This window comes from Spermophilus citellus, assembly GCF_964194105.1.
Source record: "Spermophilus citellus genome assembly, chromosome: 14".
In the NCBI taxonomy this organism is placed as follows: domain Eukaryota; kingdom Metazoa; phylum Chordata; class Mammalia; order Rodentia; family Sciuridae; genus Spermophilus; species Spermophilus citellus.
In genome coordinates this window covers 18,343,001-18,415,089 of record NC_138194.1, presented here as the reverse complement: position 1 = coordinate 18,415,089, position 72,089 = coordinate 18,343,001, and positions in this window count along the sequence as shown.

Here is a 72,089-nt window from a genome sequence, read left to right as displayed (position 1 = left end):
TTATTGTGTCAAGTTTCAAAGAGATAGCACAAACCGTGTTTGATTTAGAGTTCCAAATACATTTATCCATATAGGAGAAAACAGAGTGAAACCTAAAAATTAAAACTGTTACTGCCAACGAACGGTTTAACCTAGAAGAACGAAATTTGGTGAGCCAAGTGGCATTGGGGTACTGATCATTACCTGCAAGTGTCATCAAGATTGGGTGAAAAAATGTGTGCTGAGATTACAGGAAACTCATAGTTTTTTGGAAGCTTGGCAATCCCTTTCCATGAAAGTGATTTGCGCCAGTCTCTGCTTAGGGCTACATCAATAGGAAACAAACTATAGAGATAGAACTTGGAACTACTTTATTGTGTCAAGTTTCAAAGTGCTAGCACAAACTGTGTTTGATTTAGAGTTCCAACTACATGTATCCATATAGGAGAAAACAGAGTAAAACCTAAAAATTAAAACTGTTACTGCCAACGAACGGATTAACCTAGAAGAACGAAATTTGGTGAGCCAAGTGGCATTGGGGTACTGATCATTACCTGTAAGTGTCATCAAGATTGAGTGAAAAAATGTGTGCTGAGATTTCAGGAAACTCTTAGTTTTTTGGAAGCTTGGCAAACCCTTTCCATGAAAGTGATTTGCGCCAGTCTTTGCTTAGGGCTACATCAATAGGAAACAAAGCATAGAGATAGAACTAGGAACTACTTTATTGTGTCAAGTTTCAAAGACCTAGCACAAACCGTGTTTGATTTAGAGTTCCAACTACATGTATCCTTATAGGAGAAAACAGAGTGAAACCTAAAAATTAAAACTGTTACTGCTAACGAACGGTTTAACCTAGAAGAACGAAATTTGGTGAGCCAAGTGGCATTGGGGTCCTGATCATTACCTATAAGTGCCATCAAGATTGGGTGAAAAAATGTGTGCTGAGATTTCAGGAAACTCGTAGTTTTTTTGGAAGCTTGGCAAACCCTTTTCATGAAAGTGATTTGCGCCAGTCTCTCTTTAGGGCTACATCAATAGGAAACAAACCATTGAGATAGAACTTGGAACTAGTTTATTGTGTCAAGTTTCAAAGATCTAGCACAAACCGTGTTTGATTTAGATTTCCAAGTATGTGTATCCTTATAGGAGAAAACAGAGTGAAGCCTAAAAATTAAAACTGTTACTGCCAACGAACGGTTTAGCCTAGAAGAACGAAATTTGGTGAGCCAAGTGGGATTGGGGTACTGATCATTACCTGAAAGTGTCATCAAGTTTCTGGGAAAAAAATGTGTGCTGAGATTGCAGGAAACTCGTAGTTTTTTGGAAGCTTGGCAACCCCTTTCCATGAAAGTGATTTGCGCCAGTCTCTGCTTAGGTCTACATCAATAGGAAACAAACCATAGAGATAGAACTTGGAACTACTTTATTGTGTCAAGTTTCAAAGAGCTAGCACAAACCGTGTTTGATTTAGAGTTCCAACTACATGTATCCTTATAAGAGAAAACAGAGTGAAGCCTAAAAATTAAAACTGTTACTGCCAACGAACAGTTTAACCTAGAAGAACAAAAATTGGTTAGCCAAGTTGGATTGGGGTACTCATCATTACCTGAAAGTGTCATCAAGATAGGGTGAAAAAATGTGTGCTGAGATTTCAGGAAACTCGTAGTTTTTTGGAAGTTTGGCAACCCCTTTCCATGAAAGTGATTTGCGCCAGTCTTTGCTTAGGGCTACATCAATAGGAAACAAAGCATAGAGATAGAACTAGGAACTACTTTATTGTGTCAAGTTTCAAAGACCTAGCACAAACCGTGTTTGATTTAGAGTTCCAACTACATGTATCCTTATAGGAGAAAACAGAGTGAAACCTAAAAATTAAAACTGTTACTGCTAACGAACGGTTTAACCTAGAAGAACGAAATTTGGTGAGCCAAGTGGCATTGGGGTCCTGATCATTACCTATAAGTGCCATCAAGATTGGGTGAAAAAATGTGTGCTGAGATTTCAGGAAACTCGTAGTTTTTTTGGAAGCTTGGCAAACCCTTTTCATGAAAGTGATTTGCGCCAGTCTCTCTTTAGGGCTACATCAATAGGAAACAAACCATTGAGATAGAACTTGGAACTACTTTATTGTGTCAAGTTTCAAAGATCTAGCACAAACCGTGTTTGATTTAGATTTCCAAGTATGTGTATCCTTATAGGAGAAAACAGAGTGAAGCCTAAAAATTAAAACTGTTACTGCCAACGAACGGTTTAGCCTAGAAGAACGAAATTTGGTGAGCCAAGTGGGATTGGGGTACTGATCATTACCTGACAGTGTCATCAAGATTGGGTGAAAAAATGTGTGCTGAGATTTCAGGAAATTCATAGTTTTTTGGAAGCTTGGCAACCCCTTTCAATGAAAGTGATTTATGCCAGTCTCTGCTTAGGGCTACATCAATAGGAAACAAACCATAGAGATAGAACTTGGAACTACTTTATTGTGTCAAGTTTCAAAGAGATAGCACAAACCGTGTTTGATTTAGAGTTCCAAATACATTTATCCATATAGGAGAAAACAGAGTGAAACCTAAAAATTAAAACTGTTACTGCCAACGAACGGTTTAACCTAGAAGAACGAAATTTGGTGAGCCAAGTGGCATTGGGGTACTGATCATTACCTGAAAGTGTCATCAAGATTGGGTGAAAAAATGTGTGCTGAGATTACAGGAAACTCATAGTTTTTTGGAAGCTTGGCAATCCCTTTCCATGAAAGTGATTTGTGCAAGTCTCTGCTTAGGGCTACATCAATAGGAAACAAACTATAGAGATAAAACTTGGAACTACTTTATTGTGTCAAGTTTCAAAGTGCTAGCACAAACTGTGTTTGATTTAGAGTTCCAACTACATGTATCCATATAGGAGAAAACAGAGTAAAACCTAAAAATTAAAACTGTTACTGCCAACGAACGGTTTAGCCTAGAAGAACAAAATTAGGTGAGCCAAGTGGGATTGGTGTACTGATCATTACCTGAAAGTGTCATCAAGATTGGGTGAAAAAAATGTGTGCTGAGATTTCAGGAAACTCGTAGTTTTTTGGAAGCTTGGCAACCCCTTTCCATGAAAGTGATTTGCGCCAGTCTCTGCTTAGGGCTACATTAATAGGAATCAAACCATAGAGATAGAACTTGGAACTACTTTATTGTGTCAAGTTTCAAGGAGCTTGCACAAACTGTGTTTGATTTAGAGTTCCAACTACATGTATCCATATAGGAGAAAACAGAGTGAAACCTAAAAATTTAAACTGTTACTGCCAACGAACGGTTTAACCTAGAAGAACGAAATTTTGTGAGCCAAGTGGCATTGGGGTACTGATCATTACCTGAAAGTGTCATCAAGATTGGGTAAAAAAATGTGTGCTGAGATTTCAGGAAACTCGTAGTTATTTTGGAAGCTTGGCAACCCCTTTTCATGAAAGTGATTTGCGCCAGTCTCTCCTTTGGGCTACATCAATAGGACACAAACCATAGAGATAGAACTTGGAACTACTTTATTGTGTCAAGTTTCAAAGAGCTACCACAAACCGTATTTGATTTAGAGTTCAAACTACATGTATCCATATAGGAGAAAACAGAGTGAAACCTAAAAATTAAAACAGTTACTGCCAATGAACAGTATAACCTAGAAGAACGAAATTTGGTGAGCCAAGTGGGATTGGGGTACTGATCATTACCTGAAAGTGTCATCAAGATTGGGTGAAAAAATGTGTGCTGAGATTTCAGGAAACTCGTACTTTTTGGAAGCTTGGCAACCCCTTTCCATGAAAGTGATTTGCGCCGGTCTGAGCTTAGGGCTACATTAATAGGAAACAAACCATAGAGATAGAACTTGGAACTACTTTATTGTGTCAAGTTTCAAAGAGATAGCACAAACCGTGTTTGATTTAGAGTTCCAAATACATTTATCCATATAGGAGAAAACAGAGTGAAACCTAAAAATTAAAACTGTTACTGCCAACGAACGGTTTAACTTAGAAGAACGAAATTTGGTGAGCCAAGTGGCATTGCGGTACTGATCATTACCTGTAAGTGTCATCAAGATTTTGTGAAAAAATGTGTGCTGAGATTTCAGGAAACTCGTAGTTTTTTGGAAGCTTGGCAACCCCTTTCAATGAAGTGATTTGCGCCAGTCTCTGCTTAGGTCTACATCAATAGGAAACAAAACATAGAGATAGAACTTGGAACTACTTTATTGTGTCAAGTTTCAAAGAGCTAGACAAACCGTGTTTGATTTAGAGTTCCAACTACATATATCCATATAGGAGAAAACCGAGAAAACCTAAAAATTAAAACTGTTACTGCCAATGAACGGTTTAACCTAGAAGAACGAAATTCGGTGAGCCAAGTGGGATTGGAGTACTGATCATTACGTGTAAGTGTCATCAAGATTAGGTGAAAAAATGAGTGCTTAGATTTCAGGAAACTCGTAGTTTTTTGGAAGTTTGGCAACCCCTTTCAATGAAGTGATTTGCGCCGGTCTCTGCTTAGGTCTACATCAATAGGAATCAAAACATAGAGATAGAACTTGGAACTACTTTATTGTGTCAAATTTCAAAGAGCTAGCAGAAACCGTGTTTGATTTAGAGTTCCAACTACATGTATCCATATAGGAGAAAACCGAGTGAAACCAAAAAATTAAAACTGTTACTGCCAACGAACGGTTTAACCTAGAAGAACGAAATTTTGTGAGCCAAGTGGGATTGGGGTACTGATCATAACCTGAAAGTGTCATCAAGATTGGGTGAAAAAATGTGTGCTGAGATTTCAGGAAACTCGTAGTTTTTTTGGAAGCTTGGCAAACCCTTTTCATGAAAGTGATTTGCGCCAGTCTCTCTTTAGGCCTATATAAATAGGAAACAAACCATAGAGATAGAACTTGGAACTACTTTATTGTGTCAAGTTTCAAAGATCTAGCACAAACCGTGTTTGATTTAGATTTCCAAGTATGTGTATCCTTATAGGAGAAAACAGAGTGAAGCCTAAAAATTAAAACTGTTACTGCCAACGAACGGTTTAGCCTAGAAGAACGAAATTTGGTGAGCCAAGTGGGATTGGGGTACTGATCATTACCTGACAGTGTCATCAATATTGGGTGAAAAAATGTGTGCTGAGATTTTAGGAAATTCGTAGTTTTTTGGAAGCTTGGCAACCCCTTTCAATGAAAGTGATTTATGCCAGTCTCTGCTTAGGGCTACATCAATAGGAAACAAACCATAGAGATAGAACTTGGAACTACTTTATTGTGTCAAGTTTCAAAGAGATAGCACAAACCGTGTTTGATTTAGAGTTCCAAATACATTTATCCATATAGGAGAAAACAGAGTGAAACCTAAAAATTAAAACTGTTACTGCCAACGAACGGTTTAACCTAGAAGAACGAAATTTGGTGAGCCAAGTGGCATTGGGGTACTGATCATTACCTGCAAGTGTCATCAAGATTGGGTGAAAAAATGTGTGCTGAGATTACAGGAAACTCATAGTTTTTTGGAAGCTTGGCAATCCCTTTCCATGAAAGTGATTTGCGCCAGTCTCTGCTTAGGGCTACATCAATAGGAAACAAACTATAGAGATAGAACTTGGAACTACTTTATTGTGTCAAGTTTCAAAGTGCTAGCACAAACTGTGTTTGATTTAGAGTTCCAACTACATGTATCCATATAGGAGAAAACAGAGTAAAACCTAAAAATTAAAACTGTTACTGCCAACGAACGGATTAACCTAGAAGAACGAAATTTGGTGAGCCAAGTGGCATTGGGGTACTGATCATTACCTGTAAGTGTCATCAAGATTGAGTGAAAAAATGTGTGCTGAGATTTCAGGAAACTCTTAGTTTTTTGGAAGCTTGGCAAACCCTTTCCATGAAAGTGATTTGCGCCAGTCTTTGCTTAGGGCTACATCAATAGGAAACAAAGCATAGAGATAGAACTAGGAACTACTTTATTGTGTCAAGTTTCAAAGACCTAGCACAAACCGTGTTTGATTTAGAGTTCCAACTACATGTATCCTTATAGGAGAAAACAGAGTGAAACCTAAAAATTAAAACTGTTACTGCTAACGAACGGTTTAACCTAGAAGAACGAAATTTGGTGAGCCAAGTGGCATTGGGGTCCTGATCATTACCTATAAGTGCCATCAAGATTGGGTGAAAAACTGTGTGCTGAGATTTCAGGAAACTCGTAGTTTTTTTGGAAGCTTGGCAAACCCTTTTCATGAAAGTGATTTGCGCCAGTCTCTCTTTAGGGCTACATCAATAGGAAACAAACCATTGAGATAGAACTTGGAACTAGTTTATTGTGTCAAGTTTCAAAGATCTAGCACAAACCGTGTTTGATTTAGATTTCCAAGTATGTGTATCCTTATAGGAGAAAACAGAGTGAAGCCTAAAAATTAAAACTGTTACTGCCAACGAACGGTTTAGCCTAGAAGAAATTTGGTGAGCCAAGTGGGATTGGGGTACTGATCATTACCTGAAAGTGTCATCAAGTTTCTGGGAAAAAAATGTGTGCTGAGATTGCAGGAAACTCGTAGTTTTTTGGAAGCTTGGCAACCCTTTCCATGAAAGTGATTTGCGCCAGTCTCTGCTTAGGTCTACATCAATAGGAAACAAACCATAGAGATAGAACTTGGAACTACTTTATTGTGTCAAGTTTCAAAGAGCTAGCACAAACCGTGTTTGATTTAGAGTTCCAACTACATGTATCCTTATAAGAGAAAACAGAGTGAAGCCTAAAAATTAAAACTGTTACTGCCAACGAACAGTTTAACCTAGAAGAACAAAAATTGGTTAGCCAAGTTGGATTGGGGTACTCATCATTACCTGAAAGTGTCATCAAGATAGGGTGAAAAAATGTGTGCTGAGATTTCAGGAAACTCGTAGTTTTTTGGAAGTTTGGCAACCCCTTTCCATGAAAGTGATTTGCGCCAGTCTTTGCTTAGGGCTACATCAATAGGAAACAAAACATAGAGATAGAACTTGGAACTACTATATTGTGTCAAGTTTCAAAGAGCTAGCACAAACCGTGTTTGATTTAGAGTTCCAACTACATGTATCCTTATAGGAGAAAACAGAGTGAAACCTAAAAATTAAAACTGTTACTGCCAACGAACGGTTTAACCTAGAAGAACGAAATTTGGTGAGCCAAGTGGCATTGGGGTACTGATCATTACCTGTAAGTGCCATCAAGATTGGGTGAAAAAATGTGTGCTGGGATTTCAGTAAACTCATAGTTTTTTGGAAGCTTGGCAACCCCTTTCCATGAAAGTGATATGCGCCAGTATCTGCCTAGGGCTACATGAATAGGAAACAAACCATAGAGATAGAACTTTGAACTACTTTATTGTGTCAAGTTTCAAAGAGCTAGCACAACCTGTGTTTGATTTAGAGTTCCAACAACATGTATCCATATAGGAGAAAACAGAGTGAAACCTAAAAATTAAAACTGTTACTGCCAACGAACGGTTTAACCTAGAAGAACGAAATTTGGTGAGCCAAGTGGGATTGGGGTCCTGATCATTATCTGAAAGTGTCATCAATATTCTGGGAAAAAATGTGTGCTGAGATTTCAGGAAACTCGTAGTTATTTTGGAAGCTTGGCAACCCCTTTTCATGAAAGTGATTTGCGCCAGTCTCTCCTTAGGGCTACATCAATAGGACACAAACCATAGAGATAGAACTTGGAACTACTTTATTGTGTCAAGTTTCAAAGAGCTAGCAAAAACCGTGTTTGATTTAGAGTTCCAACTACATGTATCCATATACGAGAAAACAGACTGAAGCCTAAAAATTAAAACTGTTACTGCCAACGAACGGTTTAACCTAGAAGAACGAAATTTGGAGAGCCAAGAGGGATTGGGGTCCTGATCATTACCTGAAAGTGTCATCAAGATTCTGGGAAAAAATGTGTGCTGAGATATCAGGAAACTCGTAGTTATTTTGGAAGATTGGCAACCCCTTTTCATGATAGTGATTTGCGCAAGTCTCTCCTTAGGGCTACATCAATAGGACACAAACCATAGAGATAGAACTTGGAACTACTTTATTGTGTTAAGTTTCAAAGAGCTAGCAAAAACCGTGTTTGATTTAGAGTTTTAACTACATGTATGCATATAGGAGAAAACAGAGTGAAACCTAAAAATTTAAACTGTTACTGCCAACGAACGGTTGAATGTAGAAGAACGAAATTTGGTGAGCCAAGTGGGATTGGGTTACTGATCATTACCTGAAAGTGTCATCAAGATTGGGTTAAAAAAATGTGTGCTGAGATTTCAGGAAACTCGTAGTTTTTTTGAAGCTTGGCAACCCCTTTCCATGAAAGTGATTTGCGCCTGTCTTTGCTTAGGGCTACATCAATAGGAAACAAACCATAGAGATAGAACTTGGAACTACTTTATTGTGTCAAGTTTCAAAGAGCTAGCACAAACCGTGTTTGATTTAGACTTCCCACTACATGTATCCATATAGGAGAAAACAGAGTGAAACCTAAAAATTAAAACTGTTACTGCCAACGAACGGTTTAACCAAGAAGAACGAAATATGGTGAGCCAAGTGGCATTGGGGTACTGATCATTACCTGAAAGTGTCATCAAGATTGGTTGAAAAAATGTGTGCTGAGATTTCAGGAAACTCGGAGTTTTTTTGGAAGCTTGGCAACCCCTTTTCATGAAAGTGATTTGCGCCAGTCTCTCCTTAGGGCTACATCAATAGGAAACAAACTATAGAGATAGAACTTGGAACTACTTTATTGTGTCAAGTTTCAAAGAGCTAGCACAAACCGTGTTTGTTTTAGAGTTCCAACTACATGTATCCATATAGGAGAAAACAGAGTGAAACCAAAAAATTAAAACTGTCACTGCCAACGAACTGTTTAACCTAGAAGAACGAAATTTTGTGAGCCAAGTGGGATTGGGGTACTGATCATTACCTGAAAGTGTCATCAAGATTGGGTGAAAAAATGTGTGCTGAGATTTCAGGAAACTCGTAGTTTTTTTGAAGCTTGGCAAACCCTTTTCATGAAAGTGATTTGCGCCAGTCTCTCTTTAGGGCTACATCAATAGGAAACAAACCATAGAGATAGAACTTGGAACTACTTTATTGTGTCAAGTTTCAAAGATCTAGCACAAACCGTGTTTGATTTAGATTTCCAAGTATGTGTATCCTTATAGGAGAAAACAGAGTGAAGCCTAAAAATTAAAACTGTTACTGCCACCGAACGGTTTAGCCTAGAAGAACGAAATTTGGTGAGCCAAGTGGGATTGGGGTACTGATCATTACCTGAAAGTGTCATCAAGATTCTGGGAAAGAATGTGTGCTGAGATTGCAGGAAACTCGTAGTTTTTTGGAAGCTTGTCAACCCCTTTCCATTAAAGTGATTTGCGCCAGTCTCTGCTTAGGTCTACATCAACAGGAAACAAACCGTAGAGATAGAACTTGGAACTAATTTATTGTGTCAAGTTTCAAAGAGCTAGCACAAACCGTGTTTGATTTAGAGTTCCAACTACATGTATCTTTATAGGAGAAAACAGAGTGAAGCCTAAAAATTAAAACTGTTACTGCCAACGAACGGTTTAACCTAGAAGAACGAAATTAGGTGAGCCAAGTGGGATTGGGGTCCTTATCATTACCTGAAAGTGTCATCAAGATTGGATGAAAAAATGTGTGCTGAGATTTCAGGAAACTCGAAGTTTTTTGGAAGTTAGGCAACCCCTTTCCATGAAAGTGATTTGCGCCAGTCTTTGCTCAGGGCTACATCAATAGGAAACAAAGCATAGAGATAGAACTTGGAACTACTTTATTGTGTCAAGTTTCAAAGGGCTAGCACAAACCGTATTTGATTTAGAGTTCCAACTACATGTATCCATATAGGAGAAAACAGAGTGAAACCTAAAATTAAAACTGTTACTGCTAATGAACGGTTTAACCTAGAAGAATGAAATTTGGTGAGCCCAGTGGCATTGCCGTAATGAACATTACTGTAAGTGCCATCAAGATTGGGTGAAAAAATGTGTGCTGAGATTTCAGAAAACTCGTAGTTTTTTGGAAGCTTGGCAACCCCTTTCCATGAAAGTGATTTGCGCCAGTCTCTGCTTAGGGCTACATTATTAGGAAACAAACCATAGAGATAGAACTTGGAACTACTTTATTGTGTCAAGTTTCAAAGAGCTCACACAAATCGTGTTTGATTTAGAGTTCCAACTACATGTATCCATATAGGAGAAAACAGAGTGAAACCTAAAAATTAAAACAGTTACTGCCAACGAACGGTTTAACCTAGAAGAACGAAATTTGGTGAGCCAAGTGGGATTGGGGTACTGATCATTACCTGAAAGTGTCATCAAGATTGGGTGAAAAAATGTGTGCTGAGATTTCAGGAAACTCATACTTTTTGGAAGCTTGGCAACCCATTTCCATGAAAGTGATTTGCGCCGGTCTGTGCTTAGGGCTACATTAATAGGAAACAAACCATAGAGATAGAACTTGGAACTACTTTATTGTGTCAAGTTTCAGAGAGCTAGCACAAACCGTATTTGATTTAGAGTTCCAACTACATGTATCCATTTAGGAGAAAACAGAGTGAAACCTAAAAATTAAAACTGTTACTGCCAACGAAAGGTTTAACCTAGAAGAACGAAATTTGGTGAGCCAAGTGGCATTGCCGTACTGAACATTACCTGTAAGTGCCATCAAGATTGGGTGAAAAAATGTGTGCTGAGATTTCAGGAAACTCGTAGTTTTTTGGAAGCTTGGCAATCCCTTTCCATTAAAGTGATTTGCGCCAGTCTCTGCTTAGGGCTACATTAATAGGAAACAAACTATAGATATAGAACTTGGAACTACTTTATTGTGTCAAGTTTCAAAGTGCTAGCATAAACCGTGTTTGATTTAGAGTTCCAACTACATCTATCCATATAGGAGAAAACAGAGTGAAACCTAAAAATTAAAACTGTTACTGCCAACGAACGGTATAATATAGGAGAACGAAATTTGGTGAGCCAAGTGGGATTGGGGTCCTGATCATTACCTGAAAGTGTCATCAAGATTCTGGGAAAAAATGTGTGCTGAGATATCAGGAAACTCGTAGTTATTTTGGAAGATTGGCAACCCCTTTTCATGATAGTGATTTGCGCAAGTCTCTCCTTAGGGCTACATCAATAGGACACAAACCATAGAGATAGAACTTGGAACTACTTTATTGTGTTAAGTTTCAAAGAGCTAGCAAAAACCGTGTTTGATTTAGAGTTTTAACTACATGTATGCATATAGGAGAAAACAGAGTGAAACCTAAAAATTTAAACTGTTACTGCCAACGAACGGTTGAATGTAGAAGAACGAAATTTGGTGAGCCAAGTGGGATTGGGTTACTGATCATTACCTGAAAGTGTCATCAAGATTGGGTTAAAAAAATGTGTGCTGAGATTTCAGGAAACTCGTAGTTTTTTTGAAGCTTGGCAACCCCTTTCCATGAAAGTGATTTGCGCCTGTCTTTGCTTAGGGCTACATCAATAGGAAACAAACCATAGAGATAGAACTTGGAACTACTTTATTGTGTCAAGTTTCAAAGAGCTAGCACAAACCGTGTTTGATTTAGACTTCCCACTACATGTATCCATATAGGAGAAAACAGAGTGAAACCTAAAAATTAAAACTGTTACTGCCAACGAACGGTTTAACCAAGAAGAACGAAATATGGTGAGCCAAGTGGCATTGGGGTACTGATCATTACCTGAAAGTGTCATCAAGATTGGTTGAAAAAATGTGTGCTGAGATTTCAGGAAACTCGGAGTTTTTTTGGAAGCTTGGCAACCCCTTTTCATGAAAGTGATTTGCGCCAGTCTCTCCTTAGGGCTACATCAATAGGAAACAAACTATAGAGATAGAACTTGGAACTACTTTATTGTGTCAAGTTTCAAAGAGCTAGCACAAACCGTGTTTGTTTTAGAGTTCCAACTACATGTATCCATATAGGAGAAAACAGAGTGAAACCAAAAAATTAAAACTGTCACTGCCAACGAACTGTTTAACCTAGAAGAACGAAATTTTGTGAGCCAAGTGGGATTGGGGTACTGATCATTACCTGAAAGTGTCATCAAGATTGGGTGAAAAAATGTGTGCTGAGATTTCAGGAAACTCGTAGTTTTTTTGAAGCTTGGCAAACCCTTTTCATGAAAGTGATTTGCGCCAGTCTCTCTTTAGGGCTACATCAATAGGAAACAAACCATAGAGATAGAACTTGGAACTACTTTATTGTGTCAAGTTTCAAAGATCTAGCACAAACCGTGTTTGATTTAGATTTCCAAGTATGTGTATCCTTATAGGAGAAAACAGAGTGAAGCCTAAAAATTAAAACTGTTACTGCCACCGAACGGTTTAGCCTAGAAGAACGAAATTTGGTGAGCCAAGTGGGATTGGGGTACTGATCATTACCTGAAAGTGACATCAAGATTCTGGGAAAGAATGTGTGCTGAGATTGCAGGAAACTCGTAGTTTTTTGGAAGCTTGTCAACCTCTTTCCATTAAAGTGATTTGCGCCAGTCTCTGCTTAGGTCTACATCAACAGGAAACAAACCGTAGAGATAGAACTTGGAACTAATTTATTGTGTCAAGTTTCAAAGAGCTAGCACAAACCGTGTTTGATTTAGAGTTCCAACTACATGTATCTTTATAGGAGAAAACAGAGTGAAGCCTAAAAATTAAAACTGTTACTGCCAACGAACGGTTTAACCTAGAAGAACGAAATTAGGTGAGCCAAGTGGGATTGGGGTCCTTATCATTACCTGAAAGTGTCATCAAGATTGGATGAAAAAATGTGTGCTGAGATTTCAGGAAACTCGAAGTTTTTTGGAAGTTAGGCAACCCCTTTCCATGAAAGTGATTTGCGCCAGTCTTTGCTCAGGGCTACATCAATAGGAAACAAAGCATAGAGATAGAACTTGGAACTACTTTATTGTGTCAAGTTTCAAAGGGCTAGCACAAACCGTATTTGATTTAGAGTTCCAACTACATGTATCCATATAGGAGAAAACAGAGTGAAACCTAAAATTAAAACTGTTACTGCTAATGAACGGTTTAACCTAGAAGAATGAAATTTGGTGAGCCCAGTGGCATTGCCGTAATGAACATTACTGTAAGTGCCATCAAGATTGGGTGAAAAAATGTGTGCTGAGATTTCAGAAAACTCGTAGTTTTTTGGAAGCTTGGCAACCCCTTTCCATGAAAGTGATTTGCGCCAGTCTCTGCTTAGGGCTACATTATTAGGAAACAAACCATAGAGATAGAACTTGGAACTACTTTATTGTGTCAAGTTTCAAAGAGCTCACACAAATCGTGTTTGATTTAGAGTTCCAACTACATGTATCCATATAGGAGAAAACAGAGTGAAACCTAAAAATTAAAACAGTTACTGCCAACGAACGGTTTAACCTAGAAGAACGAAATTTGGTGAGCCAAGTGGGATTGGGGTACTGATCATTACCTGAAAGTGTCATCAAGATTGGGTGAAAAAATGTGTGCTGAGATTTCAGGAAACTCATACTTTTTGGAAGCTTGGCAACCCATTTCCATGAAAGTGATTTGCGCCGGTCTGTGCTTAGGGCTACATTAATAGGAAACAAACCATAGAGATAGAACTTGGAACTACTTTATTGTGTCAAGTTTCAGAGAGCTAGCACAAACCGTATTTGATTTAGAGTTCCAACTACATGTATCCATTTAGGAGAAAACAGAGTGAAACCTAAAAATTAAAACTGTTACTGCCAACGAAAGGTTTAACCTAGAAGAACGAAATTTGGTGAGCAAAGTGGCATTGCCGTACTGAACATTACCTGTAAGTGCCATCAAGATTGGGTGAAAAAATGTGTGCTGAGATTTCAGGAAACTCGTAGTTTTTTGGAAGCTTGGCAATCCCTTTCAATTAAAGTGATTTGCGCCAGTCTCTGCTTAGGGCTACATTAATAGGAAACAAACTATAGATATAGAACTTGGAACTACTTTATTGTGTCAAGTTTCAAAGTGCTAGCATAAACCGTGTTTGATTTAGAGTTCCAACTACATCTATCCATATAGGAGAAAACAGAGTGAAACCTAAAAATTAAAACTGTTACTGCCAACGAACGGTATAATCTAGGAGAACGAAATTTGGTGAGCCAAGTGGGATTGGGGTACTGATCATTACCTGTAAGTGTAATCAAGATTGGGTGAAAAAATGTGTGCTGAGATTTCAGAAAACTCGTAGTCTTTTGGAAGCTTGGCAACCCCTTTCCATGAAAGTGATTTGCGCCAGTTTCTGCTTAGGGCTACATTATTAGGAAACAAACCATAGAGATAGAACTTGGAACTACTTTATTGTGTCAAGTTTCAAAGAGCTAGCACAAACCGTGTTTGATTTAGAGTTCCAACTACATGTATCCAAATAGGAGAAAACAGAGTGAAACCTAAAAATTAAAACTGTTACTGCCAATGAACGGTTTAACCTAGAAGAACGAAATTTGGTGAGCCAAGTGGGATTGGGGTACTGATCATTACCTGACAGTGTCATCAAGATTGGGTGAAAAAATGTGTGCTGAGATTTCAGGAAATTCGTAGTTTTTTGGAAGCTTGGCAACCCCTTTCAATGAAAGTGATTTATGCCAGTCTCTGCTTAGGGCTACATCAATAGGAAACAAACCATAGAGATAGAACTTGGAACTACTTTATTGTGTCAAGTTTCAAAGAGATAGCACAAACCGTGTTTGATTTAGAGTTCCAAATACATTTATCCATATAGGAGAAAACAGAGTGAAACCTAAAAATTAAAACTGTTACTGCCAACGAACGGTTTAACCTAGAAGAACGAAATTTGGTGAGCCAAGTGGCATTGGGGTACTGATCATTACCTGCAAGTGTCATCAAGATGGGGTGAAAAAATGTGTGCTGAGATTACAGGAAACTCATAGTTTTTTGGAAGCTTGGCAATCCCTTTCCATGAAAGTGATTTGCGCCAGTCTCTGCTTAGGGCTACATCAATAGGAAACAAACTATAGAGATAGAACTTGGAACTACTTTATTGTGTCAAGTTTCAAAGTGCTAGCACAAACTGTGTTTGATTTAGAGTTCCAACTACATGTATCCATATAGGAGAAAACAGAGTAAAACCTAAAAATTAAAACTGTTACTGCCAACGAACGGATTAACCTAGAAGAACGAAATTTGGTGAGCCAAGTGGCATTGGGGTACTGATCATTACCTGTAAGTGTCATCAAGATTGAGTGAAAAAATGTGTGCTGAGATTTCAGGAAACTCTTAGTTTTTTGGAAGCTTGGCAAACCCTTTCCATGAAAGTGATTTGCGCCAGTCTTTGCTTAGGGCTACATCAATAGGAAACAAAGCATAGAGATAGAACTAGGAACTACTTTATTGTGTCAAGTTTCAAAGACCTAGCACAAACCGTGTTTGATTTAGAGTTCCAACTACATGTATCCTTATAGGAGAAAACAGAGTGAAACCTAAAAATTAAAACTGTTACTGCTAACGAACGGTTTAACCTAGAAGAACGAAATTTGGTGAGCCAAGTGGCATTGGGGTCCTGATCATTACCTATAAGTGCCATCAAGATTGGGTGAAAAAATGTGTGCTGAGATTTCAGGAAACTCGTAGTTTTTTTGGAAGCTTGGCAAACCCTTTTCATGAAAGTGATTTGCGCCAGTCTCTCTTTAGGGCTACATCAATAGGAAACAAACCATTGAGATAGAACTTGGAACTACTTTATTGTGTCAAGTTTCAAAGATCTAGCACAAACCGTGTTTGATTTAGATTTCCAAGTATGTGTATCCTTATAGGAGAAAACAGAGTGAAGCCTAAAAATTAAAACTGTTACTGCCAACGAACGGTTTAGCCTAGAAGAACGAAATTTGGTGAGCCAAGTGGGATTGGGGTACTGATCATTACCTGACAGTGTCATCAAGATTGGGTGAAAAAATGTGTGCTGAGATTTCAGGAAATTCGTAGTTTTTTGGAAGCTTGGCAACCCCTTTCAATGAAAGTGATTTATGCCAGTCTCTGCTTAGGGCTACATCAATAGGAAACAAACCATAGAGATAGAACTTGGAACTACTTTATTGTGTCAAGTTTCAAAGAGATAGCACAAACCGTGTTTGATTTAGAGTTCCAAATACATTTATCCATATAGGAGAAAACAGAGTGAAACCTAAAAATTAAAACTGTTACTGCCAACGAACGGTTTAACCTAGAAGAACGAAATTTGGTGAGCCAAGTGGCATTGGGGTACTGATCATTACCTGCAAGTGTCATCAAGATTGGGTGAAAAAATGTGTGCTGAGATTACAGGAAACTCATAGTTTTTTGGAAGCTTGGCAATCCCTTTCCATGAAAGTGATTTGTGCAAGTCTCTGCTTAGGGCTACATCAATAGGAAACAAACTATAGAGATAGAACTTGGAACTACTTTATTGTGTCAAGTTTCAAAGTGCTAGCACAAACTGTGTTTGATTTAGAGTTCCAACTACATGTATCCATATAGGAGAAAACAGAGTAAAACCTAAAAATTAAAACTGTTACTGCCAACGAACGGTTTAGCCTAGAAGAACAAAATTAGGTGAGCCAAGTGGGATTGGTGTACTGATCATTACCTGAAAGTGTCATCAAGATTGGGTGAAAAAAATGTGTGCTGAGATTTCAGGAAACTCGTAGTTTTTTGGAAGCTTGGCAACCCCTTTCCATGAAAGTGATTTGCGCCAGTCTCTGCTTAGGGCTACATTAATAGGAATCAAACCATAGAGATAGAACTTGGAACTACTTTATTGTGTCAAGTTTCAAGGAGCTTGCACAAACTGTGTTTGATTTAGAGTTCCAACTACATGTATCCATATAGGAGAAAACAGAGTGAAACCTAAAAATTTAAACTGTTACTGCCAACGAACGGTTTAACCTAGAAGAACGAAATTTTGTGAGCCAAGTGGCATTGGGGTACTGATCATTACCTGAAAGTGTCATCAAGATTGGGTAAAAAAATGTGTGCTGAGATTTCAGGAAACTCGTAGTTATTTTGGAAGCTTGGCAACCCCTTTTCATGAAAGTGATTTGCGCCAGTCTCTCCTTTGGGCTACATCAATAGGACACAAACCATAGAGATAGAACTTGGAACTACTTTATTGTGTCAAGTTTCAAAGAGCTACCACAAACCGTATTTGATTTAGAGTTCAAACTACATGTATCCATATAGGAGAAAACAGAGTGAAACCTAAAAATTAAAACAGTTACTGCCAATGAACAGTATAACCTAGAAGAACGAAATTTGGTGAGCCAAGTGGGATTGGGGTACTGATCATTACCTGAAAGTGTCATCAAGATTGGGTGAAAAAATGTGTGCTGAGATTTCAGGAAACTCGTACTTTTTGGAAGCTTGGCAACCCCTTTCCATGAAAGTGATTTGCGCCGGTCTGAGCTTAGGGCTACATTAATAGGAAACAAACCATAGAGATAGAACTTGGAACTACTTTATTGTGTCAAGTTTCAAAGAGATAGCACAAACCGTGTTTGATTTAGAGTTCCAAATACATTTATCCATATAGGAGAAAACAGAGTGAAACCTAAAAATTAAAACTGTTACTGCCAACGAACGGTTTAACTTAGAAGAACGAAATTTGGTGAGCCAAGTGGCATTGCGGTACTGATCATTACCTGTAAGTGTCATCAAGATTTTGTGAAAAAATGTGTGCTGAGATTTCAGGAAACTCGTAGTTTTTTGGAAGCTTGGCAACCCCTTTCAATGAAGTGATTTGCGCCGGTCTCTGCTTAGGTCTACATCAATAGGAAACAAAACATAGAGATAGAACTTGGAACTACTTTATTGTGTCAAGTTTCAAAGAGCTAGACAAACCGTGTTTGATTTAGAGTTCCAACTACATATATCCATATAGGAGAAAACCGAGAAAACCTAAAAATTAAAACTGTTACTGCCAATGAACGGTTTAACCTAGAAGAACGAAATTCGGTGAGCCAAGTGGGATTGGAGTACTGATCATTACGTGTAAGTGTCATCAAGATTAGGTGAAAAAATGAGTGCTTAGATTTCAGGAAACTCGTAGTTTTTTGGAAGTTTGGCAACCCCTTTCAATGAAGTGATTTGCGCCGGTCTCTGCTTAGGTCTACATCAATAGGAATCAAAACATAGAGATAGAACTTGGAACTACTTTATTGTGTCAAATTTCAAAGAGCTAGCAGAAACCGTGTTTGATTTAGAGTTCCAACTACATGTATCCATATAGGAGAAAACCGAGTGAAACCAAAAAATTAAAACTGTTACTGCCAACGAACGGTTTAACCTAGAAGAACGAAATTTTGTGAGCCAAGTGGGATTGGGGTACTGATCATAACCTGAAAGTGTCATCAAGATTGGGTGAAAAAATGTGTGCTGAGATTTCAGGAAACTCGTAGTTTTTTTGGAAGCTTGGCAAACCCTTTTCATGAAAGTGATTTGCGCCAGTCTCTCTTTAGGCCTATATAAATAGGAAACAAACCATAGAGATAGAACTTGGAACTACTTTATTGTGTCAAGTTTCAAAGATCTAGCACAAACCGTGTTTGATTTAGATTTCCAAGTATGTGTATCCTTATAGGAGAAAACAGAGTGAAGCCTAAAAATTAAAACTGTTACTGCCAACGAACGGTTTAGCCTAGAAGAACGAAATTTGGTGAGCCAAGTGGGATTGGGGTACTGATCATTACCTGACAGTGTCATCAATATTGGGTGAAAAAATGTGTGCTGAGATTTTAGGAAATTCGTAGTTTTTTGGAAGCTTGGCAACCCCTTTCAATGAAAGTGATTTATGCCAGTCTCTGCTTAGGGCTACATCAATAGGAAACAAACCATAGAGATAGAACTTGGAACTACTTTATTGTGTCAAGTTTCAAAGAGATAGCACAAACCGTGTTTGATTTAGAGTTCCAAATACATTTATCCATATAGGAGAAAACAGAGTGAAACCTAAAAATTAAAACTGTTACTGCCAACGAACGGTTTAACCTAGAAGAACGAAATTTGGTGAGCCAAGTGGCATTGGGGTACTGATCATTACCTGCAAGTGTCATCAAGATTGGGTGAAAAAATGTGTGCTGAGATTACAGTAAACTCATAGTTTTTTGGAAGCTTGGCAATCCCTTTCCATGAAAGTGATTTGCGCCAGTCTCTGCTTAGGGCTACATCAATAGGAAACAAACTATAGAGATAGAACTTGGAACTACTTTATTGTGTCAAGTTTCAAAGTGCTAGCACAAACTGTGTTTGATTTAGAGTTCCAACTACATGTATCCATATAGGAGAAAACAGAGTAAAACCTAAAAATTAAAACTGTTACTGCCAACGAACGGATTAACCTAGAAGAACGAAATTTGGTGAGCCAAGTGGCATTGGGGTACTGATCATTACCTGTAAGTGTCATCAAGATTGAGTGAAAAAATGTGTGCTGAGATTTCAGGAAACTCTTAGTTTTTTGGAAGCTTGGCAAACCCTTTCCATGAAAGTGATTTGCGCCAGTCTTTGCTTAGGGCTACATCAATAGGAAACAAAGCATAGAGATAGAACTAGAAACTACTTTATTGTGTCAAGTTTCAAAGACCTAGCACAAACCGTGTTTGATTTAGAGTTCCAACTACATGTATCCTTATAGGAGAAAACAGAGTGAAACCTAAAAATTAAAACTGTTACTGCTAACGAACGGTTTAACCTAGAAGAACGAAATTTGGTGAGCCAAGTGGCATTGGGGTCCTGATCATTACCTATAAGTGCCATCAAGATTGGGTGAAAAAATGTGTGCTGAGATTTCAGGAAACTCGTATTTTTTTTGAAGCTTGGCAAACCCTTTTCATGAAAGTGATTTGCGCCAGTCTCTCTTTAGGGCTACATCAATAGGAAACAAACCATTGAGATAGAACTTGGAACTAGTTTATTGTGTCAAGTTTCAAAGATCTAGCACAAACCGTGTTTGATTTAGATTTCCAAGTATGTGTATCCTTATAGGAGAAAACAGAGTGAAGCCTAAAAATTAAAACTGTTACTGCCAACGAACGGTTTAGCCTAGAAGAACGAAATTTGGTGAGCCAAGTGGGATTGGGGTACTGATCATTACCTGAAAGTGTCATCAAGTTTCTGGGAAAAAAATGTGTGCTGAGATTGCAGGAAACTCGTAGTTTTTTGGAAGCTTGGCAACCCCTTTCCATGAAAGTGATTTGCGCCAGTCTCTGCTTAGGTCTACATCAATAGGAAACAAACCATAGAGATAGAACTTGGAACTACTTTATTGTGTCAAGTTTCAAAGAGCTAGCACAAACCGTGTTTGATTTAGAGTTCCAACTACATGTATCCTTATAAGAGAAAACAGAGTGAAGCCTAAAAATTAAAACTGTTACTGCCAACGAACAGTTTAACCTAGAAGAACAAAAATTGGTTAGCCAAGTTGGATTGGGGTACTCATCATTACCTGAAAGTGTCATCAAGATAGGGTGAAAAAATGTGTGCTCAGATTTCAGGAAACTCGTAGTTTTTTGGAAGTTTGGCAACCCCTTTCCATGAAAGTGATTTGCGCCAGTCTTTGCTTAGGGCTACATCAATAGGAAACAAAACATAGAGATAGAACTTGGAACTACTATATTGTGTCAAGTTTCAAAGAGCTAGCACAAACCGTGTTTAATTTAGAGTTCCAAGTACATGTATCCATATAGGAGAAAACAGAGTGAAACCTAAAAATTAAAACTGTTACTGCCAACGAACGGTTTAACCTAGAAGAACGAAATTTGGTGAGCCAAGTGGCATTGGGGTACTGATCATTACCTGTAAGTGCCATCAAGATTGGGTGAAAAAATGTGTGCTGGGATTTCAGTAAACTCATAGTTTTTTGGAAGCTTGGCAACCCCTTTCCATGAAAGTGATATGCGCCAGTATCTGCCTAGGGCTACATGAATAGGAAACAAACCATAGAGATAGAACTTGGAACTACTTTATTGTGTCAAGTTTCAAAGAGCTAGCACAACCTGTGTTTGATTTAGAGTTCCAACAACATGTATCCATATAGGAGAAAACAGAGTGAAACCTAAAAATTAAAACTGTTACTGCCAACGAACGGTTTAACCTAGAAGAACGAAATTTGGTGAGCCAAGTGGGATTGGGGTCCTGATCATTATCTGAAAGTGTCATCAATATTCTGGGAAAAAATGTGTGCTGAGATTTCAGGAAACTCGTAGTTATTTTGGAAGCTTGGCAACCCCTTTTCATGAAAGTGATTTGCGCCAGTCTCTCCTTAGGGCTACATCAATAGGACACAAACCATAGAGATAGAACTTGGAACTACTTTATTGTGTCAAGTTTCAAAGAGCTAGCAAAAACCGTGTTTGATTTAGAGTTCCAACTACATGTATCCATATACGAGAAAACAGACTGAAGCCTAAAAATTAAAACTGTTACTGCCAACGAACGGTTTAACCTAGAAGAACGAAATTTGGAGAGCCAAGAGGGATTGGGGTCCTGATCATTACCTGAAAGTGTCATCAAGATTCTGGGAAAAAATGTGTGCTGAGATATCAGGAAACTCGTAGTTATTTTGGAAGATTGGCAACCCCTTTTCATGATAGTGATTTGCCCAAGTCTCTCCTTAGGGCTACATCAATAGGACACAAACCATAGAGATAGAACTTGGAACTACTTTATTGTGTTAAGTTTCAAAGAGCTAGCAAAAACCGTGTTTGATTTAGAGTTTTAACTACATGTATGCATATAGGAGAAAACAGAGTGAAACCTAAAAATTTAAACTGTTACTGCCAACGAACGGTTGAATGTAGAAGAACGAAATTTGGTGAGCCAAGTGGGATTGGGTTACTGATCATTACCTGAAAGTGTCATCAAGATTGGGTTAAAAAAATGTGTGCTGAGATTTCAGGAAACTCGTAGTTTTTTTGAAGCTTGCAACCCCTTTCCATGAAAGTGATTTGCGCCTGTCTTTGCTTAGGGCTACATCAATAGGAAACAAACCATAGAGATAGAACTTGGAACTACTTTATTGTGTCAAGTTTCAAAGAGCTAGCACAAACCGTGTTTGATTTAGACTTCCCACTACATGTATCCATATAGGAGAAAACAGAGTGAAACCTAAAAATTAAAACTGTTACTGCCAACGAACGGTTTAACCAAGAAGAACGAAATATGGTGAGCCAAGTGGCATTGGGGTACTGATCATTACCTGAAAGTGTCATCAAGATTGGTTGAAAAAATGTGTGCTGAGATTTCAGGAAACTCGGAGTTTTTTTGGAAGCTTGGCAACCCCTTTTCATGAAAGTGATTTGCGCCAGTCTCTCCTTAGGGCTACATCAATAGGAAACAAACTATAGAGATAGAACTTGGAACTACTTTATTGTGTTAAGTTTCACAGAGCTAGCACAAACCGTGTTTGTTTTAGAGTTCCAACTACATGTATCCATATAGGAGAAAACAGAGTGAAACCAAAAAATTAAAACTGTCACTGCCAACGAACTGTTTAACCTAGAAGAACGAAATTTTGTGAGCCAAGTGGGATTGGGGTACTGATCATTACCTGAAAGTGTCATCAAGATTGGGTGAAAAAATGTGTGCTGAGATTTCAGGAAACTCGTAGTTTTTTTGAAGCTTGGCAAACCCTTTTCATGAAAGTGATTTGCGCCAGTCTCTCTTTAGGGCTACATCAATAGGAAACAAACCATAGAGATAGAACTTGGAACTACTTTATTGTGTCAAGTTTCAAAGATCTAGCACAAACCGTGTTTGATTTAGATTTCCAAGTATGTGTATCCTTATAGGAGAAAACAGAGTGAAGCCTAAAAATTAAAACTGTTACTGCCACCGAACGGTTTAGCCTAGAAGAACGAAATTTGGTGAGCCAAGTGGGATTGGGGTACTGATCATTACCTGAAAGTGTCATCAAGATTCTGGGAAAGAATGTGTGCTGAGATTGCAGGAAACTCGTAGTTTTTTGGAAGCTTGTCAACCCCTTTCCATTAAAGTGATTTGCGCCAGTCTCTGCTTAGGTCTACATCAACAGGAAACAAACCGTAGAGATAGAACTTGGAACTAATTTATTGTGTCAAGTTTCAAAGAGCTAGCACAAACCGTGTTTGATTTAGAGTTCCAACTACATGTATCTTTATAGGAGAAAACAGAGTGAAGCCTAAAAATTAAAACTGTTACTGCCAACGAACGGTTTAACCTAGAAGAACGAAATTAGGTGAGCCAAGTGGGATTGGGGTCCTTATCATTACCTGAAAGTGTCATCAAGATTGGATGAAAAAATGTGTGCTGAGATTTCAGGAAACTCGAAGTTTTTTGGAAGTTAGGCAACCCCTTTCCATGAAAGTGATTTGCGCCAGTCTTTGCTCAGGGCTACATCAATAGGAAACAAAGCATAGAGATAGAACTTGGAACTACTTTATTGTGTCAAGTTTCAAAGGGCTAGCACAAACCGTATTTGATTTAGAGTTCCAACTACATGTATCCATATAGGAGAAAACAGAGTGAAACCTAAAAATTAAAACTGTTACTGCTAATGAACGGTTTAACCTAGAAGAATGAAATTTGGTGAGCCCAGTGGCATTGCCGTAATGAACATTACTGTAAGTGCCATCAAGATTGGGTGAAAAAATGTGTGCTGAGATTTCAGAAAACTCGTAGTTTTTTGGAAGCTTGGCAACCCCTTTCCATGAAAGTGATTTGCGCCAGTCTCTGCTTAGGGCTACATTATTAGGAAACAAACCATAGAGATAGAACTTGGAACTACTTTATTGTGTCAAGTTTCAAAGAGCTCACACAAATCGTGTTTGATTTAGAGTTCCAACTACATGTATCCATATAGGAGAAAACAGAGTGAAACCTAAAAATTAAAACAGTTACTGCCAACGAACGGTTTAACCTAGAAGAACGAAATTTGGTGAGCCAAGTGGGATTGGGGTACTGATCATTACCTGAAAGTGTCATCAAGATTGGGTGAAAAAATGTGTGCTGAGATTTCAGGAAACTCATACTTTTTGGAAGCTTGGCAACCCATTTCCATGAAAGTGATTTGCGCCGGTCTGTGCCTAGGGCTACATTAATAGGAAACAAACCATAGAGATAGAACTTGGAACTACTTTATTGTGTCAAGTTTCAGAGAGCTAGCACAAACCGTATTTGATTTAGAGTTCCAACTACATGTATCCATTTAGGAGAAAACAGAGTGAAACCTAAAAATTAAAACTGTTACTGCCAACGAAAGGTTTAACCTAGAAGAACGAAATTTGGTGAGCCAAGTGGCATTGCCGTACTGAACATTACCTGTAAGTGCCATCAAGATTGGGTGAAAAAATGTGTGCTGAGATTTCAGGAAACTCGTAGTTTTTTGGAAGCTTGGCAATCCCTTTCCATTAAAGTGATTTGCGCCAGTCTCTGCTTAGGGCTACATTAATAGGAAACAAACTATAGATATAGAACTTGGAACTACTTTATTGTGTCAAGTTTCAAAGTGCTAGCATAAACCGTGTTTGATTTAGAGTTCCAACTACATCTATCCATATAGGAGAAAACAGAGTGAAACCTAAAAATTAAAACTGTTACTGCCAACGAACGGTATAATCTAGGAGAACGAAATTTGGTGAGCCAAGTGGGATTGGGGTACTGATCATTACCTGTAAGTGTAATCAAGATTGGGTGAAAAAATGTGTGCTGAGATTTCAGAAAACTCGTAGTCTTTTGGAAGCTTGGCAACCCCTTTCCATGAAAGTGATTTGCGCCAGTTTCTGCTTAGGGCTACATTATTAGGAAACAAACCATAGAGATAGAACTTGGAACTACTTTATTGTGTCAAGTTTCAAAGAGCTAGCACAAACCGTGTTTGATTTAGAGTTCCAACTACATGTATCCATATAGGAGAAAACAGAGTGAAACCTAAAAATTAAAACTGTTACTGCCAATGAACGGTTTAACCTAGAAGAACGAAATTTGGTGAGCCAAGTGGGATTGGGGTACTGATCATTACCTGACAGTGTCATCAAGATTGGGTGAAAAAATGTGTGCTGAGATTTCAGGAAATTCGTAGTTTTTTGGAAGCTTGGCAACCCCTTTCAATGAAAGTGATTTATGCCAGTCTCTGCTTAGGGCTACATCAATAGGAAACAAACCATAGAAATAGAACTTAGAACTACTTTATTGTGTTAAGTTTCACAGAGCTAGCACAAACCGTGTTTGATTTAGATTTCCAAGTATGTGTATCCTTATAGGAGAAAACAGAGTGAAGCCTAAAAATTAAAACTGTTACTGCCAACGAACGGTTTAGCCTAGAAGAACGAAATTTGGTGAGCCAAGTGGGATTGGGGTACTGATCATTACCTGACAGTGTCATCAATATTGGGTGAAAAAATGTGTGCTGAGATTTCAGGAAATTCGTAGTTTTTTGGAAGCTTGGCAACCCCTTTCAATGAAAGTGATTTATGCCAGTCTCTGCTTAGGGCTACATCAATAGGAAACAAACCATAGAGATAGAACTTGGAACTACTTTATTGTGTCAAGTTTCAAAGAGATAGCACAAACCGTGTTTGATTTAGAGTTCCAAATACATTTATCCATATAGGAGAAAACAGAGTGAAACCTAAAAATTAAAACTGTTACTGCCAACGAACGGTTTAACCTAGAAGAACGAAATTTGGTGAGCCAAGTGGCATTGGGGTACTGATCATTACCTGCAAGTGTCATCAAGATGGGGTGAAAAAATGTGTGCTGAGATTACAGGAAACTCATAGTTTTTTGGAAGCTTGGCAATCCCTTTCCATGAAAGTGATTTGCGCCAGTCTCTGCTTAGGGCTACATCAATAGGAAACAAACTATAGAGATAGAACTTGGAACTACTTTATTGTGTCAAGTTTCAAAGTGCTAGCACAAACTGTGTTTGATTTAGAGTTCCAACTACATGTATCCATATAGGAGAAAACAGAGTAAAACCTAAAAATTAAAACTGTTACTGCCAACGAACGGATTAACCTAGAAGAACGAAATTTGGTGAGCCAAGTGGCATTGGGGTACTGATCATTACCTGTAAGTGTCATCAAGATTGAGTGAAAAAATGTGTGCTGAGATTTCAGGAAACTCTTAGTTTTTTGGAAGCTTGGCAAACCCTTTCCATGAAAGTGATTTGCGCCAGTCTTTGCTTAGGGCTACATCAATAGGAAACAAAGCATAGAGATAGAACTAGGAACTACTTTATTGTGTCAAGTTTCAAAGACCTAGCACAAACCGTGTTTGATTTAGAGTTCCAACTACATGTATCCTTATAGGAGAAAACAGAGTGAAACCTAAAAATTAAAACTGTTACTGCTAACGAACGGTTTAACCTAGAAGAACAAAATTTGGTGAGCCAAGTGGCATTGGGGTCCTGATCATTACCTATAAGTGCCATCAAGATTGGGTGAAAAAATGTGTGCTGAGATTTCAGGAAACTCGTAGTTTTTTTGGAAGCTTGGCAAACCCTTTTCATGAAAGTGATTTGCGCCAGTCTCTCTTTAGGGCTACATCAATAGGAAACAAACCATTGAGATAGAACTTGGAACTACTTTATTGTGTCAAGTTTCAAAGATCTAGCACAAACCGTGTTTGATTTAGATTTCCAAGTATGTGTATCCTTATAGGAGAAAACAGAGTGAAGCCTAAAAATTAAAACTGTTACTGCCAACGAACGGTTTAGCCTAGAAGAACGAAATTTGGTGAGCCAAGTGGGATTGGGGTACTGATCATTACCTGACAGTGTCATCAAGATTGGGTGAAAAAATGTGTGCTGAGATTTCAGGAAATTCGTAGTTTTTTGGAAGCTTGGCAACCCCTTTCAATGAAAGTGATATATGCCAGTCTCTGCTTAGGGCTACATCAATAGGAAACAAACCATAGAGATAGAACTTGGAACTACTTTATTGTGTCAAGTTTCAAAGAGATAGCACAAACCGTGTTTGATTTAGAGTTCCAAATACATTTATCCATATAGGAGAAAACAGAGTGAAACCTAAAAATTAAAACTGTTACTGCCAACGAACGGTTTAACCTAGAAGAACGAAATTTGGTGAGCCAAGTGGCATTGGGGTACTGATCATTACCTGCAAGTGTCATCAAGATTGGGTGAAAAAATGTGTGCTGAGATTACAGGAAACTCATAGTTTTTTGGAAGCTTGGCAATCCCTTTCCATGAAAGTGATTTGTGCAAGTCTCTGCTTAGGGCTACATCAATAGGAAACAAACTATAGAGATAGAACTTGGAACTACTTTATTGTGTCAAGTTTCAAAGTGCTAGCACAAACTGTGTTTGATTTAGAGTTCCAACTACATGTATCCATATAGGAGAAAACAGAGTAAAACCTAAAAATTAAAACTGTTACTGCCAACGAACGGTTTAGCCTAGAAGAACAAAATTAGGTGAGCCAAGTGGGATTGGTGTACTGATCATTACCTGAAAGTGTCATCAAGATTGGGTGAAAAAAATGTGTGCTGAGATTTCAGGAAACTCGTAGTTTTTGGAAGCTTGGCAACCCCTTTCCATGAAAGTGATTTGCGCCAGTCTCTGCTTAGGGCTACATTAATAGGAATCAAACCATAGAGATAGAACTTGGAACTACTTTATTGTGTCAAGTTTCAAGGAGCTTGCACAAACTGTGTTTGATTTAGAGTTCCAACTACATGTATCCATATAGGAGAAAACAGAGTGAAACCTAAAAATTTAAACTGTTACTGCCAACGAACGGTTTAACCTAGAAGAACGAAATTTTGTGAGCCAAGTGGCATTGGGGTACTGATCATTACCTGAAAGTGTCATCAAGATTGGGTAAAAAAATGTGTGCTGAGATTTCAGGAAACTCGTAGTTATTTTGGAAGCTTGGCAACCCCTTTTCATGAAAGTGATTTGCGCCAGTCTCTCCTTTGGGCTACATCAATAGGACACAAACCATAGAGATAGAACTTGGAACTACTTTATTGTGTCAAGTTTCAAAGAGCTACCACAAACCGTATTTGATTTAGAGTTCAAACTACATGTATCCATATAGGAGAAAACAGAGTGAAACCTAAAAATTAAAACAGTTACTGCCATTGAACAGTATAACCTAGAAGAACGAAATTTGGTGAGCCAAGTGGGATTGGGGTACTGATCATTACCTGAAAGTGTCATCAAGATTGGGTGAAAAAATGTGTGCTGAGATTTCAGGAAACTCGTACTTTTTGGAAGCTTGGCAACCCCTTTCCATGAAAGTGATTTGCGCCGGTCTGAGCTTAGGGCTACATTAATAGGAAACAAACCATAGAGATAGAACTTGGAACTACTTTATTGTGTCAAGTTTCAAAGAGATAGCACAAACCGTGTTTGATTTAGAGTTCCAAATACATTTATCCATATAGGAGAAAACAGAGTGAAACCTAAAAATTAAAACTGTTACTGCCAACGAACGGTTTAACTTAGAAGAACGAAATTTGGTGAGCCAAGTGGCATTGCGGTACTGATCATTACCTGTAAGTGTCATCAAGATTTTGTGAAAAAATGTGTGCTGAGATTTCAGGAAACTCGTAGTTTTTTGGAAGCTTGGCAACCCCTTTCAATGAAGTGATTTGCGCCGGTCTCTGCTTAGGTCTACATCAATAGGAAACAAAACATAGAGATAGAACTTGGAACTACTTTATTGTGTCAAGTTTCAAAGAGCTAGACAAACCGTGTTTGATTTAGAGTTCCAACTACATATATCCATATAGGAGAAAACCGAGAAAACCTAAAAATTAAAACTGTTACTGCCAATGAACGGTTTAACCTAGAAGAACGAAATTCGGTGAGCCAAGTGGGATTGGAGTACTGATCATTACGTGTAAGTGTCATCAAGATTAGGTGAAAAAATGAGTGCTTAGATTTCAGGAAACTCGTAGTTTTTTGGAAGTTTGGCAACCCCTTTCAATGAAGTGATTTGCGCCGGTCTCTGCTTAGGTCTACATCAATAGGAATCAAAACATAGAGATAGAACATGGAACTACTTTATTGTGTCAAATTTCAAAGAGCTAGCAGAAACCGTGTTTGATTTAGAGTTCCAACTACATGTATCCATATAGGAGAAAACCGAGTGAAACCAAAAAATTAAAACTGTTACTGCCAACGAACGGTTTAACCTAGAAGAATGAAATTTTGTGAGCCAAGTGGGATTGGGGTACTGATCATAACCTGAAAGTGTCATCAAGATTGGGTGAAAAAATGTGTGCTGAGATTTCAGGAAACTCGTAGTTTTTTTGGAAGCTTGGCAAACCCTTTTCATGAAAGTGATTTGCGCCAGTCTCTCTTTAGGCCTATATAAATAGGAAACAAACCATAGAGATAGAACTTGGAACTACTTTATTGTGTCAAGTTTCAAAGATCTAGCACAAACCGTGTTTGATTTAGATTTCCAAGTATGTGTATCCTTATAGGAGAAAACAGAGTGAAGCCTAAAAATTAAAACTGTTACTGCCAACGAACGGTTTAGCCTAGAAGAACGAAATTTGGTGAGCCAAGTGGGATTGGGGTACTGATCATTACCTGACAGTGTCATCAATATTGGGTGAAAAAATGTGTGCTGAGATTTTAGGAAATTCGTAGTTTTTTGGAAGCTTGGCAACCCCTTTCAATGAAAGTGATTTATGCCAGTCTCTGCTTAGGGCTACATCAATAGGAAACAAACCATAGAGAAAGAACTTGGAACTACTTTATTGTGTCAAGTTTCAAAGAGATAGCACAAACCGTGTTTGATTTAGAGTTCCAAATACATTTATCCATATAGGAGAAAACAGAGTGAAACCTAAAAATTAAAACTGTTACTGCCAACGAACGGTTTAACCTAGAAGAACGAAATTTGGTGAGCCAAGTGGCATTGGGGTACTGATCATTACCTGCAAGTGTCATCAAGATTGGGTGAAAAAATGTGTGCTGAGATTACAGGAAACTCATAGTTTTTTGGAAGCTTGGCAATCCCTTTCCACGAAAGTGATTTGCGCCAGTCTCTGCTTAGGGCTACATCAATAGGAAACAAACTATAGAGATAGAACTTGGAACTACTTTATTGTGTCAAGTTTCAAAGTGCTAGCACAAACTGTGTTTGATTTAGAGTTCCAACTACATGTATCCATATAGGAGAAAACAGAGTAAAACCTAAAAATTAAAACTGTTACTGCCAACGAACGGATTAACCTAGAAGAACGAAATTTGGTGAGCCAAGTGGCATTGGGGTACTGATCATTACCTGTAAGTGTCATCAAGATTGAGTGAAAAAATGTGTGCTGAGATTTCAGGAAACTCTTAGTTTTTTGGAAGCTTGGCAAACCCTTTCCATGAAAGTGATTTGCGCCAGTCTTTGCTTAGGGCTACATCAATAGGAAACAAAGCATAGAGATAGAACTAGGAACTACTTTATTGTGTCAAGTTTCAAAGACCTAGCACAAACCGTGTTTGATTTAGAGTTCCAACTACATGTATCCTTATAGGAGAAAACAGAGTGAAACCTAAAAATTAAAACTGTTACTGCTAACGAACGGTTTAACCTAGAAGAACGAAATTTGGTGAGCCAAGTGGCATTGGGGTCCTGATCATTACCTATAAGTGCCATCAAGATTGGGTGAAAAAATGTGTGCTGAGATTTCAGGAAACTCGTATTTTTTTTGAAGCTTGGCAAACCCTTTTCATGAAAGTGATTTGCGCCAGTCTCTCTTTAGGGCTACATCAATAGGAAACAAACCATTGAGATAGAACTTGGAACTAGTTTATTGTGTCAAGTTTCAAAGATCTAGCACAAACCGTGTTTGATTTAGATTTCCAAGTATGTGTATCCTTATAGGAGAAAACAGAGTGAAGCCTAAAAATTAAAACTGTTACTGCCAACGAACGGTTTAGCCTAGAAGAACGAAATTTGGTGAGCCAAGTGGGATTGGGGTACTGATCATTACCTGAAAGTGTCATCAAGTTTCTGGGAAAAAAATGTGTGCTGAGATTGCAGGAAACTCGTAGTTTTTTGGAAGCTTGGCAACCCCTTTCCATGAAAGTGATTTGCGCCAGTCTCTGCTTAGGTCTACATATAGGAAACAAACCATAGAGATAGAACTTGGAACTACTTTATTGTGTCAAGTTTCAAAGAGCTAGCACAAACCGTGTTTGATTTAGAGTTCCAACTACATGTATCCTTATAAGAGAAAACAGAGTGAAGCCTAAAAATTAAAACTGTTACTGCCAACGAACAGTTTAACCTAGAAGAACAAAAATTGGTTAGCCAAGTTGGATTGGGGTACTCATCATTACCTGAAAGTGTCATCAAGATAGGGTGAAAAAATGTGTGCTCAGATTTCAGGAAACTCGTAGTTTTTTGGAAGTTTGGCAACCCCTTTCCATGAAAGTGATTTGCGCCAGTCTTTGCTTAGGGCTACATCAATAGGAAACAAAACATAGAGATAGAACTTGGAACTACTATATTGTGTCAAGTTTCAAAGAGCTAGCACAAACCGTGTTTAATTTAGAGTTCCAAGTACATGTATCCATATAGGAGAAAACAGAGTGAAACCTAAAAATTAAAACTGTTACTGCCAACGAACGGTTTAACCTAGAAGAACGAAATTTGGTGAGCCAAGTGGCATTGGGGTACTGATCATTACCTGTAAGTGCCATCAAGATTGGGTGAAAAAATGTGTGCTGGGATTTCAGTAAACTCATAGTTTTTTGGAAGCTTGGCAACCCCTTTCCATGAAAGTGATATGCGCCAGTATCTGCCTAGGGCTACATGAATAGGAAACAAACCATAGAGATAGAACTTGGAACTACTTTATTGTGTCATGTTTCAAAGAGCTAGCACAACCTGTGTTTGATTTAGAGTTCCAACAACATGTATCCATATAGGAGAAAACAGAGTGAAACCTAAAAATTAAAACTGTTACTGCCAACGAACGGTTTAACCTAGAAGAACGAAATTTGGTGAGCCAAGTGGGATTGGGGTCCTGATCATTATCTGAAAGTGTCATCAATATTCTGGGAAAAAATGTGTGCTGAGATTTCAGGAAACTCGTAGTTATTTTGGAAGCTTGGCAACCCCTTTTCATGAAAGTGATTTGCGCCAGTCTCTCCTTAGGGCTACATCAATAGGACACAAACCATAGAGATAGAACTTGGAACTACTTTATTGTGTCAAGTTTCAAAGAGCTAGCAAAAACCGTGTTTGATTTAGAGTTCCAACTACATGTATCCATATACGAGAAAACAGACTGAAGCCTAAAAATTAAAACTGTTACTGCCAACGAACGGTTTAACCTAGAAGAACGAAATTTGGAGAGCCAAGAGGGATTGGGGTCCTGATCATTACCTGAAAGTGTCATCAAGATTCTGGGAAAAAATGTGTGCTGAGATATCAGGAAACTCGTAGTTATTTTGGAAGATTGGCAACCCCTTTTCATGATAGTGATTTGCCCAAGTCTCTCCTTAGGGCTACATCAATAGGACACAAACCATAGAGATAGAACTTGGAACTACTTTATTGTGTTAAGTTTCAAAGAGCTAGCAAAAACCGTGTTTGATTTAGAGTTTTAACTACATGTATGCATATAGGAGAAAACAGAGTGAAACCTAAAAATTTAAACTGTTACTGCCAACGAACGGTTGAATGTAGAAGAACGAAATTTGGTGAGCCAAGTGGCATTGGGTTACTGATCATTACCTGAAAGTGTCATCAAGATTGGGTTAAAAAAATGTGTGCTGAGATTTCAGGAAACTCGGAGTTTTTTTGGAAGCTTGGCAACCCCTTTTCATGAAAGTGATTTGCGCCAGTCTCTCCTTAGGGCTACATCAATAGGAAACAAACTATAGAGATAGAACTTGGAACTACTTTATTGTGTTAAGTTTCACAGAGCTAGCACAAACCGTGTTTGTTTTAGAGTTCCAACTACATGTATCCATATAGGAGAAAACAGAGTGAAACCAAAAAATTAAAACTGTCACTGCCAACGAACTGTTTAACCTAGAAGAACGAAATTTTGTGAGCCAAGTGGGATTGGGGTACTGATCATTACCTGAAAGTGTCATCAAGATTGGGTGAAAAAATGTGTGCTGAGATTTCAGGAAACTCGTAGTTTTTTTGAAGCTTGGCAAACCCTTTTCATGAAAGTGATTTGCGCCAGTCTCTCTTTAGGGCTACATCAATAGGAAACAAACCATAGAGATAGAACTTGGAACTACTTTATTGTGTCAAGTTTCAAAGATCTAGCACAAACCGTGTTTGATTTAGATTTCCAAGTATGTGTATCCTTATAGGAGAAAACAGAGTGAAGCCTAAAAATTAAAACTGTTACTGCCACCGAACGGTTTAGCCTAGAAGAACGAAATTTGGTGAGCCAAGTGGGATTGGGGTACTGATCATTACCTGAAAGTGTCATCAAGATTCTGGGAAAGAATGTGTGCTGAGATTGCAGGAAACTCGTAGTTTTTTGGAAGCTTGTCAACCCCTTTCCATTAAAGTGATTTGCGCCAGTCTCTGCTTAGGTCTACATCAACAGGAAACAAACCGTAGAGATAGAACTTGGAACTAATTTATTGTGTCAAGTTTCAAAGAGCTAGCACAAACCGTGTTTGATTTAGAGTTCCAACTACATGTATCTTTATAGGAGAAAACAGAGTGAAGCCTAAAAATTAAAACTGTTACTGCCAACGAACGGTTTAACCTAGAAGAACGAAATTAGGTGAGCCAAGTGGGATTGGGGTCCTTATCATTACCTGAAAGTGTCATCAAGATTGGATGAAAAAATGTGTGCTGAGATTTCAGGAAACTCGAAGTTTTTTGGAAGTTAGGCAACCCCTTTCCATGAAAGTGATTTGCGCCAGTCTTTGCTCAGGGCTACATCAATAGGAAACAAAGCATAGAGATAGAACTTGGAACTACTTTATTGTGTCAAGTTTCAAAGGGCTAGCACAAACCGTATTTGATTTAGAGTTCCAACTACATGTATCCATATAGGAGAAAACAGAGTGAAACCTAAAAATTAAAACTGTTACTGCTAATGAACGGTTTAACCTAGAAGAATGAAATTTGGTGAGCCCAGTGGCATTGCCGTAATGAACATTACTGTAAGTGCCATCAAGATTGGGTGAAAAAATGTGTGCTGAGATTTCAGAAAACTCGTAGTTTTTTGGAAGCTTGGCAACCCCTTTCCATGAAAGTGATTTGCGCCAGTCTCTGCTTAGGGCTACATTATTAGGAAACAAACCATAGAGATAGAACTTGGAACTACTTTATTGTGTCAAGTTTCAAAGAGCTCACACAAATCGTGTTTGATTTAGAGTTCCAACTACATGTATCCATATAGGAGAAAACAGAGTGAAACCTAAAAATTAAAACAGTTACTGCCAACGAACGGTTTAACCTAGAAGAACGAAATTTGGTGAGCCAAGTGGGATTGGGGTACTGATCATTACCTGAAAGTGTCATCAAGATTGGGTGAAAAAATGTGTGCTGAGATTTCAGGAAACTCATACTTTTTGGAAGCTTGGCAACCCATTTCCATGAAAGTGATTTGCGCCGGTCTGTGCCTAGGGCTACATTAATAGGAAACAAACCATAGAGATAGAACTTGGAACTACTTTATTGTGTCAAGTTTCAGAGAGCTAGCACAAACCGTATTTGATTTAGAGTTCCAACTACATGTATCCATTTAGGAGAAAACAGAGTGAAACCTAAAAATTAAAACTGTTACTGCCAACGAAAGGTTTAACCTAGAAGAACGAAATTTGGTGAGCCAAGTGGCATTGCCGTACTGAACATTACCTGTAAGTGCCATCAAGATTGGGTGAAAAAATGTGTGCTGAGATTTCAGGAAACTCGTAGTTTTTTGGAAGCTTGGCAATCCCTTTCCATTAAAGTGATTTGCGCCAGTCTCTGCTTAGGGCTACATTAATAGGAAACAAACTATAGATATAGAACTTGGAACTACTTTATTGTGTCAAGTTTCAAAGTGCTAGCATAAACCGTGTTTGATTTAGAGTTCCAACTACATCTATCCATATAGGAGAAAACAGAGTGAAACCTAAAAATTAAAACTGTTACTGCCAACGAACGGTATAATCTAGGAGAACGAAATTTGGTGAGCCAAGTGGGATTGGGGTACTGATCATTACCTGTAAGTGTAATCAAGATTGGGTGAAAAAATGTGTGCTGAGATTTCAGAAAACTCGTAGTCTTTTGGAAGCTTGGCAACCCCTTTCCATGAAAGTGATTTGCGCCAGTTTCTGTTTAGGGCTACATTATTAGGAAACAAACCATAGAGATAGAACTTGGAACTACTTTATTGTGTCAAGTTTCAAAGAGCTAGCACAAACCGTGTTTGATTTAGAGTTCCAACTACATGTATCCATATAGGAGAAAACAGAGTGAAACCTAAAAATTAAAACTGTTACTGCCAATGAACGGTTTAACCTAGAAGAACGAAATTTGGTGAGCCAAGTGGGATTGGGGTACTGATCATTACCTGACAGTGTCATCAAGATTGGGTGAAAAAATGTGTGCTGAGATTTCAGGAAATTCGTAGTTTTTTGGAAGCTTGGCAACCCCTTTCAATGAAAGTGATTTATGCCAGTCTCTGCTTAGGGCTACATCAATAGGAAACAAACCATAGAAATAGAACTTAGAACTACTTTATTGTGTTAAGTTTCACAGAGCTAGCACAAACCGTGTTTGATTTAGAGTTCCAAATACATTTATCCATATAGGAGAAAACAGAGTGAAACCTAAAAATTAAAACTGTTACTGCCAACGAACGGTTTAACCTAGAAGAACGAAATTTGGTGAGCCAAGTGGGATTGGCGTACTGATCATTACCTGAAAGTGTCATCAAGATTGGGTGAAAAAATGTGTGCTGAGATTTCAGGAAACTCCTACTTTTTGGAAGCTTGGCAACCCCTTTCCATGAAAGTGATTTGCGCTGGTCTGTGCTTATGGCTACATTAATAGGAAACAAACCATAGAGATAGATCTTGGAACTACTTTATTGTGTCAAGTTTCAAAGAGCTAGCACAAACCGTGTTTGATTTAGAGTTCCAACTACATGTATCCATATAGGAGAAAACAGAGTGAAACCTAAAATTTAAAACTGTTACTGCCAACGAACGGTTTAACCTAGAAGAACGAAATTTGGTGAGCCAAGTGGCATTGGTGTACTTATCATTACCTGTACGTGCCATCAAGTTTGGGTGAAAAAATGTGTGCTGACATTTCAGGAAACTCGTAGGTTTTTGGAAGTTGGCAAACCCTTTCCATGAAAGTGATTTGCGCCAGTCTCAGCTTAGGGCTACATCAATAGGAAACAAACCATAGGGATAGAACTTGGAACTACTTAATTGTGTCAAGTTTCAAAGAGCTAGCACAAACCGTGTTTGATTTAGAGTTCCAACTACATGTATCCATATAGGAGAAAACAGAGTGAAGCCTAAAAATTAAAAGTGTTACTGCCAACGAACGGTTTAACCTAGAAGAACGAAATTAGGTGAGCCAAGTGGGATTGGGGTACTGATCATTACCAGAAAATGTCATCAAGATTGGGGGAAAAAATATGTGAAGAGATTTCAGGAAAATCGTAGTTTTTCAAAGCTTGGCAAACCCTTTCCATGAAAGTGATTTTTGCCAGTCTCTGCTTAGGTCTACATCAATAGGAAACAAAACATAGAGATAGAACTTGGAACTACTTTATTGTGTCAAGTTTCAAAGAGCTATCACAAACCGTGTTTGATTTACAGTTCCAAATACATGTATCCATATAGGAGAAAACAGAGTAAAACCTAAAAATTAAAACTGTTAGTGCCAACGAACGGTTTAACCTTGAAGAACGAAATTTGGTGAGCCAAGTGGCATTGGGGTACAGATCATTACCTGACAGTGTCATCAAGATTGGGTGAAAAAATGTGTGCTGAGATTTCAGGAAACTCGTAGTTTTTTGGAAGCTTGGCAATCCCTTTCCTGAAAGTGATTTGCGCCAGTCTCTGCTTAGGGCTACATTAATAGGAAACAAACCATAGAGATAGAACTTGGAACTACTTTATTGTGTCAAGTTTCAGAGAGCTAGCACAAACCGTATTTGATTTAGAGTTCCAACTACATGTATCCATTTAGGAGAAAACAGATTGAAACCTAAAAATTAAAACTGTTACTGCCAACGAAAGGTTTAACCTAGAAGAACGAAATTTGGTGAGCCAAGTGGCATTGCCGTACTGAACATTACCTGTAAGTGCCATCAAGATTGGGTGAAAAAATGTGTGCTGAGATTTCAAGAAACTCGTAGTTTTTTGGAAGCTTGGCAACCCCTTTCCATTGAAGTGATTTGCGCCAGTCTCTGCTTAGGGCTACATTAATAGGAAACAAACTATAGATATGGAACTTGGAACTACTTTATTGTGTCAAGTTTCAAAGTGCTAGCATAAACCGTGTTTGATTTAGAGTTCCAACTACATGTATCCATATAGGAGAAAACAGAGTGAAACCTAAAAATTAAAACTGTTACTGCCAATGAACGGTTTAACCTAGAAGAACGAAATTTGGTGACCCAAGTGGGATTGGGGTACTGATCATTACCTGAAATTGTCATCAAGATTGGGTGAAAAAATGTGTGCTGAGATTTCAGGAAATTCGTAGTTTTTTGGAAGCTTGGCAACCCGTTTCAATGAAAGTGATTTGCGCCAGTCTCTGCTTAGGGCTACATCAATAGGAAAGAAACTATAGAGATAGAACTTGGAACTACTTTATTGTGTCAAGTTTCAAAGTGCTAGCACAAACTGTGTTTGATTTAGAGTTCCAACTACATGTATCCATATAGGAGAAAACAGAGTAAAACCTAAAAATTAAAACTGTTACTGCCAACGAACGGTTTAACCTAGAAGAACGAAATTTGGTGAGCCAAGTGGCATTGGGGTACTGATCATTACCTGTAAGTGTCATCAAGATTGAGTGAAAAAATGTGTCCTGAGATTTCAGGAAACTCGTAGTTTTTTGGAAGCTTGGCAAACCCTTTCCATGAAAGTGATTTGCGCCAGTCTCTGCTTAGGGCTATATCAATAGGAATCAAACCATAGAGATAGAACTTGGAACTAATTTATTGTGTCAAGTTTCAAAGAGCTAGCACAAACCGTGTTTGATTTAGAGTTCCAACTACATGTATCCATATAGGAGAAAACAGAGTGAAACCTAAAAATTTAAACTGTTACTGCCAACGAACGGTTTAACCTTTAAGAACGATGTTTGGTGAGCCAATGGGATTGGGGTACTGATCATTACCTGAAAATGTCATCAAGATTGGGTGAAAAAATGTGTGTTGTGATTTCAGGAAACTCGTAGTTTTTTGGAAGCTTGGCAACCCCTTTCCATGAAAGTGATTTGTGCCAGTCTCTGCTTAGGGCTACATCAATAGGAAACAAACTATAGAGATAGAACTTGGAACTACTTTATTGTGTCAAGTTTCAAAGTGCTAGCACAAACTGTGTTTGATTTAGAGTTCCAACTACATGTATCCATATAGGAGAAAACAGAGTAAAACCTAAAAATTAAAACTGTTACTGCCAACGAACGGATTAACCTAGAAGAACGAAATTTGGTGAGCCAAGTGGCATTGGGGTACTGATCATTACCTGTAAGTGTCATCAAGATTGAGTGAAAAAATGTGTGCTGAGATTTCAGGAAACTCTTAGTTTTTTGGAAGCTTGGCAAACCCTTTCCATGAAAGTGATTTGCGCCAGTCTTTGCTTAGGGCTACATCAATAGGAAACAAAGCATAGAGATAGAACTAGGAACTACTTTATTGTGTCAAGTTTCAAAGACCTAGCACAAACCGTGTTTGATTTAGAGTTCCAACTACATGTATCCTTATAGGAGAAAACAGAGTGAAACCTAAAAATTAAAACTGTTACTGCTAACGAACGGTTTAACCTAGAAGAACGAAATTTGGTGAGCCAAGTGGCATTGGGGTCCTGATCATTACCTATAAGTGCCATCAAGATTGGGTGAAAAAATGTGTGCTGAGATTTCAGGAAACTCGTAGTTTTTTTGGAAGCTTGGCAAACCCTTTTCATGAAAGTGATTTGCGCCAGTCTCTCTTTAGGGCTACATCAATAGGAAACAAACCATTGAGATAGAACTTGGAACTACTTTATTGTGTCAAGTTTCAAAGATCTAGCACAAACCGTGTTTGATTTAGATTTCCAAGTATGTGTATCCTTATAGGAGAAAACAGAGTGAAGCCTAAAAATTAAAACTGTTACTGCCAACGAACGGTTTAGCCTAGAAGAACGAAATTTGGTGAGCCAAGTGGGATTGGGGTACTGATCATTACCTATAAGTGCCATCAAGATTGGGTGAAAAAATGTGTGCTGAGATTTCAGGAAATTCGTAGTTTTTTGGAAGCTTGGCAACCCCTTTCAATGAAAGTGATTTGCGCCAGTCTCTGCTTAGGGCTACATCAATAGGAAACAAACCATAGAGATAGAACTTGGAACTACTTTATTGTGTCAAGTTTCAAAGATCTAGCACAAACCGTGTTTGATTTAGAGTTCCAAATACATTTATCCATATAGGAGAAAACAGAGTGAAACCTAAAAATTAAAACTGTTACTGCCAACGAACGGTTTAACCTAGAAGAACGAAATTTGGTGAGCCAAGTGGCATTGGGGTACTGATCATTACCTGCAAGTGTCATCAAGATTGGGTGAAAAAATGTGTGCTGAGATTACAGGAAACTCATAGTTTTTTGGAAGCTTGGCAATCCCTTTCCATGAAAGTGATTTGCGCCAGTCTCTGCTTAGGGCTACATCAATAGGAAACAAACTATAGAGATAGAACTTGGAACTACTTTATTGTGTCAAGTTTCAAAGTGCTAGCACAAACTGTGTTTGATTTAGAGTTCCAACTACATGTATCCATATAGGAGAAAACAGAGTAAAACCTAAAAATTAAAACTGTTACTGCCAACGAACGGTTTAGCCTAGAAGAACAAAATTAGGTGAGCCAAGTGGGATTGGTGTACTGATCATTACCTGAAAGTGTCATCAAGATTGGGTGAAAAAAATGTGTGCTGAGATTTCAGGAAACTCGTAGTTTTTTGGAAGCTTGGCAACCCCTTTCCATGAAAGTGATTTGCGCCAGTCTCTGCTTAGGGCTACATTAATAGGAATCAAACCATAGAGATAGAACTTGGAACTACTTTATTGTGTCAAGTTTCAAGGAGCTTGCACAAACTGTGTTTGATTTAGAGTTCCAACTACATGTATCCATATAGGAGAAAACAGAGTGAAACCTAAAAATTTAAACTGTTACTGCCAACGAAAGGTTTAACCTAGAAGAACGAAATTTTGTGAGCCAAGTGGCATTGGGGTACTGATCATTACCTGAAAGTGTCATCAAGATTGGGTAAAAAAATGTGTGCTGAGATTTCAGGAAACTCGTAGTTATTTTGGAAGCTTGGCAACCCCTTTTCATGAAAGTGATTTGCGCCAGTCTCTCCTTTGGGCTACATCAATAGGACACAAACCATAGAGATAGAACTTGGAACTACTTTATTGTGTCAAGTTTCAAAGAGCTACCACAAACCGTATTTGATTTAGAGTTCAAACTACATGTATCCATATAGGAGAAAACAGAGTGAAACCTAAAAATTAAAACTGTTACTGCCAACGAAAGGTTTAACCTAGAAGAACGAAATTTGGTGAGCCAAGTGGGATTGGGGTAGTGATCATTACCTGAAAGTGTCATCAAGATTGGGTGAAAAAATGTGTGCTGAGATTTCAGGAAACTCGTACTTTTTGGAAGCTTGGCAACCCCTTTCCATGAAAGTGATTTGCGCCGGTCTGAGCTTAGGGCTACATTAATAGGAAACAAACCATAGAGATAGAACTTGGAACTACTTTATTGTGTCAAGTTTCAAAGAGATAGCACAAACCGTGTTTGATTTAGAGTTCCAAATACATTTATCCATATAGGAGAAAACAGAGTGAAACCTAAAAATTAAAACTGTTACTGCCAACGAACGGTTTAACTTAGAAGAACGAAATTTGGTGAGCCAAGTGGCATTGCGGTACTGATCATTACCTGTAAGTGTCATCAAGATTTTGTGAAAAAATGTGTGCTGAGATTTCAGGAAACTCGTAGTTTTTTGGAAGCTTGGCAACCCCTTTCAATTAAGTGATTTGCGCCGGTCTCTGCTTAGGTCTACATCAATAGGAAACAAAACATAGAGATAGAACTTGGAACTACTTTATTGTGTCAAGTTTCAAAGAGCTAGACAAACCGTGTTTGATTTAGAGTTCCAACTACATATATCCATATAGGAGAAAACCGAGAAAACCTAAAAATTAAAACTGTTACTGCCAATGAACGGTTTAACCTAGAAGAACGAAATTCGGTGAGCCAAGTGGGATTGGAGTACTGATCATTACGTGTAAGTGTCATCAAGATTAGGTGAAAAAATGAGTGCTTAGATTTCAGGAAACTCGTAGTTTTTTGGAAGTTTGGCAACCCCTTTCAATGAAGGGATTTGCGCCGGTCTCTGCTTAGGTCTACATCAATAGGAATCAAAACATAGAGATAGAACTTGGAACTACTTTATTGTGTCAAATTTCAAAGAGCTAGCAGAAACAGTGTTTGATTTAGAGTTCCAACTACATGTATCCATATAGGAGAAAACCGAGTGAAACCAAAAAATTAAAACTGTTACTGCCAACGAACGGTTTAACCTAGAAGAACGAAATTTTGTGAGCCAAGTGGGATTGGGGTACTGATCATAACCTGAAAGTGTCATCAAGATTGGGTGAAAAAATGTGTGCTGAGATTTCAGGAAACTCGTAGTTTTTTTGGAAGCTTGGCAAACCCTTTTCATGAAAGTGATTTGCGCCAGTCTCTCTTTAGGCCTATATAAATAGGAAACAAACCATAGAGATAGAACTTGGAACTACTTTATTGTGTCAAGTTTCAAAGATCTAGCACAAACCGTGTTTGATTTAGATTTCCAAGTATGTGTATCCTTATAGGAGAAAACAGAGTGAAGCCTAAAAATTAAAACTGTTACTGCCAACGAACGGTTTAGCCTAGAAGAACGAAATTTGGTGAGCCAAGTGGGATTGGGGTACTGATCATTACCTGACAGTGTCATCAATATTGGGTGAAAAAATGTGTGCTGAGATTTTAGGAAATTCGTAGTTTTTTGGAAGCTTGGCAACCCCTTTCAATGAAAGTGATATGCCAGTCTCTGCTTAGGGCTACATCAATAGGAAACAAACCATAGAGAAAGAACTTGGAACTACTTTATTGTGTCAAGTTTCAAAGAGATAGCACAAACCGTGTTTGATTTAGAGTTCCAAATACATTTATCCATATAGGAGAAAACAGAGTGAAACCTAAAAATTAAAACTGTTACTGCCAACGAACGGTTTAACCTAGAAGAACGAAATTTGGTGAGCCAAGTGGCATTGGGGTACTGATCATTACCTGCAAGTGTCATCAAGATTGGGTGAAAAAATGTGTGCTGAGATTACAGGAAACTCATAGTTTTTTGGAAGCTTGGCAATCCCTTTCCACGAAAGTGATTTGCGCCAGTCTCTGCTTAGGGCTACATCAATAGGAAACAAACTATAGAGATAGAACTTGGAACTACTTTATTGTGTCAAGTTTCAAAGTGCTAGCACAAACTGTGTTTGATTTAGAGTTCCAACTACATGTATCCATATAGGAGAAAACAGAGTAAAACCTAAAAATTAAAACTGTTACTGCCAACGAACGGATTAACCTAGAAGAACGAAATTTGGTGAGCCAAGTGGCATTGGGGTACTGATCATTACCTGTAAGTGTCATCAAGATTGAGTGAAAAAATGTGTGCTGAGATTTCAGGAAACTCTTAGTTTTTTGGAAGCTTGGCAAACCCTTTCCATGAAAGTGATTTGCGCCAGTCTTTGCTTAGGGCTACATCAATAGGAAACAAAGCATAGAGATAGAACTAGGAACTACTTTATTGTGTCAAGTTTCAAAGACCTAGCACAAACCGTGTTTGATTTAGAGTTCCAACTACATGTATCCTTATAGGAGAAAACAGAGTGAAACCTAAAAATTAAAACTGTTACTGCTAACGAACGGTTTAACCTAGAAGAACGAAATTTGGTGAGCCAAGTGGCATTGGGGTCCTGATCATTACCTATAAGTGCCATCAAGATTGGGTGAAAAAATGTGTGCTGAGATTTCAGGAAACTCGTATTTTTTTTGAAGCTTGGCAAACCCTTTTCATGAAAGTGATTTGCGCCAGTCTCTCTTTAGGGCTACATCAATAGGAAACAAACCATTGAGATAGAACTTGGAACTAGTTTATTGTGTCAAGTTTCAAAGATCTAGCACAAACCGTGTTTGATTTAGATTTCCAAGTATGTGTATCCTTATAGGAGAAAACAGAGTGAAGCCTAAAAATTAAAACTGTTACTGCCAACGAACGGTTTAGCCTAGAAGAACGAAATTTGGTGAGCCAAGTGGGATTGGGGTACTGATCATTACATGAAAGTGTCATCAAGTTTCTGGGAAAAAAATGTGTGCTGAGATTGCAGGAAACTCGTAGTTTTTTGGAAGCTTGGCAACCCCTTTCCATGAAAGTGATTTGCGCCAGTCTCTGCTTAGGTCTACATCAATAGGAAACAAACCATAGAGATAGAACTTGGAACTACTTTATTGTGTCAAGTTTCAAAGAGCTAGCACAAACCGTGTTTGATTTAGAGTTCCAACTACATGTATCCTTATAAGAGAAAACAGAGTGAAGCCTAAAAATTAAAACTGTTACTGCCAACGAACAGTTTAACCTAGAAGAACAAAAATTGGTTAGCCAAGTTGGATTGGGGTACTCATCATTACCTGAAAGTGTCATCAAGATAGGGTGAAAAAATGTGTGCTCAGATTTCAGGAAACTCGTAGTTTTTTGGAAGTTTGGCAACCCCTTTCCATGAAAGTGATTTGCGCCAGTCTTTGCTTAGGGCTACATCAATAGGAAACAAAACATAGAGATAGAACTTGGAACTACTATATTGTGTCAAGTTTCAAAGAGCTAGCACAAACCGTGTTTAATTTAGAGTTCCAAGTACATGTATCCATATAGGAGAAAACAGAGTGAAACCTAAAAATTAAAACTGTTACTGCCAACGAACGGTTTAACCTAGAAGAACGAAATTTGGTGAGCCAAGTGGCATTGGGGTACTGATCATTACCTGTAAGTGCCATCAAGATTGGGTGAAAAAATGTGTGCTGGGATTTCAGTAAACTCATAGTTTTTTGGAAGCTTGGCAACCCCTTTCCATGAAAGTGATATGCGCCAGTATCTGCCTAGGGCTACATGAATAGGAAACAAACCATAGAGATAGAACTTGGAACTACTTTATTGTGTCAAGTTTCAAAGAGCTAGCACAACCTGTGTTTGATTTAGAGTTCCAACAACATGTATCCATATAGGAGAAAATAGAGTGAAACCTAAAAATTAAAACTGTTACTGCCAACGAACGGTTTAACCTAGAAGAACGAAATTTGGTGAGCCAAGTGGGATTGGGGTCCTGATCATTATCTGAAAGTGTCATCAATATTCTGGGAAAAAATGTGTGCTGAGATTTCAGGAAACTCGTAGTTATTTTGGAAGCTTGGCAACCCCTTTTCATGAAAGTGATTTGCGCCAGTCTCTCCTTAGGGCTACATCAATAGGACACAAACCATAGAGATAGAACTTGGAACTACTTTATTGTGTCAAGTTTCAAAGAGCTAGCAAAAACCGTGTTTGATTTAGAGTTCCAACTACATGTATCCATATACGAGAAAACAGACTGAAGCCTAAAAATTAAAACTGTTACTGCCAACGAACGGTTTAACCTAGAAGAACGAAATTTGGAGAGCCAAGAGGGATTGGGGTCCTGATCATTACCTGAAAGTGTCATCAAGATTCTGGGAAAAAATGTGTGCTGAGATATCAGGAAACTCGTAGTTATTTTGGAAGATTGGCAACCCCTTTTCATGATAGTGATTTGCCCAAGTCTCTCCTTAGGGCTACATCAATAGGACACAAACCATAGAGATAGAACTTGGAACTACTTTATTGTGTCAAGTTTCAAAGAGCTAGCAAAAACCGTGTTTGATTTAGAGTTTTAACTACATGTATGCATATAGGAGAAAACAGAGTGAAACCTAAAAATTTAAACTGTTACTGCCAACGAACGGTTGAATGTAGAAGAACGAAATTTGGTGAGCCAAGTGGCATTGGGTTACTGATCATTACCTGAAAGTGTCATCAAGATTGGGTTAAAAAAATGTGTGCTGAGATTTCAGGAAACTCGTAGTTTTTTTGAAGCTTGGCAACCCCTTTCCATGAAAGTGATTTGCGCCTGTCTTTGCTTAGGGCTACATCAATAGGAAACAAACCATAGAGATAGAACTTGGAACTACTTTATTGTGTCAAGTTTCAAAGAGCTAGCACAAACCGTGTTTGATTTAGACTTCCCACTACATGTATCCATATAGGAGAAAACAGAGTGAAACCTAAAAATTAAAACTGTTACTGCCAACGAACGGTTTAACCAAGAAGAACGAAATATGGTGAGCCAAGTGGCATTGGGGTACTGATCATTACCTGAAAGTGTCATCAAGATTGGTTGAAAAAATGTGTGCTGAGATTTCAGGAAACTCGGAGTTTTTTTGGAAGCTTGGCAACCCCTTTTCATGAAAGTGATTTGCGCCAGTCTCTCCTTAGGGCTACATCAATAGGAAACAAACTATAGAGATAGAACTTGGAACTACTTTATTGTGTTAAGTTTCACAGAGCTAGCACAAACCGTGTTTGTTTTAGAGTTCCAACTACATGTATCCATATAGGAGAAAACAGAGTGAAACCAAAAAATTAAAACTGTCACTGCCAACGAACTGTTTAACCTAGAAGAACGAAATTTTGTGAGCCAAGTGGGATTGGGGTACTGATCATTACCTGAAAGTGTCATCAAGATTGGGTGAAAAAATGTGTGCTGAGATTTCAGGAAACTCGTAGTTTTTTTGAAGCTTGGCAAACCCTTTTCATGAAAGTGATTTGCGCCAGTCTCTCTTTAGGGCTACATCAATAGGAAACAAACCATAGAGATAGAACTTGGAACTACTTTATTGTGTCAAGTTTCAAAGATCTAGCACAAACCGTGTTTGATTTAGATTTCCAAGTATGTGTATCCTTATAGGAGAAAACAGAGTGAAGCCTAAAAATTAAAACTGTTACTGCCACCGAACGGTTTAGCCTAGAAGAACGAAATTTGGTGAGCCAAGTGGGATTGGGGTACTGATCATTACCTGAAAGTGTCATCAAGATTCTGGGAAAGAATGTGTGCTGAGATTGCAGGAAACTCGTAGTTTTTTGGAAGCTTGTCAACCCCTTTCCATTAAAGTGATTTGCGCCAGTCTCTGCTTAGGTCTACATCAACAGGAAACAAACCGTAGAGATAGAACTTGGAACTAATTTATTGTGTCAAGTTTCAAAGAGCTAGCACAAACCGTGTTTGATTTAGAGTTCCAACTACATGTATCTTTATAGGAGAAAACAGAGTGAAGCCTAAAAATTAAAACTGTTACTGCCAACGAACGGTTTAACCTAGAAGAACGAAATTAGGTGAGCCAAGTGGGATTGGGGTCCTTATCATTACCTGAAAGTGTCATCAAGATTGGATGAAAAAATGTGTGCTGAGATTTCAGGAAACTCGAAGTTTTTTGGAAGTTAGGCAACCCCTTTCCATGAAAGTGATTTGCGCCAGTCTTTGCTCAGGGCTACATCAATAGGAAACAAAGCATAGAGATAGAACTTGGAACTACTTTATTGTGTCAAGTTTCAAAGGGCTAGCACAAACCGTATTTGATTTAGAGTTCCAACTACATGTATCCATATAGGAGAAAACAGAGTGAAACCTAAAAATTAAAACTGTTACTGCTAATGAACGGTTTAACCTAGAAGAATGAAATTTGGTGAGCCCAGTGGCATTGCCGTAATGAACATTACTGTAAGTGCCATCAAGATTGGGTGAAAAAATGTGTGCTGAGATTTCAGAAAACTCGTAGTTTTTTGGAAGCTTGGCAACCCCTTTCCATGAAAGTGATTTGCGCCAGTCTCTGCTTAGGGCTACATTATTAGGAAACAAACCATAGAGATAGAACTTGGAACTACTTTATTGTGTCAAGTTTCAAAGAGCTCACACAAATCGTGTTTGATTTAGAGTTCCAACTACATGTATCCATATAGGAGAAAACAGAGTGAAACCTAAAAATTAAAACAGTTACTGCCAACGAACGGTTTAACCTAGAAGAACGAAATTTGGTGAGCCAAGTGGGATTGGGGTACTGATCATTACCTGAAAGTGTCATCAAGATTGGGTGAAAAAATGTGTGCTGAGATTTCAGGAAACTCATACTTTTTGGAAGCTTGGCAACCCATTTCCATGAAAGTGATTTGCGCCGGTCTGTGCCTAGGGCTACATTAATAGGAAACAAACCATAGAGATAGAACTTGGAACTACTTTATTGTGTCAAGTTTCAGAGAGCTAGCACAAACCGTATTTGATTTAGAGTTCCAACTACATGTATCCATTTAGGAGAAAACAGAGTGAAACCTAAAAATTAAAACTGTTACTGCCAACGAAAGGTTTAACCTAGAAGAACGAAATTTGGTGAGCCAAGTGGCATTGCCGTACTGAACATTACCTGTAAGTGCCATCAAGATTGGGTGAAAAAATGTGTGCTGAGATTTCAGGAAACTCGTAGTTTTTTGGAAGCTTGGCAATCCCTTTCCATTAAAGTGATTTGCGCCAGTCTCTGCTTAGGGCTACATTAATAGGAAACAAACTATAGATATAGAACTTGGAACTACTTTATTGTGTCAAGTTTCAAAGTGCTAGCATAAACCGTGTTTGATTTAGAGTTCCAACTACATCTATCCATATAGGAGAAAACAGAGTGAAACCTAAAAATTAAAACTGTTACTGCCAACGAACGGTATAATCTAGGAGAACGAAATTTGGTGAGCCAAGTGGGATTGGGGTACTGATCATTACCTGTAAGTGTAATCAAGATTGGGTGAAAAAATGTGTGCTGAGATTTCAGAAAACTCGTAGTCTTTTGGAAGCTTGGCAACCCCTTTCCATGAAAGTGATTTGCGCCAGTTTCTGCTTAGGGCTACATTATTAGGAAACAAACCATAGAGATAGAACTTGGAACTACTTTATTGTGTCAAGTTTCAAAGAGCTAGCACAAACCGTGTTTGATTTAGAGTTCCAACTACATGTATCCATATAGGAGAAAACAGAGTGAAGCCTAAAAATTAAAAGTGTTACTGCCAACGAACGGTTTAACCTAGAAGAACGAAATTAGGTGAGCCAAGTGGGATTGGGGTACTGATCATTACCAGAAAATGTCATCAAGATTGGGGGAAAAAATATGTGAAGAGATTTCAGGAAAATCGTAGTTTTTCAAAGCTTGGCAAACCCTTTCCATGAAAGTGATTTTTGCCAGTCTCTGCTTAGGTCTACATCAATAGGAAACAAAACATAGAGATAGAACTTGGAACTACTTTATTGTGTCAAGTTTCAAAGAGCTATCACAAACCGTGTTTGATTTACAGTTCCAAATACATGTATCCATATAGGAGAAAACAGAGTAAAACCTAAAAATTAAAACTGTTAGTGCCAACGAACGGTTTAACCTTGAAGAACGAAACTTGGTGAGCCAAGTGGCATTGGGGTACAGATCATTACCTGACAGTGTCATCAAGATTGGGTGAAAAAATGTGTGCTGAGATTTCAGGAAACTCGTAGTTTTTTGGAAGCTTGGCAATCCCTTTCCTGAAAGTGATTTGCGCCAGTCTCTGCTTAGGGCTACATTAATAGGAAACAAACCATAGAGATAGAACTTGGAACTACTTTATTGTGTCAAGTTTCAGAGAGCTAGCACAAACCGTATTTGATTTAGAGTTCCAACTACATGTATCCATTTAGGAGAAAACAGATTGAAACCTAAAAATTAAAACTGTTACTGCCAACGAAAGGTTTAACCTAGAAGAACGAAATTTGGTGAGCCAAGTGGCATTGCCGTACTGAACATTACCTGTAAGTGCCATCAAGATTGGGTGAAAAAATGTGTGCTGAGATTTCAAGAAACTCGTAGTTTTTTGGAAGCTTGGCAACCCCTTTCCATTGAAGTGATTTGCGCCAGTCTCTGCTTAGGGCTACATTAATAGGAAACAAACTATAGATATAGAACTTGGAACTACTTTATTGTGTCAAGTTTCAAAGTGCTAGCATAAACCGTGTTTGATTTAGAGTTCCAACTACATGTATCCATATAGGAGAAAACAGAGTGAAACCTAAAAATTAAAACTGTTACTGCCAATGAACGGTTTAACCTAGAAGAACGAAATTTGGTGACCCAAGTGGGATTGGGGTACTGATCATTACCTGAAATTGTCATCAAGATTGGGTGAAAAAATGTGTGCTGAGATTTCAGGAAATTCGTAGTTTTTTGGAAGCTTGGCAACCCCTTTCAATGAAAGTGATTTGCGCCAGTCTCTGCTTAGGGCTACATCAATAGGAAAGAAACTATAGAGATAGAACTTGGAACTACTTTATTGTGTCAAGTTTCAAAGTGCTAGCACAAACTGTGTTTGATTTAGAGTTCCAACTACATGTATCCATATAGGAGAAAACAGAGTAAAACCTAAAAATTAAAACTGTTACTGCCAACGAACGGTTTAACCTAGAAGAACGAAATTTGGTGAGCCAAGTGGCATTGGGGTACTGATCATTACCTGTAAGTGTCATCAAGATTGAGTGAAAAAATGTGTCCTGAGATTTCAGGAAACTCGTAGTTTTTTGGAAGCTTGGCAAACCCTTTCCATGAAAGTGATTTGCGCCAGTCTCTGCTTAGGGCTATATCAATAGGAATCAAACCATAGAGATAGAACTTGGAACTAATTTATTGTGTCAAGTTTCAAAGAGCTAGCACAAACCGTGTTTGATTTAGAGTTCCAACTACATGTATCCATATAGGAGAAAACAGAGTGAAACCTAAAAATTTAAACTGTTACTGCCAACGAACGGTTTATCCTTTAAGAACGATGTTTGGTGAGCCAATGGGATTGGGGTACTGATCATTACCTGAAAATGTCATCAAGATTGGGTGAAAAAATGTGTGTTGTGATTTCAGGAAACTCGTAGTTTTTTGGAAGCTTGGCAACCCCTTTCCATGAAAGTGATTTGTGCCAGTCTCTGCTTAGGGCTACATCAATAGGAAACAAACTATAGAGATAGAACTTGGAACTACTTTATTGTGTCAAGTTTCAAAGTGCTAGCACAAACTGTGTTTGATTTAGAGTTCCAACTACATGTATCCATATAGGAGAAAACAGAGTAAAACCTAAAAATTAAAACTGTTACTGCCAACGAACGGATTAACCTAGAAGAACGAAATTTGGTGAGCCAAGTGGCATTGGGGTACTGATCATTACCTGTAAGTGTCATCAAGATTGAGTGAAAAAATGTGTGCTGAGATTTCAGGAAACTCTTAGTTTTTTGGAAGCTTGGCAAACCCTTTCCATGAAAGTGATTTGCGCCAGTCTTTGCTTAGGGCTACATCAATAGGAAACAAAGCATAGAGATAGAACTAGGAACTACTTTATTGTGTCAAGTTTCAAAGACCTAGCACAAACCGTGTTTGATTTAGAGTTCCAACTACATGTATCCTTATAGGAGAAAACAGAGTGAAACCTAAAAATTAAAACTGTTACTGCTAACGAACGGTTTAACCTAGAAGAACGAAATTTGGTGAGCCAAGTGGCATTGGGGTCCTGATCATTACCTATAAGTGCCATCAAGATTGGGTGAAAAAATGTGTGCTGAGATTTCAGGAAACTCGTAGTTTTTTTGGAAGCTTGGCAAACCCTTTTCATGAAAGTGATTTGCGCCAGTCTCTCTTTAGGGCTACATCAATAGGAAACAAACCATTGAGATAGAACTTGGAACTACTTTATTGTGTCAAGTTTCAAAGATCTAGCACAAACCGTGTTTGATTTAGATTTCCAAGTATGTGTATCCTTATAGGAGAAAACAGAGTGAAGCCTAAAAATTAAAACTGTTACTGCCAACGAACGGTTTAGCCTAGAAGAACGAAATTTGGTGAGCCAAGTGGGATTGGGGTACTGATCATTACCTGACAGTGTCATCAAGATTGGGTGAAAAAATGTGTGCTGAGATTTCAGGAAATTCGTAGTTTTTTGGAAGCTTGGCAACCCCTTTCAATGAAAGTGATTTATGCCAGTCTCTGCTTAGGGCTACATCAATAGGAAACAAACCATAGAGATAGAACTTGGAACTACTTTATTGTGTCAAGTTTCAAAGAGATAGCACAAACCGTGTTTGATTTAGAGTTCCAAATACATTTATCCATATAGGAGAAAACAGAGTGAAACCTAAAAATTAAAACTGTTACTGCCAACGAACGGTTTAACCTAGAAGAACGAAATTTGGTGAGCCAAGTGGCATTGGGGTACTGATCATTACCTGCAAGTGTCATCAAGATTGGGTGAAAAAATGTGTGCTGAGATTACAGGAAACTCATAGTTTTTTGGAAGCTTGGCAATCCCTTTCCATGAAAGTGATTTGCGCCAGTCTCTGCTTAGGGCTACATCAATAGGAAACAAACTATAGAGATAGAACTTGGAACTACTTTATTGTGTCAAGTTTCAAAGTGCTAGCACAAACTGTGTTTGATTTAGAGTTCCAACTACATGTATCCATATAGGAGAAAACAGAGTAAAACCTAAAAATTAAAACTGTTACTGCCAACGAACGGTTTAGCCTAGAAGAACAAAATTAGGTGAGCCAAGTGGGATTGGTGTACTGATCATTACCTGAAAGTGTCATCAAGATTGGGTGAAAAAAATGTGTGCTGAGATTTCAGGAAACTCCTAGTTTTTTGGAAGCTTGGCAACCCCTTTCCATGAAAGTGATTTGCGCCAGTCTCTGCTTAGGGCTACATTAATAGGAATCAAACCATAGAGATAGAACTTGGAACTACTTTATTGTGTCAAGTTTCAAGGAGCTTGCACAAACTGTGTTTGATTTAGAGTTCCAACTACATGTATCCATATAGGAGAAAACAGAGTGAAACCTAAAAATTTAAACTGTTACTGCCAACGAACGGTTTAACCTAGAAGAACGAAATTTTGTGAGCCAAGTGGCATTGGGGTACTGATCATTACCTGAAAGTGTCATCAAGATTGGGTAAAAAAATGTGTGCTGAGATTTCAGGAAACTCGTAGTTATTTTGGAAGCTTGGCAACCCCTTTTCATGAAAGTGATTTGCGCCAGTCTCTCCTTTGGGCTACATCAATAGGACACAAACCATAGAGATAGAACTTGGAACTACTTTATTGTGTCAAGTTTCAAAGAGCTACCACAAACCGTATTTGATTTAGAGTTCAAACTACATGTATCCATATAGGAGAAAACAGAGTGAAACCTAAAAATTAAAACTGTTACTGCCAACGAAAGGTTTAACCTAGAAGAACGAAATTTGGTGAGCCAAGTGGGATTGGGGTAGTGATCATTACCTGAAAGTGTCATCAAGATTGGGTGAAAAAATGTGTGCTGAGATTTCAGGAAACTCGTACTTTTTGGAAGCTTGGCAACCCCTTTCCATGAAAGTGATTTGCGCCGGTCTGAGCTTAGGGCTACATTAATAGGAAACAAACCATAGAGATAGAACTTGGAACTACTTTATTGTGTCAAGTTTCAAAGAGATAGCACAAACCGTGTTTGATTTAGAGTTCCAAATACATTTATCCATATAGGAGAAAACAGAGTGAAACCTAAAAATTAAAACTGTTACTGCCAACGAACGGTTTAACTTAGAAGAACGAAATTTGGTGAGCCAAGTGGCATTGCGGTACTGATCATTACCTGTAAGTGTCATCAAGATTTTGTGAAAAAATGTGTGCTGAGATTTCAGGAAACTCGTAGTTTTTTGGAAGCTTGGCAACCCCTTTCAATGAAGTGATTTGCGCCGGTCTCTGCTTAGGTCTACATCAATAGAAAACAAAACATAGAGATAGAACTTGGAACTACTTTATTGTGTCAAGTTTCAAAGAGCTAGACAAACCGTGTTTGATTTAGAGTTCCAACTACATATATCCATATAGGAGAAAACCGAGAAAACCTAAAAATTAAAACTGTTACTGCCAATGAACGGTTTAACCTAGAAGAACGAAATTCGGTGAGCCAAGTGGGATTGGAGTACTGATCATTACGTGTAAGTGTCATCAAGATTAGGTGAAAAAATGAGTGCTTAGATTTCAGGAAACTCGTAGTTTTTTGGAAGTTTGGCAACCCCTTTCAATGAAGTGATTTGCGCCGGTCTCTGCTTAGGTCTACATCAATAGGAATCAAAACATAGAGATAGAACTTGGAACTACTTTATTGTGTCAAATTTCAAAGAGCTAGCAGAAACAGTGTTTGATTTAGAGTTCCAACTACATGTATCCATATAGGAGAAAACCGAGTGAAACCAAAAAATTAAAACTGTTACTGCCAACGAACGGTTTAACCTAGAAGAACGAAATTTTGTGAGCCAAGTGGGATTGGGGTACTGATCATAACCTGAAAGTGTCATCAAGATTGGGTGAAAAAATGTGTGCTGAGATTTCAGGAAACTCGTAGTTTTTTTGGAAGCTTGGCAAACCCTTTTCATGAAAGTGATTTGCGCCAGTCTCTCTTTAGGCCTATATAAATAGGAAACAAACCATAGAGATAGAACTTGGAACTACTTTATTGTGTCAAGTTTCAAAGATCTAGCACAAACCGTGTTTGATTTAGATTTCCAAGTATGTGTATCCTTATAGGAGAAAACAGAGTGAAGCCTAAAAATTAAAACTGTTACTGCCAACGAATGGTTTAGCCTAGAAGAACGAAATTTGGTGAGCCAAGTGGGATTGGGGTACTGATCATTACCTGACAGTGTCATCAATATTGGGTGAAAAAATGTGTGCTGAGATTTTAGGAAATTCGTAGTTTTTTGGAAGCTTGGCAACCCCTTTCAATGAAAGTGATTTATGCCAGTCTCTGCTTAGGGCTACATCAATAGGAAACAAACCATAGAGAAAGAACTTGGAACTACTTTATTGTGTCAAGTTTCAAAGAGATAGCACAAACCGTGTTTGATTTAGAGTTCCAAATACATTTATCCATATAGGAGAAAACAGAGTGAAACCTAAAAATTAAAACTGTTACTGCCAACGAACGGTTTAACCTAGAAGAACGAAATTTGGTGAGCCAAGTGGCATTGGGGTACTGATCATTACCTGCAAGTGTCATCAAGATTGGGTGAAAAAATGTGTGCTGAGATTACAGGAAACTCATAGTTTTTTGGAAGCTTGGCAATCCCTTTCCACGAAAGTGATTTGCGCCAGTCTCTGCTTAGGGCTACATCAATAGGAAACAAACCATAGAGATAGAACTTGGAACTACTTTATTGTGTCAAGTTTCAAAGAGCTAGCACAAACTGTGTTTGATTTAGAGTTCCAACTACATGTATCCATATAGGAGAAAACAGAGTGAAACCTAAAAATTAAAACTGTTACTGCCAACGAACGGATTAACCTAGAAGAACGAAATTTGGTGATCCAAGTGGCATTGGGGTACTGATCATTACCTGTAAGTGTCATCAAGATTGAGTGAAAAAATGTGTGCTGAGATTTCAGGAAACTCTTAGTTTTTTGGAAGCTTGGCAAACCCTTTCCATGAAAGTGATTTGCGCCAGTCTTTGCTTAGGGCTACATCAATAGGAAACAAAGCATAGAGATAGAACTAGGAACTACTTTATTGTGTCAAGTTTCAAAGACCTAGCACAAACCGTGTTTGATTTAGAGTTCCAACTACATGTATCCTTATAGGAGAAAACAGAGTGAAACCTAAAAATTAAAACTGTTACTGCTAACGAACGGTTTAACCTAGAAGAACGAAATTTGGTGAGCCAAGTGGCATTGGGGTCCTGATCATTACCTATAAGTGCCATCAAGATTGGGTGAAAAAATGTGTGCTGAGATTTCAGGAAACTCGTAGTTTTTTTGGAAGCTTGGCAAACCCTTTTCATGAAAGTGATTTGCGCCAGTCTCTCTTTAGGGCTACATCAATAGGAAACAAACCATTGAGATAGAACTTGGAACTAGTTTATTGTGTCAAGTTTCAAAGATCTAGCACAAACCGTGTTTGATTTAGATTTCCAAGTATGTGTATCCTTATAGGAGAAAACAGAGTGAAGCCTAAAAATTAAAACTGTTACTGCCAACGAACGGTTTAGCCTAGAAGAACGAAATTTGGTGAGCCAAGTGGGATTGGGGTACTGATCATTACCTGAAAGTGTCATCAAGTTTCTGGGAAAAAAATGTGTGCTGAGATTGCAGGAAACTCGTAGTTTTTTGGAAGCTTGGCAACCCCTTTCCATGAAAGTGATTTGCGCCAGTCTCTGCTTAGGTCTACATCAATAGGAAACAAACCATAGAGATAGAACTTGGAACTACTTTATTGTGTCAAGTTTCAAAGAGCTAGCACAAACCGTGTTTGATTTAGAGTTCCAACTACATGTATCCTTATAAGAGAAAACAGAGTGAAGCCTAAAAATTAAAACTGTTACTGCCAACGAACAGTTTAACCTAGAAGAACAAAAATTGGTTAGCCAAGTTGGATTGGGGTACTCATCATTACCTGAAAGTGTCATCAAGATAGGGTGAAAAAATGTGTGCTGAGATTTCAGGAAACTCGTAGTTTTTTGGAAGTTTGGCAACCCCTTTCCATGAAAGTGATTTGCGCCAGTCTTTGCTTAGGGCTACATCAATAGGAAACAAAACATAGAGATAGAACTTGGAACTACTATATTGTGTCAAGTTTCAAAGAGCTAGCACAAACCGTGTTTAATTTAGAGTTCCAAGTACATGTATCCATATAGGAGAAAACAGAGTGAAACCTAAAAATTAAAACTGTTACTGCCAACGAACGGTTTAACCTAGAAGAACGAAATTTGGTGAGCCAAGTGGCATTGGGGTACTGATCATTACCTGTAAGTGCCATCAAGATTGGGTGAAAAAATGTGTGCTGGGATTTCAGTAAACTCATAGTTTTTTGGAAGCTTGGCAACCCCTTTCCATGAAAGTGATATGCGCCAGTATCTGCCTAGGGCTACATGAATAGGAAACAAACCATAGAGATAGAACTTGGAACTACTTTATTGTGTCAAGTTTCAAAGAGCTAGCACAACCTGTGTTTGATTTAGAGTTCCAACAACATGTATCCATATAGGAGAAAACAGAGTGAAACCTAAAAATTAAAACTGTTACTGCCAACGAACGGTTTAACCTAGAAGAACGAAATTTGGTGAGCCAAGTGGGATTGGGGTCCTGATCATTATCTGAAAGTGTCATCAATATTCTGGGAAAAAATGTGTGCTGAGATTTCAGGAAACTCGTAGTTATTTTGGAAGCTTGGCAACCCCTTTTCATGAAAGTGATTTGCGCCAGTCTCTCCTTAGGGCTACATCAATAGGACACAAACCATAGAGATAGAACTTGGAACTACTTTATTGTGTCAAGTTTCAAAGAGCTAGCACAAACCGTGTTTGATTTAGAGTTCCAACTACATGTATCCATATAGGAGAAAACAGAGTGAAACCTAAAAATTTAAACTGTTACTGCCAACGAACGGTTTAACCTTTAAGAAGGATGTTTGGTGAGCCAATGGGATTGGGGTACTGATCATTACCTGAAAATGTCATCAAGATTGGGTGAAAAAATGTGTGTTGAGATTTCAGGAAACTCGTAGTTTTTTGGAAGCTTGGCAACCCCTTTCCATGAAAGTGATTTATGCCAGTCTCTGCTTAGGGCTACATCAATAGGAAACAAAACATAGAGATAGAACTTGGAACTACTTTATTGTGTCAAGTTTCAAAGAGCTATCACAAACCGTGTTTGATTTAGAGTTCCAAATACATGTATCCATATAGGAGAAAACAGAGTGAAACCTAAAAATTAAAAGTGTTACTGCCAACGAACGGTTTAACTTAGAAGAACAAAATTTGGTGAGCCAAGTGGCATTGGGGTACTTATCATTACCTGCTAGTGTCATCAAGATTGGGTGAAAAAATGTGTTCTGAGATTTCAGGAAACTCGTAGTTTTTTGGAAGCTTGGCAATCCCTTTCCATGAAAGTGATTTGTGCCAGTCTCTGCTTAGGGCTACATCAATAGGAAACAAACCATAGAGAGAGAACTTGGAACTACTTTATTGTGTCAAGTTTCAAAGAGCTCACACAAATCGTGTTTGATTTAGAGTTCCAACTACATGTATCCATATAGGAGAAAACAGAGTAAAACCTAAAAATTAAAACAGTTACTGCCAACGAACGGTTTAACCTAGAAGAACGAAATTTGGTGAGCCAAGTAGGATTGGGGTACTGATCATTACCTGAAAGTGTCATCAAGATTGGGTGAAAAAATGTGTGCTGAGATTTCAGGAAACTCGTAGGTTTTTGGAAGTTGGCAAACCCTTTCCATGAAAGTGATTTGCGCCAGTCTCTGCTTAGGGCTACATCAATAGGAAACAAACCATAGGGATAGAACTTGGAACTACTTTATTGTGTCAAGTTTCAAAGAGCTAGCACAAACCGTGTTTGATTTAGAGTTCCAACTAGATGTATCCATATAGGAGAAAACAGAGTGAAGCCTAAAAATTAAAACTGTTACTGCCAACGAACAGTTTAACCTAGAAGAACGAAATTAGGTGAGCCAAGTGGGATTGGGGTACTGATCATTACCAGAAAATGTCATCAAGATTGGGGGAAAAAATATGTGAAGAGATTTCAGGAAACTCGTAGTTTTTGGAAGCTTGGCAACCCCTTTCCATGAAAGTGATTTGTGCCAGTCTGTGCTTAGGTCTACATCAATAGGAAACAAACCATAGAGATAGAACTTGGAACTACTTTATTGTGTCAAGTTTCAAAGAGCTAGCACAAACCGTGTTTGATTTAGAGTTCCAACTACATGTATCCACATAGGAGAAAACAGAGTGAAACCTAAAATTTAAAACTGTTACTGCCAACGAACGGTTTAACCTAGAAGAACGAAAATTGGTGAGCCAAGTGGCATTGGTGTACTTATCATTACCTGTAAGTGCCATCAAGTTTGGGTGAAAAAATGTGTGCTGACATTTCAGGAAACTCGTAGGTTTTTGGAAGTTGGCAAACCCTTTCCATGAAAGTGATTTGCGCCAGTCTCTGCTTAGGGCTACATCAATAGGAAACAAACCATAGGGATAGAACTTGGAACTACTTAATTGTGTCAAGTTTCAAAGAGCTAGCACAAACCGTGTTTGATTTAGAGTTCCAACTACATGTATCCATATAGGAGAAAACAGAGTGAAGCCTAAAAATTAAAAGTGTTACTGCCAACGAACGGTTTAACCTAGAAGAACGAAATTAGGTGAGCCAAGTGGGATTGGGGTACTGATCATTACCAGAAAATGTCATCAAGATTGGGGGAAAAAATATGTGAAGAGATTTCAGGAAAATCGTAGTTTTTCAAAGCTTGGCAAACCCTTTCCATGAAAGTGATTTGTGCCAGTCTCTGCTTAGGTCTACATCAATAGGAAACAAAACATAGAGATAGAACTTGGAACTACTTTATTGTGTCAAGTTTCAAAGAGCTATCACAAACCGTGTTTGATTTACAGTTCCAAATACATGTATCCATATAGGAGAAAACAGAGTAAAACCTAAAAATTAAAACTGTTAGTGCCAACGAACGGTTTAACCTTGAAGAACGAAATTTGGTGAGCCAAGTGGCATTGGGGTACAGATCATTACCTGACAGTGTCATCAAGATTGGGTGAAAAAATGTGTGCTGAGATTTCAGGAAACTCGTAGTTTTTTGGAAGCTTGGCAATCCCTTTCCATGAAAGTGATTTGCGCCAGTCTCTGCTTAGGGCTACATTAATAGGAAACAAACCATAGAGATAGAACTTGGAACTACTTTATTGTGTCAAGTTTCAGAGAGCTAGCACAAACCGTATTTGATTTAGAGTTCCAACTACATGTATCCATTTAGGAGAAAACAGAGTGAAACCTAAAAATTAAAACTGTTACTGCCAACGAAAGGTTTAACCTAGAAGAACGAAATTTGGTGAGCCAAGTGGCATTGCCGTACTGAACATTACCTGTAAGTGCCATCAAGATTGGGTGAAAAAATGTGTGCTGAGATTTCAAGAAACTCGTAGTTTTTTGGAAGCTTGGCAACCCCTTTCCATTAAAGTGATTTGCGCCAGTCTCTGCTTAGGGCTACATTAATAGGAAACAAACTATAGATATAGAACTTGGAACTAATTTATTGTGTCAAGTTTCAAAGAGCTAGCACAAACCGTGTTTGATTTAGAGTTCCAACTACATGTATCCATATAGGAGAAAACAGAGTGAAACCTAAAAATTTAAACTGTTACTGCCAACGAACGGTTTAACCTTTAAGAACGATGTTTGGTGAGCCAATGGGATTGGGGTACTGATCATTACCTGAAAATGTCATCAAGATTGGGTGAAAAAATGTGTGTTGAGATTTCAGGAAACTCGTAGTTTTTTGGAAGCTTGGCAACCCCTTTCCATGAAAGTGATTTGTGCCAGTCTCTGCTTAGGGCTACATCAATAGGAAACAAAACATAGAGATAGAACTTGGAACTACTTTATTGTGTCAAGTTTCAAAGAGCTATCACAAACCGTGTTTGATTTAGAGTTCCAAATACATGTATCCATATAGGAGAAAACAGAGTGAAACCTAAAAATTAAAAGTGTTACTGCCAACGAACGGTTTAACTTAGAAGAACAAAATTTGGTGAGCCAAGTGGCATTGGGGTACTGATCATTACCTGCTAGTGTCATCAAGATTGGGTGAAAAAATGTGTTCTGAGATTTCAGGAAACTCATAGTTTTTTGGAAGCTTGGCAATCCCTTTCCATGAAAGTGATTTGTGCCAGTCTCTGCTTAGGGCTACATCAATAGGAAACAAACCATAGAGAGAGAACTTGGAACTACTTTATTGTGTCAAGTTTCAAAGAGCTCACACAAATCGTGTTTGATTTAGAGTTCCAACTACATGTATCCATATAGGAGAAAACAGAGTAAAACCTAAAAATTAAAACAGTTACTGCCAACGAACGGTTTAACCTAGAAGAACGAAATTTGGTGAGCCAAGTAGGATTGGGGTACTGATCATTACCTGAAAGTGTCATCAAGATTGGGTGAAAAAATGTGTGCTGAGATTTCAGGAAACTCGTAGGTTTTTGGAAGTTGGCAAACCCTTTCCATGAAAGTGATTTGCGCCAGTCTCTGCTTAGGGCTACATCAATAGGAAACAAACCATAGGGATAGAACTTGGAACTACTTTATTGTGTCAAGTTTCAAAGAGCTAGCACAAACCGTGTTTGATTTAGAGTTCCAACTAGATGTATCCATATAGGAGAAAACAGAGTGAAGCCTAAAAATTAAAACTGTTACTGCCAACGAACAGTTTAACCTAGAAGAACGAAATTAGGTGAGCCAAGTGGGATTGGGGTACTGATCATTACCAGAAAATGTCATCAAGATTGGGGGAAAAAATATGTGAAGAGATTTCAGGAAACTCGTAGTTTTTGGAAGCTTGGCAACCCCTTTCCATGAAAGTGATTTGTGCCAGTCTGTGCTTAGGTCTACATCAATAGGAAACAAACCATAGAGATAGAACTTGGAACTACTTTATTGTGTCAAGTTTCAAAGAGCTAGCACAAACCGTGTTTGATTTAGAGTTCCAACTACATGTATCCATATAGGAGAAAACAGAGTGAAACCTAAAATTTAAAACTGTTACTGCCAACGAACGGTTTAACCTAGAAGAACGAAATTTGGTGAGCCAAGTGGCATTGGTGTACTTATCATTACCTGTAAGTGCCATCAAGTTTGGGTGAAAAAATGTGTGCTGACATTTCAGGAAACTCGTAAGTTTTTGGAAGTTGGCAAACCCTTTCCATGAAAGTGATTTGCGCCAGTCTCTGCTTAGGGCTACATCAATAGGAAACAAACCATAGGGATAGAACTTGGAACTACTTAATTGTGTCAAGTTTCAAAGAGCTAGCACAAACCGTGTTTGATTTAGAGTTCCAACTACATGTATCCATATAGGAGAAAACAGAGTGAAGCCTAAAAATTAAAAGTGTTACTGCCAACGAACGGTTTAACCTAGAAGAACGAAATTAGGTGAGCCAAGTGGGATTGGGGTACTGATCATTACCAGAAAATGTCATCAAGATTGGGGGAAAAAATATGTGAAGAGATTTCAGGAAAATCGTAGTTTTTCAAAGCTTGGCAAACCCTTTCCATGAAAGTGATTTGTGCCAGTCTCTGCTTAGGTCTACATCAATAGGAAACAAAACATAGAGATAGAACTTGGAACTACTTTATTGTGTCAAGTTTCAAAGAGCTATCACAAACCGTGTTTGATTTACAGTTCCAAATACATGTATCCATATAGGAGAAAACAGAGTAAAACCTAAAAATTAAAACTGTTAGTGCCAACGAACGGTTTAACCTTGAAGAACGAAATTTGGTGAGCCAAGTGGCATTGGGGTACAGATCATTACCTGACAGTGTCATCAAGATTGGGTGAAAAAATGTGTGCTGAGATTTCAGGAAACTCGTAGTTTTTTGGAAGCTTGGCAATCCCTTTCCATGAAAGTGATTTGCGCCAGTCTCTGCTTAGGGCTACATTAATAGGAAACAAACCATAGAGATAGAACTTGGAACTACTTTATTGTGTCAAGTTTCAGAGAGCTAGCACAAACCGTATTTGATTTAGAGTTCCAACTACATGTATCCATTTAGGAGAAAACAGAGTGAAACCTAAAAATTAAAACTGTTACTGCCAACGAAAGGTTTAACCTAGAAGAACGAAATTTGGTGAGCCAAGTGGCATTGCCGTACTGAACATTACCTGTAAGTGCCATCAAGATTGGGTGAAAAAATGTGTGCTGAGATTTCAAGAAACTCGTAGTTTTTTGGAAGCTTGGCAACCCCTTTCCATTAAAGTGATTTGCGCCAGTCTCTGCTTAGGGCTACATTAATAGGAAACAAACTATAGATATAGAACTTGGAACTAATTTATTGTGTCAAGTTTCAAAGAGCTAGCACAAACCGTGTTTGATTTAGAGTTCCAACTACATGTATCCATATAGGAGAAAACAGAGTGAAACCTAAAAATTTAAACTGTTACTGCCAACGAACGGTTTAACCTAGAAGAACGAAATTTGGTGAGCCAAGTGGCATTGGGGTACTGATCATTACCTGTAAGTGTCATCAAGATTGAGTGAAAAAATGTGTCCTGAGATTTCAGGAAACTCGTAGTTTTTTGGAAGCTTGGCAAACCCTTTCCATGAAAGTGATTTGCGCCAGTCTCTGCTTAGGGCTATATCAATAGGAATCAAACCATAGAGATAGAACTTGGAACTAATTTATTGTGTCAAGTTTCAAAGAGCTAGCACAAACCGTGTTTGATTTAGAGTTCCAACTACATGTATCCATATAGGAGAAAACAGAGTAAAACCTAAAAATTAAAACTGTTACTGCCAACGAACGGTTTAACCTTTAAGAACGATGTTTGGTGAGCCAATGGGATTGGGGTACTGATCATTACCTGAAAATGTCATCAAGATTGGGTGAAAAAATGTGTGTTGAGATTTCAGGAAACTCGTAGTTTTTTGGAAGCTTGGCAACCCCTTTCCATGAAAGTGATTTGTGCCAGTCTCTGCTTAGGGCTACATCAATAGGAAACAAAACATAGAGATAGAACTTGGAACTACTTTATTGTGTCAAGTTTCAAAGAGCTATCACAAACCGTGTTTGATTTAGAGTTCCAAATACATGTATCCATATAGGAGGAAACAGAGTGAAACCTAAAAATTAAAAGTGTTACTGCCAACGAACGGTTTAACTTAGAAGAACAAAATTTGGTGAGCCAAGTGGCATTGGGGTACTGATCATTACCTGAAAGTGTCATCAAGATTGGGTGAAAAAATGTGTTCTGAGATTTCAGGAAACTCGTAGTTTTTTGGAAGCTTGGCAATCCCTTTCCATGAAAGTGATTTGTGCCAGTCTCTGCTTAGGGCTACATCAATAGGAAACAAACCATAGAGAGAGAACTTGGAACTACTTTATTGTGTCAAGTTTCAAAGAGCTCACACAAATCGTGTTGGATTTAGAGTTCCAACTACATGTATCCATATAGGAGAAAACAGAGTAAAACCTAAAAATTAAAACAGTTACTGCCAACGAACGGTTTAACCTAGAAGAACGAAATTTGGTGAGCCAAGTAGGATTGGGGTACTGATCATTACCTGAAAGTGTCATCAAGATTGGGTGAAAAAATGTGTGCTGAGATTTCAGGAAACTCGTAGGTTTTTGGAAGTTGGCAAACCCTTTCCATGAAAGTGATTTGCGCCAGTCTCTGCTTAGGGCTACATCAATAGGAAACAAACCATAGGGATAGAACTTGGAACTACTTTATTGTGTCAAGTTTCAAAGAGCTAGCACAAACCGTGTTTGATTTAGAGTTCCAACTAGATGTATCCATATAGGAGAAAACAGAGTGAAGCCTAAAAATTAAAACTGTTACTGCCAACGAACAGTTTAACCTAGAAGAACGAAATTAGGTGAGCCAAGTGGGATTGGGGTACTGATCATTACCAGAAAATGTCATCAAGATTGGGGGAAAAAATATGTGAAGAGATTTCAGGAAACTCGTAGTTTTTGGAAGCTTGGCAACCCCTTTCCATGAAAGTGATTTGTGCCAGTCTGTGCTTAGGTCTACATCAATAGGAAACAAACCATAGAGATAGAACTTGGAACTACTTTATTGTGTCAAGTTTCAAAGAGCTAGCACAAACCGTGTTTGATTTAGAGTTCCAACTACATTTATCCATATAGGAGAAAACAGAGTGAAACCTAAAAATTAAAACTGTTACAGCCAATGAACGGTTTAACCTAGAAGAACGAAATTTGGTGAGCCAAGTGGGATTGGGGTACTGATCATTACCTGACAGTGTCATCAAGATTGGGTGAAAAAATGTGTGCTGAGATTTCAGGAAATTCGTAGTTTTTTGGAAGCTTGGCAACCCCTTTCAATGAAAGTGATTTATGCCAGTCTCTGCTTAGGGCTACACCAATAGGAAACAAACCATAGAGATAGAACTTGGAACTACTTTATTGTGTCAAGTTTCAAAGAGCTAGCACAAACCGTGTTTGATTTAGAGTTCCAACTAGATGTATCCATATAGGAGAAAACAGAGTAAAACCTAAAAATTAAAACTGTTACTGCCAACGAACGGTTTAACCTAGAAGAACGAAATTTGGTGAGCCAAGTGGCATTGGGGTACTGATCATTACCTGCAAGTGTCATCAAGATTGGGTGAAAAAATGTGTGCTGAGATTACAGGAAACTCGTAGTTTTTTGGAAGCTTGGCAATCCCTTTCCATGAAAGAGATTTGCGCCAGTCTCTGCTTAGGGCTACATCAATAGGAAACAAACTATAGAGATAGAACTTGGAACTACTTTATTGTGTCAAGTTTCAAAGTGCTAGCACAAACTGTGTTTGATTTAGAGTTCCAACTACATGTATCCATATAGGAGAAAACAGAGTAAAACCTAAAAATTAAAACTGTTACTGCCAACGAACTGTTTAACCTAGAAGAACGAAATTTGGTGAGCCAAGTGGGATTGGGGTACTGATCATTACCTGTAAGTGTCATCAAGATTGAGTGAAAAAATGTGTGCTGAGATTTCAGGAAACTCGTAGTTTTTTGGAAGCTTGGCAAACCCTTTCCATGAAAGTGATTTGCGCCAGTCTCTGCTTAGGGCTATATCATTAGGAATCAAACCATAGAGATAGAACTTGGAACTACTTTATTGTGTCAAGTTTCAAAGAGCTAGCACAAACCGTGTTTGATTTAGAGTTCCAAATACATGTATCCATATAGGAGAAAACAGATGAAACCTAAAAATTAAAAGTGTTACTGCCAACGAACGGTTTAACCTAGAAGAACAAAATTTGGTGAGCCAAGTGGCATTGGGGTACTGATCATTACCTGCTAGTGTCATCAAGATTGGGTGAAAAAATGTGTGCTGAGATTTCAGGAAACTCGTAGTTTTTTGGAAGCTTGGCAATCCCTTTCCATGAAAGTGATTTGCGCCAGTCTCTGCTTAGGGCTACATTATTAGGAAACAAACCATAGAGATAGAACTTGGAACTACTTTATTGGGTCAAGTTTCAAAGAGCTAGCACAAACCGTGTTTGATTTAGAGAACCAACTACATGTATCCATATAGGAGAAAACAGAGTGAAATCTAAAATTTAAAACTGTTACTGCCAACGAACGGTTGAACCTTGAAGAACGAAATTTGGTGAGCCAAGTGGCATTGGGGTACTTATCGTTACCTGTGAGTGCCATCAAGATTGGGTGAAAAAATGTGTGCTGAGATTTCAGGAAACTCGTCGTTTTTTGGAAGCTTGGCAAACCCTTTCAATGAAAGTGATTTGCGCCAGTCTCTGCTTAGGGCTACATCAATAGGAATCAAACCATAGAGATAGAACTTGGAACTACTTTATTGTGTCAAGTTTCAAAGAGCTAGCACAAACCGTGTTTGATTTAGAGTTCCAACTACATGTATCCATATAGGAGAAAACAGAGTGAAACCTAAAAATTAAAACAGTTACTACCAACGAACAGTATAACCTAGAAGAACGAAATTTGGTGAGCCAAGTGGGATTGGGGTACTGATCATTACCTGAAAGTGTCATCAAGATTGGGTGAAAAAATGTGTGCTGAGATTTCAGGAAACTCGTACTTTTTGGAAGCTTGGCAACCCCTTTCCATGAAAGTGATTTACGCCGGTCTGTGCTTAGGGCTACATTAATAGGAAACAAACCATAGAGATAGATATTGGAACTACTTTATTGTGTCAAGTTTCAAAGAGCTAGCACAAACCGTGTTTGATTTAGAGTTCCAACTACATGTATCCATATAGGAGAAAACAGAGTGAAACCTAAAAATTAAAACTGTTACTGCCAACGAACGGTTTAACCTAGAAGAACGAAATTTGGTGAGCCAAGTGGCATTGGTGTACTTATCATTACCTGTAAGTGCCATCAAGATTGGGTGAAAAAATGTGTGCTGAGATTTCAGGAAACTCGTAGGTTTTTGGAAGTTGGCAAACCCTTTCCATGAAAGTGATTTGCGCCAGTCTCTGCTTAGGGCTACATCAATAGGAAAGAAACCATAGGGATAGAACTTGGAACTACTTAATTGTGTCAAGTTTCAAAGAGCTAGCACAAACCGTGTTTGATTTAGAGTTCCAACTAGTTGTATCCATATAGGAGAAAACAGAGTGAAGCCTAAAAATTAAAACTGTTACTGCCAACGAACGGTTTAACCTAGAAGAACGAAATTAGGTGAGCCAAGTGGGATTGGGGTACTGATCATTACCTGAAAATGTCATCAAGATTGGGGGAAAAAATATGTGAAGAGATTTCAGGAAACTCGTAGTTTTTGGAAGCTTGGCAACCCCTTTCTATGAAAGTGATTTGTGCCAGTCTCTGCTTAGGTCTACATCAATAGGAAACAAAACATAGAGATAGAACTTGGAACTACTTTATTGTGTCAAGTTTCAAAGAGCTATCACAAACCGTGTTTGATTTAGAGTTCCAAATACATGTATCCATATAGGAGAAAACACAGTAAAACCTAAAAATTAAAACTGTTAGTGCCAATGAACGGTTTAACCTTGAAGAACGAAATTTGGTGAGCCAAGTGGCATTGGGGTACAGATCATTACCTGACAGTGTCATCAAGATTGGGTGAAAAAATATGTGCTGAGATTTCAGGAAACTCGTAGTTTTTTGGAAGCTTGGCAATCCCTTTCCGTGAAAGTGATTTGCGCCAGTCTCTGCTTAGGGCTACATTAATAGGAAACAAACCATAGAGATAGAACTTGGAACTACTTTATTGTGTCAAGTTTCAGAGAGCTAGCACAAACCGTATTTGATTTAGAGTTCCAACTACATGTATCCATTTAGGAGAAAACAGAGTGAAACCTAAAAATTAAAACAGTTACTGCCAATGAACATTATAACCTAGAAGAACGAAATTTGGTGAGCCAAGTGGGATTGGGGTACTGATCATTACCTGAAAGTGTCGTCAAGATTGGGTGAAAAAAATGTGTGCTGAGATTTCAGGAAACTCATACTTTTTGGAAGCTTGGCAACCCCTTTCCATGAAAGTGATTTGCGCAGGTCTGTGCTTAGGGCTACATTAATAGGAAACAAACCATAGAGATAGAACTTGGAACTACTTTATTGTGTCAAGTTTCAAAGAGCTAGCACAAATCGTGTTTGATTTAGAGTTCCAACTACATGTATCCATATAGGAGAAAACAGAGTGAAACCTAAAAATTAAAACTGTTACTGCCAACGAACCGTTTAAACTAGAAGAACGAAATTTGGTGAGCCAAGTGGCATTGCCGTACTGAACATTACCTGTAAGTGCCATCAAGATTGGGTGAAAAAATGTGTGCTGAGATTTCAGGAAACTCGTAGTTTTTTGGAAGCTTGGCAACCCCTTTCCATGTAAGTGATTTGTGCCAGTCTCTGCTTAGGGCTACATCAATAGGAATCAAACCATAGAGATAGAACTTGGAACTACTTTATTGTGTCAAGTTTCAAAGAGCTAGCACAAACCGTGTTTGATTTAGAGTTCCAACTACATGTATCCATATAGGAGAAAACAGAGTGAAACCTAAAAATTAAAACTGTTACAGCCAATGAACGGTTTAACCTAGAAGAACGAAATTTGGTGAGCCAAGTGGGATTGGGGTACTGATCATTACCTGACAGTGTCATCAAGATTGGGTGAAAAAATGTGTGCTGAGATTTCAGGAAATTCGTAGTTTTTTGGAAGCTTGGCAACCCCTTTCAATGAAAGTGATTTATGCCAGTCTCTGCTTAGGGCTACATCAATAGGAAACAAACCATAGAGATAGAACTTGGAACTACTTTATTGTGTCAAGTTTCAAAGAGCTAGCACAAACCGTGTTTGATTTAGAGTTCCAACTAGATGTATCCATATAGGAGAAAACAGAGTAAAACCTAAAAATTAAAACTGTTACTGCCAACGAATGGTTTAACCTAGAAGAACGAAATTTGGTGAGCCAAGTGGCATTGGGGTACTGATCATTACCTGCAAGTGTCATCAAGATTGGGTGAAAAAATGTGTGCTGAGATTACAGGAAACTCGTAGTTTTTTGGAAGCTTGGCAATCCCTTTCCATGAAAGAGATTTGCGCCAGTCTCTGCTTAGGGCTACATCAATAGGAAACAAACTATAGAGATAGAACTTGGAACTACTTTATTGTGTCAAGTTTCAAAGTGCTAGCACAAACTGTGTTTGATTTAGAGTTCCAACTACATGTATCCATATAGGAGAAAACAGAGTAAAACCTAAAAATTAAAACTGTTACTGCCAACGAACTGTTTAACCTAGAAGAACGAAATTTGGTGAGCCAAGTGGGATTGGGGTACTGATCATTACCTGTAAGTGTCATCAAGATTGAGTGAAAAAATGTGTGCTGAGATTTCAGGAAACTCGTAGTTTTTTGGAAGCTTGGCAAACCCTTTCCATGAAAGTGATTTGCGCCAGTCTCTGCTTAGGGCTATATCATTAGGAATCAAACCATAGAGATAGAACTTGGAACTACTTTATTGTGTCAAGTTTCAAAGAGCTAGCACAAACCGTGTTTGATTTAGAGTTCCAAATACATGTATCCATATAGGAGAAAACAGATGAAACCTAAAAATTAAAAGTGTTACTGCCAACGAACGGTTTAACCTAGAAGAACAAAATTTGGTGAGCCAAGTGGCATTGGGGTACTGATCATTACCTGCTAGTGTCATCAAGATTGGGTGAAAAAATGTGTGCTGAGATTTCAGGAAACTCGTAGTTTTTTGGAAGCTTGGCAATCCCTTTCCATGAAAGTGATTTGCGCCAGTCTCTGCTTAGGGCTACATTATTAGGAAACAAACCATAGAGATAGAACTTGGAACTACTTTATTGGGTCAAGTTTCAAAGAGCTAGCACAAACCGTGTTTGATTTAGAGAACCAACTACATGTATCCATATAGGAGAAAACAGAGTGAAATCTAAAATTTAAAACTGTTACTGCCAACGAACGGTTGAACCTTGAAGAACGAAATTTGGTGAGCCAAGTGGCATTGGGGTACTTATCGTTACCTGTGAGTGCCATCAAGATTGGGTGAAAAAATGTGTGCTGAGATTTCAGGAAACTCGTCGTTTTTTGGAAGCTTGGCAAACCCTTTCAATGAAAGTGATTTGCGCCAGTCTCTGCTTAGGGCTACATCAATAGGAATCAAACCATAGAGATAGAACTTGGAACTACTTTATTGTGTCAAGTTTCAAAGAGCTAGCACAAACCGTGTTTGATTTAGAGTTCCAACTACATGTATCCATATAGGAGAAAACAGAGTGAAACCTAAAAATTAAAACAGTTACTACCAACGAACAGTATAACCTAGAAGAACGAAATTTGGTGAGCCAAGTGGGATTGGGGTACTGATCATTACCTGAAAGTGTCATCAAGATTGGGTGAAAAAATGTGTGCTGAGATTTCAGGAAACTCGTACTTTTTGGAAGCTTGGCAACCCCTTTCCATGAAAGTGATTTACGCCGGTCTGTGCTTAGGGCTACATTAATAGGAAACAAACCATAGAGAAAGATATTGGAACTACTTTATTGTGTCAAGTTTCAAAGAGCTAGCACAAACCGTGTTTGATTTAGAGTTCCAACTACATGTATCCATATAGGAGAAAACAGAGTGAAACCTAAAAATTAAAACTGTTACTGCCAACGAACGGTTTAACCTAGAAGAACGAAATTTGGTGATCCAAGTGGCATTGGTGTACTTATCATTACCTGTAAGTGCCATCAAGATTGGGTGAAAAAATGTGTGCTGAGATTTCAGGAAACTCGTAGGTTTTTGGAAGTTGGCAAACCCTTTCCATGAAAGTGATTTGCGCCAGTCTCTGCTTAGGGCTACATCAATAGGAAAGAAACCATAGGGATAGAACTTGGAACTACTTAATTGTGTCAAGTTTCAAAGAGCTAGCACAAACCGTGTTTGATTTAGAGTTCCAACTAGATGTATCCATATAGGAGAAAACAGAGTGAAGCCTAAAAATTAAAACTGTTACTGCCAACGAACGGTTTAACCTAGAAGAACGAAATTAGGTGAGCCAAGTGGGATTGGGGTACTGATCATTACCTGAAAATGTCATCAAGATTGGGGGAAAAAATATGTGAAGAGATTTCAGGAAACTCGTAGTTTTTGGAAGCTTGGCAACCCCTTTCTATGAAAGTGATTTGTGCCAGTCTCTGCTTAGGTCTACATCAATAGGAAACAAAACATAGAGATAGAACTTGGAACTACTTTATTGTGTCAAGTTTCAAAGAGCTATCACAAACCGTGTTTGATTTAGAGTTCCAAATACATGTATCCATATAGGAGAAAACACAGTAAAACCTAAAAATTAAAACTGTTAGTGCCAATGAACGGTTTAACCTTGAAGAACGAAATTTGGTGAGCCAAGTGGCATTGGGGTACAGATCATTACCTGACAGTGTCATCAAGATTGGGTGAAAAAATATGTGCTGAGATTTCAGGAAACTCGTAGTTTTTTGGAAGCTTGGCAATCCCTTTCCGTGAAAGTGATTTGCGCCAGTCTCTGCTTAGGGCTACATTAATAGGAAACAAACCATAGAGATAGAACTTGGAACTACTTTATTGTGTCAAGTTTCAGAGAGCTAGCACAAACCGTATTTGATTTAGAGTTCCAACTACATGTATCCATTTAGGAGAAAACAGAGTGAAACCTAAAAATTAAAACAGTTACTGCCAATGAACATTATAACCTAGAAGAACGAAATTTGGTGAGCCAAGTGGGATTGGGGTACTGATCATTACCTGAAAGTGTCGTCAAGATTGGGTGAAAAAAATGTGTGCTGAGATTTCAGGAAACTCATACTTTTTGGAAGCTTGGCAACCCCTTTCCATGAAAGTGATTTGCGCAGGTCTGTGCTTAGGGCTACATTAATAGGAAACAAACCATAGAGATAGAACTTGGAACTACTTTATTGTGTCAAGTTTCAAAGAGCTAGCACAAATCGTGTTTGATTTAGAGTTCCAACTACATGTATCCATATAGGAGAAAACAGAGTGAAACCTAAAAATTAAAACTGTTACTGCCAACGAACCGTTTAAACTAGAAGAACGAAATTTGGTGAGCCAAGTGGCATTGCCGTACTGAACATTACCTGTAAGTGCCATCAAGATTGGGTGAAAAAATGTGTGCTGAGATTTCAGGAAACTCGTAGTTTTTTGGAAGCTTGGCAACCCCTTTCCATGTAAGTGATTTGTGCCAGTCTCTGCTTAGGGCTACATCAATAGGAATCAAACCATAGAGATAGAACTTGGAACTACTTTATTGTGTCAAGTTTCAAAGAGCTAGCACAAACCGTGTTTGATTTAGAGTTCCAACTACATGTATCCATATAGGAGAAAACAGAGTGAAACCTAAAAATTAAAACAGTTACTGCCAACGAACAGTATAACCTAGAAGAACGAAATTTGTTGAGCCAAGTGGGATTGGGGTACTGATCATTACCTGAAAGTGTCATCAAGATTGGGTGATAAAATGTGTGCTGAGATTTCAGGAAACTCGTACTTTTTGGAAGCTTGGCAACCCCTTTCCATGAAAGTGATATGCGCCGGTCTGTGCTTAGGGCTACATTAATAGGAAACAAACCATAGAGATAGAATTGGAACTACTTTATTGTGTCAAGTTTCAA